At 33.9% G+C, this 72089-nt stretch overlaps 1 non-coding gene across 1 annotated transcript; it reads left to right on the top strand.

The window, feature by feature from the left end:
- Positions 1–40968: 40968 nt before the first annotated feature.
- Positions 40969–41098, top strand: LOC126010000 (small nucleolar RNA SNORA22). Its single transcript, XR_007496145.1, has one exon. It is a non-coding gene; the product is annotated as a small nucleolar RNA SNORA22 (small nucleolar RNA).
- The last annotated feature ends 30991 nt before the right edge of the window (positions 41099–72089 follow it).

Below are 72089 nucleotides of genomic sequence, written 5' to 3'. Positions count from 1 at the left end.
CATTATTTCTTTTTTTCTTCCATTTTTTTCTTTTTTTTTCTCTCTTTCTTTTTTTGGTAGTTGTCACCAAATTTTTTCTCCCCTTTTTCTTATCCTTTTTATCTCCAATGACAGTGGAATAGATGTTCAATCTACAACAAGCCACAAGCTGTAAAGTGGAGACCAGTTGCATTAGCAATCTGGGGGGTAGAGGTGGGAGATATGGGATGCATACTGGGAACAGGGGCGGAGGGAGGACAGCACTGGTGGTAGGAATGCCCCTCATTCATTGTCACTATGTACCATAAATGATGCAGTGAAAGATTTGTAATGCACTTTGGTCACAATAAAAAAAAAAAAAAAGAAATACAATTTTAGCACCAATCCAACCATTTGTGTCAATTTACCTCTACCAATGTTTCCAGAGTTTTTCCTATACCTTTCCCAAAAAACCCCCCACTTTAGGCTATATCACATGATTTCTCTGTTGTTAACTCTGGTTTGTACATTCAGTTCTGTTCTTCCTTAATAGCACCAGTAACCTGAATCTCCTTGTTCCAATAATTTCACACGTTTTTCTGCTTCTGCATTATATATTTTTCATTCTACTCATTATATTCTGGAGCCAAGAGTGTTCTAGACAGCCTTCATTTAACCCCCATGCATACCACAATAAAGTTAAAAAAGGAAAAGAGAGATAATGTGTACTTTTTTAAAGTTACATTTTGTCTAGACTCAGGTCAAAAAAAGAGAGTAAAAGAAATTACTCTTTTGCATAGCTTCATTTGAGACAAAATGGCATCAGTAACACTCCATTTATTCTATGTCATACAATATTCAGTTTTTGCACAGCAATATGGGAGACTAGGTCCCTAACCTTCTCTTTCAGAATCCATTAATATTAATAGTCTGAATAATAGGTATAAAAAAAATCTACCCTGACTCAAGCAGCCAACCTATTTTCATAGGCTCTGATTGATATTCTCAACTAAGATTCTGCTGCAGTGTTTCTATTCTACCACTTAACTGCTTGTTGAAAAAAAATGAATTAAGTTAATTTATTTTGCTAACAATTTTCATTATAAAATATGGTAATAAGAGTTTTTTAGGTAGCAATTTTTAAAAATATGTTACTTAAATCAGTAGAAGTATACACTGTGATTATAATAATATAATTGTTATATTGTGATTATTATTGCACATATTTTATTTGCTTACATCAAAATTTAAAGGAATAAATGACATGAAATTAAAGTTTTCAAAAAGTAAAAATCTCAAGTGTTCTAGAAGAACTTCAGAATTGACACTTTTTCATAAATACAGCAGTAGTCATCATGTGGCATAAATTTGTATTTGGTTTACATTGAAATAAATAAAAAGATATTATAGAATATAATTAAAATTACATTTCCTAAACCAACTTTCTCTTTCACTTCTTATTTTCTTTTCTTCAGTTCTGATTCATTTGCTTTCTTTTAAATAACATATTAGAAGAACAAGTTTGGGCTTATTAGATTCAACTTGTTAATTAAATAATTATTAAAAATACTCTTAATTTAGAATCCTATATTAATTTGTATTTTTGAAAGGTAATGTCTGAAATATATTGCTTGACCTCTACTGGCCTTTCTCTATGAATTTCAACTTTATTTATGATAAACCTTCATTATAATATTCAGAACCATTTCAGTCCTGGTTTATTTCCTCTCTGATGAATTAACTACATATATATATATATTAAATATATATGATATATATTAAAATAGGTGAATATTGCATTTATTTACTAAATTCAAGTTAAATAAAAAATGCCATGATAGTTTTTATGAACTGATTCTGAAATTTCATAGTTCATTATTAACTTGATAAATATCTTTTCAGGACTAGAATAAGAAAGTCCTCACTAAATGTGTGTTTATTATTAATTAATCTTTTTTAAGACTTTTTTTTGCTCCCAACCTTCCATTAAATTTTCAGTTATACTCATATTTTCTACTCCTACTGACAATTTCTAAGTACGAGCTTCAAAGATCTCTCCTGTCTTAATGCAATTGTTTCCTAAGTGGTTTCTCTAGCTTTGGTCTTCCCGGTCTCCTACACACCCTACATAGAACTGTCACAATTATTTTACTTAAATAGAAACCTTTTTCTTAACTTTCCTCAAAGCCTCATATTGCCTTAATTGACATGAAATAAACCTTATTCTTAGTATTGCCTTCTTACCTTGAAAGGGTATAGAGCAAGGAAACTATAAACGCACCCTTTCTAACTATATGTTTTTTTTTAAAGATCCTCAATTTTCATTATGCTTGCCAACTTTATTCTTCATTTTTTCTAGTTTTTCAATGATTTTATATAAGCTTTAGTAGTAAACTCCACAAGTTCTGTGAAGATTCTTCAATATTCTGCTCTCTCTATATTTTCTCCTTTGTATACTTTGCTTTATGATCACACATCCTGGTTTATGACCTGGTTTATCACATCTCACTTACCTGACTCTAGGAATCTAGACACATATTTTTGTACCATGTATATTTTACCTGTATGTTTTACATAATATCATTACAATGTTATTTATTTTAAACTCACTTATATAGAGTAGATATATTCTAAGTAGAAAGAAAGGGAAATTGAAGAAGGTAGAATGAATAAAATAATTCAGTTCCAGGTAGTAAATGGAAACTAGACAGTGATGATCACTAGCTTTACTTATAGGATGTTTAGTAAATATTGGAAATAATTTATTCTTAAATAATTGACAAAGGTGACTATCTTCAGTTTTCAATCGAAAATTAATCAGAGGTTATTTTGGCAAAAAAATGATATATAGATCAATTTCATTTACAGGAAATATAAAATGCTATATGTCCTTGGATACACCAATTTCTTTGGTATTGCTTTGCAGATCTCCCTCCAAGCAGAGTTCCCCAAGTGCTCTCGAGTTTCACAAAGTAAATTCCTACACACAAAAATTTGGGGGGCTTCCAACCCATCCTCCAAGAGGTTCATCACATGACACCAGCATATGTGCTACCGCTCCTAAACCCGCATTGGGCAGCTTGCTAGGCAAGCAACTCACTACTGGGCTGGGCTCCAGCCCCACATACTGGGCCTCGAACCCACGGCGGGCAGCTTGCTAGGCAAGCGCCTCACCGCTAGGCTAGGGTTCCAGCCCCACGCTTGGGCCTTTTTTTTTTAACTCTTATCTCTCACGGAGACAGTGCGCGTGGCCGCCTTGCTGGTTCTATGCCTCTAACAACCGTCAGCCCCAGACGTCAGCCCCAGAGAGCACCTTGAAAGGCATGTCCTCTCTGCTCAAGGGCCAATCGGACAGCAGCCTACAGCAGTTGCATCTTCTCCAGCACTCATTTCATCCAACATTGAATGTGATCAACCTAGACCTAAAGAAATACAGGTTTGTAGGAGATCAGATAGAGCGGCAGGAATGGAGAGATGATGTGAAAATTGCCACAGTAATGTTGAAAAGCTGATGGCACATACTGTGGGTTTCTAGAAGAGGCTGGCAGTCTATGCTCTTAGAACAAGAATGCATGGATGGTTAGATGGGTGGATGGGTGGATGGATGGGTGGATGGATGGACAGAAGATGAATGAATCCGTGGATGGAGGGGTTGGATGAAAGGTTAGATGGTTTGATGGGAGTTTGGATGGATAGATGGATGGATGGATGGATGGATGGATGGATGGATGGATGGATGGATGGATGGATGAATGGATTATTCTATGGATGGATGGATGAACGAATGGATTATTCTATGGATGGATGGATGAATGGATTATTCTATGGATGGATGGATGCATAGATGGAAGGCTAGAGGATGGGTGGATGGATGGATGGAGGGATTGGTGGTTGGGTGGATTGTTGATTCAGGGGATGGGTGGATAGGTGGATGGATGGATAAGTGGATGTTGGATAGACAGAAAAGCGAATAGACAAATGGATGCATGGATGGCTTAATGGTTGGCATGACAGACATAGCAAACTTTGTCACCATAAAGTTCATCTACTAGGAAACACATTGATAGTATTTTATTATATGTTCTCTTTTATATTCAATGTAATAATTATCTAGTTTAGTTTTAGGAAGTTTTAGGAAGGAAAATATGAATGTTATATAAGCATACATGTGATATTCCCAGAAAATTCTTCCCTGTGAAAGGTAGTTAATTCTCTATAATAATAAATTATTTTATTTCAATATAACAATAGCATATGAAGTACAGTGGTAATGTCTGAAAAAGGTGCTCATTTTAACAATTGCATCTACAAAACTTTTAGTTTATATTTTATTAGCTCTCCTAAATAGTATTTTATTTTTATGATAGATAATTATAGCCATTAATTATAAACTAAGATAATTATGTGATAAATACTGACTCTAAAGGTTTAATTCTATTTTAATAATTTCAAAAAATAAAATTATTAAATAATGTGTTTTTAAATTATTAAAAACAATTAAAATATAGTTTAAAATTGTAATCATAATGTTACCAATATATACAATAATTCTACTATACATTACTACATAACAAACTATATCAAATATATTGTTGGAATAAAAACCTGTTATATAAAATATATCAAATTTATTCTAGCTAAAGAGAAAATAGAACATATACATAACAATTTATGATTTGAAGGCCAAGAAACATAGTGAAATAAATCTGTTTGACAGATATTTTTTTTCAGATTTCTTATTTCAAAGGCATTTTATTTATATCTTATTTGCATTTTATATTTTTATAGTGTCTTAAATATTTAGCAAATAAAGAAGCAATGAATAAATTAATGATATATGCTTTAAACGTGATAAGATAAACTTCAAAGATTTAAAAAGGTTAATAACTTAGAATGTGATAAAGACAAAAATATAAATTGTACCACAGAGAAAATGATTATTTGGACTATCAGTTGGATATGTAGAAGTAACATTACTACTCTAGACAACAGCTATTTCAAAGTAATATTTACTTCATATTACTATATGGACATTTTTAAAATTTTTTATAGAAATAACCAGAATTCCATGGATTAAGAAAATATTACTATCAGAGAAAAGTTAAACAGCATTAATGATGAGGTAAGCTCACCATCCTCTGTTAGATAATTAAAAAAATATACAGGTTCTTTTCTTTTTTATTTTTTTTTACAAATTCTACAGTGTAAAAAATAATGAGAGGTAGTTGGGGAGGAGATCATCAATGTGAGTATAAAGAGGAAGAGAAAGCAAGGAAGTCTACAGAAAATGTCATTTGTATGAATACTGGAAAACAGCATAGAAGAGAAAAATTATCAATGAAAAATGGGAAAACAAAGTATTAAGAGCAAAAAAACAAATCATATTTATGATTTATTATATATCATATTTGTGATTTATATGACATGAGATACTGTATCTTTTTTTAAATTTTATTTTATTGAAATCACTATGATTTGCAAAGTCCTTCATAGTTAGATTTCAGATATACAACAAATCAGGGCCAATCCTGATTTTATAATTTCTTACAGCAATATAGTATTCCATTATGTATATTTACCATGCTTTCTTGATTCATTCATCTGTTGTTGAGCATCTAGGACCTAGGTTAATTCCAAGTATTAGCTATTGTACTGAGTGTTACAATGAATAGTGGTGTGCATACATCCTTTTGAATGAAAGTTTTTCTGGGTAATGGATCTAGGGTGAAAGTTTATTTCACTCAAAAGTTTAATTATGGCATTCCATTTTTTTCTTGCCTGGATAGTTTCAAATGAAAACTATGTTCTTTCCTTTATACATTAGAGATTTTTTTCTCCCTTAATGTTTTAAAAAGTCCATCTTTTTTTTTGTTTGTTTGTTTTTGTTTTTACCAGTTTGATTACCATATGTCTTGGTGGTGTTCTGTTAGGGTTTATATTGTTTGACATTCTATTTTCCTCTTGGATTTGTACAGCAGCATCTGTCCAGAGAGTGGGAAAGTTCTTTTCTATTATGTCCCTGACTAGTTGCTTGCTTTTCCCTTTTCCTCCCCTTCTGTTATTACTAGAAGAAGTAATTTTTTTCTTTGACTTTGCTCATTAAATACCTAACATTTGCTTCCAATGTTTTTTTTTTTATTGATTTCTTTCTTATGCTGGCTTGTAGTTTTTCTCAAGTTCCTCTAGGCAATTCACTACATGTGATATTCAGCTGGGGGTGGGTGTAGGAAGGGCTATCTATAAAAAGTGGATGACTATATGCAATATAGACAGAAATTATGTATATTAAGATAGTCATTAGACAGACAGTGGTGCCTATTACATACAATCATGCACATACATAGATAGACAATAAGGATAGATCTATAGGTTGCAAAGCTGACCCAGGTGGACTAGTACACTAAGCAATATGGTGGTGAGCACTGTAAAAGGATTCCACAGAATGAAGTATCATCTAATGGGTCTTGAGCATCCAATTTCCCTTACGAAAGGAAAGTAAAATTAAGAACATTATGATATAGTTGTTAAGTAGCTTAAAAAGCGCTGCCGGGTGTGACCCAAAACCAAAAAAAAAAAAAGTAGCCTAAAAAGAAATTAAATTGCAATAACATAATGTATGGGCACAGAGTAGTAGTCTGTGGCATGCAGTTGCCTATCCCAATGAAATCTGTGGACATAAACATTAGACTATATTAGTAGGAATAATAATATAAAAATAAATTATTAGAATATTTGTCAAGACATTATCATGACAACTATAATTAATGTCTAATATAATATAGTGTGCTATGTGAAACTAGTGTGTCTGACCTATATTTTCAAGAACAAATGTGAACAATAAAATATAAAAAGTTATTATTGACATTAAAATTAAGGCATTAAAACATTCTTATAGTGAGCATTGTAGTGGGAGTCCATGGCTTCCCATGGACTGCATGGGAATATTGGCATTTTGCATCTGTTTTGGGGGTAAAAGCATTAAAACTTTATTATAGACAATTATAAAGAGCAGCTAATTGAACACCTGCTCAATACAAACAGCTGTATCCATTGCTGCAGGTCTCTTTGAAGTATAAAAGAGAATAGAAACAGGACCAGAGCAGTGGTGCAAGCAGTAGGACATTTACCTTGCGTGCACTAACCTAGGATCGATCTTGGTTCGATCCGCAGGCATCCCATATGGTCTCCCAAGCCAGGAGCGATTTCTGAGCTCATAGCAAGGAGTATCCCCTGAGCATCACAGGGTGTGGTCCAAAAATAAAAACAAATAAGAGAGAGAAAGTGAGCGAGAGAGAGAGAGAGAGAGAGAGAGAGAGAGAGAGAGAGAGAGAGAGAGAGAGAGAGAGAGAGAGAACAGAAGTTTTGTGTTTCTCTTCTTCCACTGTTTCCTTGCTACTCATTATTTGAGACAACTACCAATGACGATTTGAAAGGCCTGCTGGCCACATATTGTATTTGTTCTGGTTTTGTTTATTCACTTCAAAATAAGATATATGCAGTGTGCACAGGAATTTGTTCATGATTTGTGTTTTTACTATAGTGCAGCCCTCCAATGATCTGAGGGATAGTGAACTGCCCCCTGTTTAAAAAGTTTGAGGACCACTATTAATTATGTTTCTTCATGAAGTAATTCTAAATACCACATATAAGTGATATGATTTTGTATTTATACTACTTCTGTCTTACTACATTTAGCATAGTATCTTCTAAGTATTTTTACAATAAAATAAGGAAAAATAAATAAGGGGAATATTTAAATAAGGGGAAAACTAGGCTCAAAGAAGAAATGTAAATTGTTGCTAACTACCAAATCCCTTAGGTTATTTTACTCACTATTTGCCCTTTGGTATCTCTCCTACTCAGTCAAATCAATGTTTACTTGATGGCTGTATATTTTTAATAGTTAAGTTTTAAAAGCTTAAGCCTACTTTTAATATAATTTAGTGATGTGTCATTAGTTTACAAGGTTATGAGTTTGTTTTATCACTCTAAGAAAAGAGTGTCTATCACACTATATTTACTACCAAGTTGTCATGTCATTTCATTATTAAAATGACTGTGTCAACCCATTTTCTCTACCTCCTTTGCCTGTCTTCTAAAAAATCACCCTATTTCAGAGTTAGTGTGATTCTTCTTTTACTAGATTTTATTATTTATATTTTCTTAAGAATCAAGTAAGTATATTATTTTCTTGTAATTCCTGATTTATTTGACTTAACATAATAACCTTGGGCCATAGTATCTTGAAAAAGATATCTTTTTCATAGTTGGATAGTATTACATTGAGTATATAGACCAAATTTCTTTGTCCAATATAGTATATTCTTATTATTTATCTGTTTTTATTGGTTTTAAATAGCTTAACTAGCTTTTCACTATGAATGTTTGCCCTAATATTACATATATTCCTTGTATGTATACAAAAATAGATCCTACATTTTCATCCATATAGAACTACTCTCAGCCTTTTAACTGGAAATTTCAAGCCTTGAAAATTGTGTGATTATTGACATTTGAAGCTTAATTAAGGTTATAAAATTTTTTGTTTCCTGATTTATTTATTTTATTTATGCTTTCTTTTTTTGAACTTTTATTTGATTTTGCTTAAGTGGTTTTCTCTGGAAATTATCTCAATTTCTTTTGTTTTAAAATTTTAATTAAATTTTAATATATTTGCAAAATTTTAGTACATATTATATACTTATATATCCTCTTTTTTTTGAAATTTGACTCCTGATACCTTATATAGACATCTAAGTAATATGGAAGAAAAGAAAAGTGGAGAGGTGATTGAAGGGAGAAATGAAGAGGGGAAGAGAATAGAAGAGGAAGGAGCAGGGAGGAAAGAGGAAGGGAAGGGAGTGGGCAGAAGAAAATGATAGAGGAGGGAATAAGAAAGAAGAAAAGAGAATAGAGGGGAACAGTGGAGATGAGGGGAGGAGAGAATTAGAATGGGTAGTATAGTAGAGGAGAGGGGAGGAGTGGAGATGGAAGAAGAGAAGGAAGGAGATGAGAGGGATGGGAGGAGGAGGAGAGAAGAGAGAAGAGGAAAGAGGTGAGAGAGAAGAAGGGAAGATGGGAGGGAGATGGGAGCTAGGGAGGGAAGGGGAAGTAACAGGGGGACAGGAAAGGAGTGGAGAGAAGAAAGGGAGGGCTCCTAATTTCTCCCTCAGGATTGTGATGACCTACCTTAATGAGTAATCCTATTGAATTCAACTAAAATTCCCATGTCTGTTAAAATTATTGTATTTTCAGATTTTACTTTTTTTTTGGGGGGAGGGGGAGTCTCCTGGGAAAAGAATGATTGGGGACAAGAAAATTGTCAAGTTTTTTTTTCATTTTTTCCAGTTAGTTACCCGTTAATTTTATCCATGAATCACTTCAGACTTCTGTAAAAAGTGTATATATATATATATATGTATGTATGTATATATATATGTATGTATGTATGTATGTATTTATGTATGTATGTATGTATGTATGTATATATAGGATTTTGGTCCAAAGCCAGTGGAGCTCAGGGGTTACTCCTTTCTCTAGGCTCAGAAATAGATTCTGGTTTGGGGGAACATATGGGATGCCTGGAACAATCTTGCTTTCATCCTGGGTTAGCCGAATGCAAGGCAAAAACCCTACCAATGTGCTACCACTCTAGCCCTAAGTGTAATATATAGTTAATGAAATTATATCAATTTGAGTTTTGTTTAAATGTTTAATTTCCTTGTCAAAAATTTGACCACACATTTAGGAAGCCAATTTTTATACTAGTAAAAAAATACATATTGGCTAGAAAATGTTATTTTAAAATATTTGGGAAAAAGAATAGTGTTAGTTATACCCAATGGTAATTAGGGAGATTTCCTGTTTCTTTGCTCAGGGGTAGCACCTGGAGGTACTCAGGGGACTAGATATGTACAATTAATGGAACGAGAGTTAGCTGCATACAAGACAAGAACCTTGCCCAGTGCACTATATTCCCAGCACATTAAACACCTGTTAAAAACATTTAGAAGCTTGAATCATTTTCAGAAATGAATGTATACACAAATATACACTAACTTTATAATTATAAATTATATAATGCTCAAAGGTTTAGCATGTTAAAACATTGTTTAGTATTTTACAACTGGCTTAGAATAACTAACCATACACACTGCTTGTGTCTTCCTACAAATTTATGTAATTCAAATAAACCACAGGCTAGAGCCAGACATTGTGACACATATTTCCCCATGCTTGGTGTGAATAAAACATATTTTGTTTTAGAATTAACTGAGGTTGAGTTTTGAGTGGATATCACTCTAAACTTCATGTATGTGAAGCTCTGTTGAGTTTTAGCCATTTCATTATTCAGGTCAAAAAGCTTTTATGTGTTTCATAGAGACAAAGTGTGGAGTACTCAAATAAATATTATATATAAATTCAGGACAAGTAGAATAGTAATAATTTTTGTACTTGGATTCCAAGTATTTGTTATTGTATAAAAAATGAAGACAAACGGTAGTAGAATAGCCTCTAAATAACAGTCATTTGCAGACACTTTGAAGGTATCAATCACTTCATTTTGAATAGGAAATGTTGCATAATATTATAATTTAAGATAATTCAATGTTATCTACTTTAAAAAAATAATGCTTGATACACTGAAATACATCTTTTTAGTAAATAAAAGCTATTTTTATAACTAATGCTGATCATTATCTCAGTGTATTTAATAGTTTCGTTTTCTTTTCAAATTTTTTTGTATTTGTCTCTATATACTTCAGCAAATAAAAAACCTTTTGGGATGCTATTTCAATCTTTCATGAAGAGAGAAAAATAAAACACAAAGTTTATTAGATATTTTAATAAATATTAAATCAATAATGATTCTAGGGACTAATTTATTTTTCTATTTATGTATAAGACATATAGTCATGTTAAAATTCCATAAGATATTTTAAAAATATATTTTTCTGAATATAAAAGTCAGTTGGATAAGCCATGTCTACTTAATCTAGTGCATTTATATAATATTTTCTTTATTATTTAAAGAAATAACTTAAAACACTTATTAAAACTGATTTTAAAAATGTAGGCATCTGGAGAAGAAATAAATTATCTGTAAATTACAAACTACAGTAAAATATATGAATAGTATATTGAGTACATTTAGCAAATTAATTATTCAGTAGAGTGTCAAAAGTATTCTTAAGAGTCAGAGTGATAGGGCAATTGAGAGGGAGCTTGCCTGACACATGGCTACACAGGTTTAATAAGACAATTATAGGATTCCCCAAGTCCCAGGATGAGTGTTCCTTCAGTGCTGAGCCAGGAGTTACCCTTGAGCACTGCTGGAAATGGCCCCAAAACAATAACAAAATAAAATTATTTCCAAAATTATTAGTATTAAATTTCGGTTAGGTTTACCAAATTAGAGAAAGGTGCAATTAGTGATCTGATAATCATATAAACTGAGCTTCTTATTCCTTTGTATCTGTAAATATTTGATAATTTTCAGATGCATATTATTTTAAATATGGGAGGTAGTTTGGGTTTATACCCAGTAACATTTAGGGTTACTCTTGGTTCTGTGCTCAAAAATCACTCTTGGCAGGCTCGGGGACCATATTGTACCCTGGGGATTGAACCCTGGGTTGGCTGCTGCAAGGCAAACACCCTATCCACTGTGCTATCGCTCTGGCTCCCAAATGTATTCTTTTGTATCAAAAACTTCATCTGGCATAAATATTGCTGGCACTGCTTTCACACTGATACCTTAAATTCCTCTTGACCATTAATGAACTAAGGGCTTATATGGAAGATGTGCAAACTAAGTAAGTTGTAGTACAGATTCTATGTGTTTGCAGGTAGCTTTTCCCCATTAAGATTTATGAGTTACCTCTATGACTTTTATATAATTTATTATATTGTAACTTGTTTATCTGGGAATTTGTTAAAGATCTTTTATTTAAAGGAATCAATGACTATAAAAGTCAAATATATTAAATGGAAGAGCTAGCTTCATTCATTAATCCATTCATTCATTCATTGACAATGACATATTTATTCACTTGCTTAGCCAAATAAAATGCTTGCAAATTACATATTGGAGAGACTCTGCATTGAGGCATGGGAATAGAAAATAGAAAATCTCATCAATTGGTTCACAGTTTGAAAATGAGAGAACATTCATAAGTGAGTGCAATTAAGTTCAATTTATTGTACAAGGCATTTCTTTATTTTTTGTACAATACATTTCTAAAGTAGAAATTCATAAAGTGTAACCTTGTGTCTCACAAAAATAAATAGAAGGAAATAGTTACTGAGAAGATTATACTAAAAGAAATGCATGAAAGAAGTAATTACTGATATGAATGTTGAAATATGAGGAGCAGAAGAAAGTCCTCAGGGAACACGACAAGTATTTCCTATAGTAACAAAATAAAAAATAGAATTTTGGAATATAAATCTTTAGTGTTTCAGTCCATGGCTACCTTCTAAAATAGTATTTTTAAAATGAAAGAAGAAAAAGATTAATTTGAACACTAGAGAACATTTTCAGTCTCTGGAGACAGTTTCAATTATTTTAATTGGGTTTGAGTGTAGGAGTGCTCTTGGTCTCTAGTGGGTAGAAGTCAGGTATGTTTCTTGACAATTACAGCACACAGAACAGACCCTGTCCCCAAATTCAGTCCTGGTAAAAAATATATGAGGTATTTGAGCACCAAGTACTGAAATTCTTAACTAAAATAGTTTCAAGGTAATGATGTACAGATGAATGTTGTAACTGAGAATATTCCACAGATCTTGGAACATCTTCTTCTACACTATCTTCACAGGCAATGCCATACTCCAAAAGGCTTTGTATTTTTGAAATTGACTTTTAATATATTTTAGAAACATGTAGTAACAGCATTTATGATGCATTATAGAAAGCTAGACTCCCCCCAAATAAGCATTCGGTGAATTAATAAGTAATTAAAATTTGAATATACCTCATGAGAGTGTAATTTATCCAACTTACACCTCAATTTTCTAATTAAAATTTAAGAAGTTTGAATGAAATGATAAAATATCCCTAAAACATTTAAACTTCTAAAATAACAGTTTTGTAAAAAATAGTTGTAAATAATTACTATTAATATTCTGTTAATCTTGTTCACATGCCTGCATGCATACAAGAACATGTTTTTTTTATTTATTTCTCAAACTTGATAAATTTTTTGTTTAAAAATATGTTCTTACCATCATTATTGCTCTCATTGCTTTTATAACCAGTCATTCACACACTCATACACGCATGGTTGTAGTGCTTACAGAATGACATATGAGATTGTGAAGACTCATATTTTTTATTTTAAAATTTTTTAAATTTATTTTATTTTTGTATATATTCCAACATTAATTTTCTTTCTCCAATTTTTATGGAGGCATCATGTTGTATAATTTTTTAATTAATAACTTTTATGTTGACCAAAGTGGATTAAAATCTTTTACAGTAATATTTTAGGTACATAGTGACATTGAATCAGGGGCATTCCCACCACCAATGCTGTCCTCCCTCCACCCCTGTTCTCAGCATGCATCCCGTATCGACTCTCTTTACCCCCCAGGCTGCTAGTATAAGTGGTCCCTTCTGTGTCTAGCTTGTTGTAGATTAGATATGGATTCTGTTGTAGTTGGCTTTGGGTTTGGTGTTTAGGTCTGATCATTTATTTCTACCAATGTTCATATGACTGTTTGGTCTTGGTGTCCTCTATCATTTCCCTCTCAATTTGTGAGGCAGAACAAGATGGTTCAAGTTATGTGGTTCTGTTTGAAGGTAAGGGAAAAAAAAGGGGTGGGGGGCAAAAATTCAAACAAGCAAAAAATGGAAGGAGTCCTTCTAGATACTATAAAAATCAGTTTAAGAAAATAAAGGGAAAAAGGAAGGAAGACATAAAAATAATACAGCCCCCCCCAAAAAAAGCAAAGAAACAAACAAACAAAATAAAAACCCTGAAAAGCATCACAGTAATAAAGACAACAACCAAACACTAACCACGATCCCGAAATAAAGACGAATACGAATCAAAGCACAGGGGAAAAAAAAGAAGAAAAATAGTAAATCACAAATCTTTCACAGTAATATTTGAGGTACATTGTGACATTGAATCGTGGGTATCCCCACCACCAGTGTTGTCCTCCCTCCACCCAGTTCCCCGAATCCCCCTATTTTGCCTTCAGGACTGCTAGAATAACAGATCCCCTCTGTGTATAACTTGTTGAAGATTGGCTATTGATTCTGTTGTCATTGACTTTGGGTTTGGTGTTTAAGTCTGATCCTTTTTAATTTCCTTTTCAATGTTCATATGACTGTTTGGTTCTGGTACCATCCTTTTCTTACCCCCTCAATTTATGAGGCAAAAGAAGATGATTCAAGTTATGTGGTTCTGTTTGGGGAAAAAAAAGAAAAGAAGAAAAATATAAGAAGGAAAACATAACAAATTTTTACAGTGGTCATTGTAACACACATTTTAGTAGATATGTGTTTGTGCACAAACTGTGTGGGATAACACAAGTCAGTTGCGATATTCCCAAATGCTTTTTTGATAGTCATACTTGTATTTATGGGCACACAGATTTATGGCCAATTTACTATTTTCCAGAAGTTTGGTGTATCTAATATCAAACATAAGTCCTCATACCTTTAAAATGTATGTTTTACTAATTAAGAATGGTACTTATGAAATTCCAAACTCTCTGAATTTACTATTTTAATCTAATTTTATTTACAAATATTGTCTGAATCTATTGAATGATGTGTGGGTTATTGTTCATGTTAATATACTATATCAAATTAGTTTCTTTTACATGATGAATTATATATATATATATCTCCAGGGATAGAATCTCCATGCATTTAATGCTTTATTTGATTTTGTTTTCCAATCTACTGTTCAGTAACTTTAAATAATAGTCAAGGTTATTGATTAACTTATTGTTTTGCCTTTTCTCTATTATATCACTATAATGTTGACTTCATAAAATGAGTTTGATAATGTTTCTTGTCCATGATGATTTATTTTTGAAAACTTTCAGTAGTATGGTGTTAATACTAATTTAAATTTTAGGACAGAAAGATTGCACCATGGGTAAAGTTGCCTTGCATAGTACTCAACTAGATTCAATCTCTGGCATCCCATAGGGTACCCTGATTATTGTTCGGAGGGATCCCTGAGCTAGGAGTAATTGACAGATGTGACACAAAAACTAAAAAAAAATTTAGAATTAAATAGAAGTAACCAGTAAAACTACATAGTTCTAAGCTTTTATTTTCTGATGTTTTTTATTACTTATTTATCTTACATATTACATTTTATTATTATTTTTTGTGTGTGTGTGTGTCACATCTGGCAGCAGTCAGGGGTTATTTCTGGCTCTATGCTCAGAAATTGTTCCTGGCAGAAATTGCTCCTGGGGACCATATGGGATGCTGGTATTTGAACCACCGACCTCCTGCATGCAAGACAAATGCCTTACCTCCATGCTATCTCTCCGACCCCTATATTACATAATTTTCATATATAACTTGAGATTTAAAATTATTCAAATTACTTATTTGTATATTCTTTATTCATGTAATTTACTTCCTCTTAGTTATTTGGTTTTATTTTTTTTCCTTCTTTTTTTATTTTTCTTTTTTGTGTGTTTCTTTCTCTTCCCCTCAATGCACCGGAAAGCTCTGGACTTTGTTCTATCAAAAGTTTCTTTATGGTAGAGAGAAGGTGGGCCAGCTAGGGACCTCAGGACTCAAGAAGCAATGTGTCAGTGAGCTCCCTGCTTCCCTTTCAGCCTCCCTCTTCTGCATCCCAAATTGGGTACTGGTAACGCCCCTTTGCCCAGAAACATTAAAAGGCAGAGACAAGAAATTCCTGCTTTTTTGACTGAGGTCCAGTGTTGTGTATGTAAATATTTTAGGGGTTATTATGTTACTGACCCTAACCTGATTGGTGATTGTGCTCTACCCTAGGGTGTGACCTGGCATTCTGCCCCCACCCTAGGGTAGTACCTGATTCTGCTTCCACCATTGGTTGGTATCTGATACCACCATTGGGTGGTACCTGATTCTGGGGGATAAAAACAAGGGTCTGTGGAAGGCGAGAGGCTTTTTGCTGGAACTGAGGCTGAGTCTTTGTTGAAAACAGGGGCATATCAAAAGAAATTGCCGTTTTCTTATAAATTCAGCTCCTCAAGAACACACATACAAGATGCAGGGAAACGCCCCTAGGCCCTTCCAAATCAGGGGCAAAGCTCGCAGTCAGGCTTGTGGAAATATTAGCTTTATTCGGTGGACAAGACTGAAGTCCAAAGACTCAGCCTCAGTTACAGCAAAAAGCCAGTTATTTGGTTTTATATAACACTGTTAATAAAAGACTTTATGTTGCCTATTTCTCCCAATAATTGTAGGGTTTTAGTGAATTTATGATGAAATGTATGAACAAATTAGAGTTAGAAGTGAAATACCTCAAAATAATGAAAACAATATTAAAAAAAAACCCTCATCTAGCTTGTATTCAATAATGAAAATCTGAATGTATTTACTCTAAAGTTAAAGTAAGGTAAAATGCCTACTCTTGCCATTTATGTTTAACACAGTAACAGAGATCTTACTCAGAGCAAATATGGATTCACTAAATGAATGAATTAAATAAAGATCTCAAAATTAGAAAGAAGTAAAATAAAAGATGACTTTTAGTATATAAAATGCTAAATACCCTATTATTAAACTCAAAATAAGCAAATTTAATAATACAGTAGCATAGAAACTTGATAGGAAAGACTAATAGAATAGCTAAAAGAATACTAGTTTTTATCAACCCAGAGTTGACAAACCATGCTTTGTATTTGCAGTCTGACTCCAAAACATTATTGACAATCTGACATTGGCTTATTCATATCATGAAATTTATTCTCAGACACTCCTAATGTAGTCTTACTTTTCTTGAAGAATTATTTTTTATAGATATTTCTCCTGTTTCCAGAAACAGGGCTTAGAAAAAGCTGTATCTAAATATTATATACTTAAAGGTTTATATAAATATTTTAAAATAATTTTGAAGTTTACATTTACTGAACACACTGTAAGAGATAGTCTAGTTTAACTCTTATAAAAAACTTATAATTTCATAAATAATTGGCTGAAGAAACAACTCAATGAGGTGAGAGTTTGCTTTGACTGAACGAAGGCCAGGTTTAATCCTCCAAACACTGAGCAGAGAGCTAGGAGCTAGGCATAGTCCCTGATTAATACCAGGTGTGAACACAAATAAAACAGAGTAGTGAATAAAATTAGAGAAATAACTACACTGACAATTAATATAACAATGTGAATGAATGAGGGAAGTACAAAGCCTGTCTCAAATACAGGCGGGGGTTAGGGAGGTGGAAGATTTGGGTCATTGGTGATGGAAATTGTGCACTGGTGAAGAAGGAGGTGTTCATTATATGACTGAAACCTGACTACAATCATGTTTGTAATCAAATTGTATAAATAAATAAAAATATTAAAAAAGAAAACTGTGCTGGTCATAGAGGTCACATAGGGAGATTATACAGGTCAAGGTAGAGGTATGTGTGTAATTCAGATAGGGAGGTTGGAAAAATAATAAAATAATAGAATCATTTTTACTTGTATAATCTTTAATGTGAAAATGAGTCTTGGAAATGAAGTAAATTTACTAAAAGAAATATGGCTTTATATATAGGATTTTTACTTTACTGCAGGCTGATTGAATCCACAGTTCACTTTTTGAACTACCATCACTAAGTAAACAAACAAACCAAAAAACTTTGTACTACCTTGTAAACTGTACTCATTTTATTTCAATTACATTGTTTTGGGCACAGATATGTAATGATAAAGCCCTCCAGTGGCCCCTACACAAATCAATGCCATTTTCAACCTTTTGGGATATGACAAAAACTTCAAATATTAATGTCTAATGGTATGTTCTGGTGGAATCCTTGGTCTCCCTGTACAACAGTGTTTTCAATGGGACTTTTTCTTTTACCTTTCTTCTTATTGTGTAACGCTAATTAATCTCTAAAAGAAAAAAGAAGAAGAAAATAAAAAGTTGATTTGAGTGCTTTGTAATTAGCTGGATGCGTGTTTTGACATTTTATAATGGGATATCCTGCCAGTAATAATCACAGAATATTCTGCCAGAAGTACATTTTCATTTCTTATCATGGGATAGCCAGTAATAAAATGTTTCCAATTTAGAAAGACATTCTGGGTGTCTAAGAACCCTACCAGCACTTGTACTTTAGGTGGCTTAGGAGGGGTATCTACTGATATATGCATTACATAAGGGTCTCATAATTCTTTCTGAAATAGAGCTTATAAATTGAATAAAGTCAACATGATCTTTTGACCTTAGAATTAAAATATGATGTCTAATATCTCATGATATTAAGATAGAAAGCTTGAAGATAGAACTTTCCTTAAAGTCCTTATATGAAGGTTGCTGTAATCATATATATTTATTTTATAATGATACATTAAACCACAATTATAGCAATCATAATTTAAAGATTAAAACTTTCTTAAATGCTTCTTATTTCTTCTTATATGCATCAATACAAAATTTTGATAGTTTTAGAGACTTCTCCCTCTCTTTCCATCCAGTTATCTTTTCTATTAAATAGAAATTCAATTCTAGAAGAAGATACTCCCAAGGTATGCACAGACAGGTGGTGCTTAGACCTCCTCCCTGAGCTTCTCTATCCTTTGGAACAGATAATAAATTTAAAGATAATAGTCATGCAGAGATATTTGGGCCTCTAAGTTCCAGGGATTTCCCAGGCCTTGTTAGGGGATGCTGGGGACCTCCATGGCTGCACTTAGGGATAGTTGGCAGGCACCAGGTGCTAGATCAGCCACATGTAAGACATGTATGCACCTTAACACCTCTATTATCTCTCAGACCTCAAACAAGAATTCTTGAGCATTCTGCACATAGCCATAGGTACACATTAAGAATCAATAACGTTGAGAACAGTCTGCAAGTTCAAGTTTAAAAAGCATTTTGTATTCTGTTATAATAAGATAACATTCCTTCCAAGTATGGATTAATCCAAGACCTAAAGCCACTTTCCTTCTTGACAGCAAAGAGAGGTTTATGTATCTTCTTCCTTTATACTTTAGCAGAGTATCACGATGAAAGTTCTGAAGGGCACGGAGATAATGAGTTTTGTTCTCAGGTTCTGGCCCTTAGATTCCCTCTGGTCTCACATATACTTCCTGTGTTGCTCACAATTTTTTATAGTGTTCCAGCAGAAGATCCTGCTTTCAAATACAAGTGAACTCGGGAAGCTGTGGGACTGTGCAAACAGTTTTGCCCTACAACTGCCTTTAGGCTAATGGCCCAGCTTCACCTGCTTCTTCACTCATCTCTGCAGAGATACCTCGCTGCCACACACTTCAGATATGCTGGATTTGTGGCAGACATCTCCTGGGAGTCAGGGCAGACCGCCTCCCACAGCACCTCTGTACTTCTAGAAGCCCCTGGCAGCCATAACCACTAGCCAGAGCCTTCTGCCAAGTCTGTGCAAGTTGCCAACGCCATACACTCTTGTAGCTCTTGAAAGACAGACACAACTAGCAGGAAAAAAACCTCATGGACTTATAGGCCCTTCAGTGGACACTTATGAACATTTGCTATCAACCCAAGATCCTCAAATTTGTGGACCTCAAGGCTGCACAAGCGATTGTGCAGCACCCCATAATTATAATTTTGATTTTCCAGTAGTAATACACAATATATTAAGTAAATGATTCCCATCTTCCAGAGGGCAGGTTTCACGGTGGTTGGGAAAACGAGGAACAATTTGGAGGAAACTTAATATTTGTGGTGTAATATTAAATGACAGAAAGAACTGTATTATGAACAATTCTGTAAGCCATAGTAAATAAATTAAAGAAATTTAATTAGAAATAAACCTAAAAACCAACCAAGCAACAAACCAAAACAAATACAAGTGTGCTGCTGCTACTAGCACATAGGTGGCAGTAGAGGACTAAAATGAACCCGTATGTATTTTTAGTGTTCACAAGGCTGGTAGAACAACTGTCAAGTCCTGGAATAGTCACGGCAGAAAAGGTGCATCTGTAGGTTCCACTATCTAAATAGTATTTATTCTTGTGCTCATATCAACTCAGCCTGGAGTACTTTCATAAAATGAATTATCTGGCATGAAATCAGTGGCAATGTGACAGGTTGAGCCAATTCTGCTTCTGTTACTTCTCCTCTATAATTTTTTCCCTCTATAATTGCTTTTTTATCTCAAATCCTACAAAATTCCTTTCTAACTCCCCTATATTTACTTCTTTAATAAAACATGATAGTCATTTAATGGAACTTTAACATTCAATAAGGAAAATATAATTGAATAAAAAGTGGACACTAAACATAAGTGGAAGGAGACAAAGAGAGATGATAGTATAGTCATTAATCTATGTCTTTATCAAAATGCTTTGTAAGTAAAAGATAAAAGTAATAGGGCATTTAAATTTTTTTTAATTTAAAAGGAAGTTCAATAAATCTTGTTGGTAGATTTTTGTTTGTTTTCAGTGAGGGGGAGATTTTTGTTTGTTTGTTTGTTTTCAGGGTGGGGATATTGGAACACTCTTGGCAATGCTTAACAGTTAACCTGGCTCTTTGCTCAGAAATTACTTCTGGCAGGCTCAAAGAACTATATGAGGTGCTGGATTGAACAGGGTTTGCCACATGCAAGGAAAATGTTCTACCTACTGGGCTATTACTCATGCTCTATTAGTAGATTATTGTCTGCCCTCGAATTCAGTCTGTGTTCTTATATGCACTTTCACTTATATCTGGCAAATAATTCACCCTAAAGAGCCAGCTGTAACTCTGGAGAAAATACTATAAAAACAACTGTATTATGAACAACCTGTAAACTAAATAATTCTTTAAATGCTAGCTCTACAGTAAGTTTTGTTGTGAATTTTTTATTTCCTGGAAAACTCGTTAATTTTTATTATCCACTCCCAAATTACTCATGAAATAATCTGTCTAACCTCAGTGGATTAAGTTATTGGTCTCACTTCATTATTTTGTTGTCAAAATGATACTCTTTCTCAGGTTTGCATTAGTTAATATATCCCAATTTAATTTCTTTATGTAGGAGGAAATATGCTATGTCTTACTAAAGTGTAGCAAGATTTGACATAAAGTAGTAGTTTGAAATATACTTCTTTGTTTTGATTGCACTCTCACATTTTTTCTCACTATGGTTAGTCATACAAGCTATCATTTATTCACCAGCTCATTTCCAAGGCAAGATATACTGAGCAGGTAAAATCTGATCTGCAGTTTCGAAGTCAGGTGAATCTAGCCTACATTAGATAAACACCAACTTAGCCAAACTTGATAAGTGAGCAAAATAATTATATGTTATGTTAAAAATAGTCTATTTGGAGACTGTTTTAGGTTAGCACTATTGAAGTTAACACTTAAAATATGAATTTTTTATCTAGATTATAGAGATTTCAAAGGTAAATCCTTATTTGTCTGATTTTTATAAATATCTGATGATTTGATTTAAAAAATAATCATACTCATTGTGTGATATTTATGAAGGTAAATATGATATATACTAATGGATCATTAATTTTAATATTAGCTAAGACAAGAAGACAATTGCATACTTTTAGCAGAGAAGTCTGCTTTCTTGGTCATATCACAAGACTATTTCTAAAAATTGAAAGGAAGTTTTTATAATTAGATCATTGCAGCATTATTTTCAATAGCCAGAATCTGGAAACAACTCAGATGCCCTTTAACAAATGAATAGGTAAAGATACTATGGTACATCTACACAATGGAAAACTGCAGCCCTCAGGAAAAAATATAGTCATAAAATTTCCATGGACATGGAAACTATTATGCTGAGTGAAATAAGTCAGAGAGAGATAGAGATAGACATAGAATAGTCTCACTCATCTATAGAATTTAAGAAAAATAAAAGACATTATTTTAATAATGCCCAGAGACAATAGAGATGAGTGCTAGAAGGAGCAACCCATAATATGAAGCTTACCACAAATAGTGATAAGTGCAATTAGAGAAATAACTACTTTAACAACTATCATGACAATGGTAATGAGGGAGAGAAGTAGAAAGCCTGTCTTGAATATAGGCAGGGAGTGAAAGTGGAGGAAGATAGGGGCATTGGTGGTAGGAATATTGCACTGATGAAGGGGATGTTCTTTTAATGACTGAAACCCAACTACAAATATGTTTGTCAAATAATGTTTAAAAAGAGAAAAAAAAAAAGAATCTCAGTTTAACTTCAAAGACTCACAGAAATTCAGCAACTAGAAGCTAGTGGTTGTACTTTATATATGTTCAAAAGAATAGAAAATAGAGTACCAGAGAAAAAAACTTCAGCAAATAGAAACAAATTGAGAAGCAAGTGATATATTACAAGGGAAGGAAGCATGTTGTGAATATAGCCAGCCTAGTTTCAACCACCTATAGGTCTCATAAACTCCTACCTTTTATCTTGTAACTGACTTAAAAAAGGCTAAATAAAAATATGAGGCAAATAAATAGAATAAAATAATGCAAATGTTTAACCTGGACAAAAAACATAGTTATATATATATATATATATATACATATATATATTGGATTTTTGGGTCACACCCGGCAGTGCTCAGGGGTTACTCCTGGCTGTCTGCTCAGAAATAGCTCCTAGCAGGCACGGGGGACCATATGGGACACCGGGATTCGAACCAACCACCTTTGGTTCTGGATCGGCTGCTTGCAAGGCAAATGCTGCTGTGCTATCTCTCCGGGCCCCTAAAACATAGTATATTTATGATTAAATTAATGGATAAAAATAACTTAAGAATTCAATTCAAATTATAAATGGGTACTCTGTAAAATAAATAAAAATAGTTTCACAGAATAAGCATAGCAAAATTGCTTAAAGTCCAGAATTATTAACTTCAAACTAAAATAAAACTGTTTCACTAGACAATAGAAATCTCTTTCAGATGTAGTAGGTGATTAAACTTAATTGCTCTATTAAGAATAAAGGATACCAGGCATGATATATTACAGTAGACTAAAAGTTTGGAGTAAAAGTAGAGCAGAGATAAAATCTCAAATGTGTAAAGGTACTATAACATTTACAAATGCTAAATATGAAAAGATCATATTTTTAAATGAATAGTTATGGATAACATAATTATGTTGTTTAAAATATTAGGCATACTTTAAAGAGTTGTAACGTTTGAAGTGTTAACTTTATAGTGTAGATTAACTATAGTTGAAACATCTTAAATGTAAACTTAGTATTTATTCAGAAGTATAGAAAATAGGGCACCAGGGAATGAAAAGTGGGTTGAACATCAGTAATTTTGCAAAGAGGTCATATGGCATGAATTTATTTTTCTTTTTTGGCCACACCCATTTGATGCTCAGGGGTTACTCCTGGCTAAGTGCTCAGAAATTGCCCCTGGCTTGGGGGGACCATATGGGACGCCAGGGGATCGAACCATGGTCCTTCCTTGGCTAGCGCTTGCATGGCAGACACCTTACCTCTAGCGCCACCTCAAAGGCCCCAGAATTTATTTTTCTTATCTTAGATATTTGGAAGTGCTATGTGAGCAAAGAACATTGCTTTACTCATAAACATTTTTAAGTTTATAGACATTATTGTATGTGTTTAATCACAAAACTCAGTTTTCATAAAATGATATTCAATCATTCAATGCAGATGTTATTCTGTGAGAAACAATGCAAGGAAACATTTTACAAATATATGGAATTATAAGTTTCTAAATTACTTACATGCTGCTGAAAATTACTTGGGGGAGATTTGAGGAAGAAACAATCAAACTCATCATACTTAAATGTTAATTTTAACTTTAGAAGTTTTTTTTCAGAGCATATTGAATATTTGACTTACTTATTATAAATTGAATTTATTATGTAAAAGCATAAAAGTCTATATTTTCTATCCCAACATTAAGATTAGTTTGATTGCTAAAGGAGATGATGAGCAGATATGTCTAGGTAGGAAGCCAGGAGAGTTATTTTAATAAATGTGTTTAAAAAAGAATAATTGAGGTTAAAAATGGTTGTAGGGGAAGAAAAAGTCAATAAAAATGCTATTTAGTTCTCTAATCTATTCATTATTTAAATTCACTTTTTAATGCAAACATATTTTCTCCTGATTCTGTGATCAGTGATCACCTCTGGAGGTACTCAAAGGCCCATAAACAGCTCAGGATCCAATATGGGGTCAAGTCATGCAAGGCAAGAACTTTATCCCAGAACTATGTCTCCTGTCCCCAAGAGCATTCTTTCTTTTTTAGTCTCCAAAAAATATTTTAAGAGAAAACTTATTATCACTCTCTATAATTAAGATTGTTGATAGCTAAAGTTTTTTTCTAAATTTCACAACAATTTTTCTAATGAAAAACAAGTAAATTCTACGTATGCTCTTCAAAACAAATGTTTAAGCTATATTTTAAAACCTCTATTTTATTTTTATTTAGAGCCACACCTAGTGGAACCTGGAGGCCCAGGTCACTCCTTAATATATTTATCTGACAGATGCTAGTCTGAGCTGTTTAGTGCTTGGGCTCTAGAAAACAATGTTTTATCCAGAAATTTTTGGGAACCCACAAAGTTATAACTGGCGTGGAAATATAACCACACACATAAAATATATATCATCCTCTACATTGTCTCTCATTTAAATATTTATTTTTAGGACTGAGATAAAAAATACAAATAACTAAAATCACTTATAAAATAGCAGAATAGTAAAAAATATAATCATAAGAATATATGGGTTTAAAGGATTTGCCTTTGTGGTGCAGCAGACCATATGGAACTTGGAATATTGAATCTGAATAAGCTATGATATTTATTAAGCAAAAGTCTTACCTACTGTACTCTGACCTTCAACCTTTTATTCCAATATTGACTTCTTCAATGGTCCATGTCTAAGCATATTTACTCATACATTGTATGCGATAATCCAGTACATTGGTAGTTTATTTCCCAATTTATTTTGCAAAGCATTATCCTGGTCCATATAATTGAGAGAATTATTATAACTAAAGTTATTAAACAGAAAATAGCAACTTTTCTAGCCATATTTGTAATGCATTTCTTATCATAGAATAAATAAGTTCCATAAAAATTCATGAAACTTTCAATTCATCAGAATTTCTAGAGACTCGGTGGTTTAGGGCAGGTCAAGATATCCCTTCTGAGATAATTTATTTTATTTTATCTCACCTTAGAAGCCAAAAAAGATATAGTATCTAGTAATTCTCCTCATATTTTTGAGTGAACAAATTCTTCATTTAAAAGTGCTAAGCATACCATTTATTAATAAATACCCAATCTTCTATTTTTGAATAAGTTTGTAAGGGCATAGGAAAATCATTCTGTTCCCTGTGTTCTTCTTAGGCTGAATGAGTAATCAAAGTTGCATGAGATGACTATACAATGTATATATCCCCTCTGATATATTTTCCCTCCTCCACACCAGAGCCCCTCTACTCCCTCATCTTCCAATCCAGATTCGTTATCTTCCTCTTAATTAACCCTCTTTACCCTCAGTTCTTTAATTTGTTAGGCACCAAGACTGACCTCCTGCCCCAACATATTCTGCCCTTTTGCTCACCCCTACAAAGCTCATTATTACTTCTTAACTCTCCCACCCCCAACAATCAGTACCTCACATTTACCCTTTTTAACTTCAGTACTACACAGTTCTAATAACAGACCAAAGTCGTGCATTTGATTTACTAACCCCCAACTATTTCAAAAGACATAAAATGGACCCATATGTCTTTTGAATATTTTATGTGTATTTTCTTCAACGGCTATAACTCTTTCTAAATATTCTTTTACCGTGACGATTCTACCCACTGTTTATATTGTCTTCTCTTTGTGAGCTGTTCAATAAGGAATTTTGGTGGAAGAATCCCTCAGTTTAATGATTATGATTGAATCATGTCATGGGGATTGTTGGACTTGTTCTTATGGCCCCCAAATGCGCCAACAATGCCACGTGGGTTGCATAGGCACATTAAAATGGGAAAATACTATACATACAAATAAGTTCTTATCTTATAGAGATTGGAATACACAAATCTTGTAGTGCAATGGGACCTTACACCCTGAACATTGATATAATGATCTGGCACAGGCCTCAGAAGAATGGGCATCCTCCATTCACCTCTGAACCAGGGAAGCTATCTACAAACATCCAAGGTTTTTTTATAATAACACCTGGAAGCTATCCTCTACCAGGGAAGACACTACTACGGCTCTGACATCGACCTGCTCAAAAGAGACTTCCCTTAACACTCAGAAGACTTGACAAAAACAACAACCTGCTTACAGGACAGGGTTCTCTGCATTGCCCTTTAATTGTGAGGTGATAGGAGAGGACACTCTGCACCATCCTGACTACAATATAGGATATGCAGATTCCAGGATCTTTAATACATAAACATGATACCAACAACAGAGACTGTGTGAAAAATAAAAGTGTATTGGCACTACAGAGAATGACCTGGATTGGACAAACAAGTTTGCCTAGGAGCCTAGAGTTGGTCTTTTGCCAGAAAACTTCAGGGGTAGGGTCTCCTTGTATTTAGGCCAAGGCTTTTCCTTTCCATGTCCCTCATATTTTGGTGGACCTATGTAAACAATAATTGCCACTCTAACACCATTTAACTGTGTTCCTTTGACTCTAATTTTAAAGAAAAACAACCCACTTAAACTTTTGAGGTTAACTTAAACTAATATGCATGTGCATGGAAATGTAAAAAAGTACTTTGCCTTCAATGTTTAAGAAGTTAAGTAAGTTTTATGGCTTTAGATTGCTTTGTGTGCTGCTAAGAAATATTATGTACTACAATCTGGGGACTTGAGGGACAAAGTAAATGTACATGACTTCTGTTTTATTTTTCTTAATGTTCTTTGGCTGAAAGTCCAAATTTAAGATATCAGCAATGGGACTACTGAGAATTCTGTTTATGGGTGATTGTCCTTCCACTGTAACTTTACCTTGTCCTTTCTTTGCATCTTTGTTCTCATAATTAAAAATAAAAAAATAATAAGATAAAGAAAAAAAGTTGCATGAGATGATTACCAAAAAAAGAAAACCAACGCATTTGCATAATTTTAAATTTTAAAGTGGGGTACTGGGTGTATGTGCCTGGTGTTGGGAGAGCTTGGTCAAAATGAATAGGGAAGGAATGGTAAGGACAGGATGATTTTATATTTTTGCTCAGAGAATCCAAGATGACTTTCTCTAATAAACAAAATTACTCCCTGACAAACATATACAGAGAAAATATTATCCAACCCACACAAAACCTCTACATTTGTCTAAGGCATATTAAGAAATAGAGTCCAATACATTTTTGATTAGCTGTAAGCAATATACTGAGATATGATCTAGATATGCTCTTAGCCCCCAGAGCTTTTTATGCTCTGAATTTAGTATAATATGCAGTTTTTTAAATAATAGTTACACTTTCCTCTGATGTTCAGAGGGCTTGATTAAACTTTAAATTTCTATACCTAGGTAAAAGGTCTACTCAGAAATACTGATGAAATATTACTTGATTATATGAGTGAGATCTGTACTGTAGGGCAAAGGGCAATTACATGAGACATAAAATCTGACTCACCTACACCTGGGACATATAATTTAGCTGATCCCAAGGTACATGAAGCATTCATGGAGGTTAGAAATGTTGTTTGGTGGGGCCGGGTAGGTGGCGCTGGAGGTAAGGTGTCTGCCTTGCAAGCGCTAGCCAAGGAAGGATACGGTTCGATCCCCCGGCGTCCCATATGGTCCCCCCAAGCCAGGGGCGATTTCTGAGCACATAGCCAGGAGTAACCCCTGAGCGTCAAATGGGTGTGGCCCAAAAACCAAAAAAAAAAAAAAAAAAGAAATGTTGTTTGGTAACTTCTATAAATCCCATAGTTTAATCACTATAATCCCTGATGTTTCTGGAGAAATCTTATTATAGGTCGTTGTTTTCCTATTAAAAAATTTTTAATTTCCATTGATTCTTAGCTAAACAAAGATAGTATACTATAAATCCTCAAACAACTACATGATGTGAATTGCTCTTTATGAAGAAAGCATTATTTGATCAATTTAGCCATAATGTCAATAGTCTATAAGCATTTTATCACCTCTAATAATTTTGACATATTAATTAAAGAGAACGTGGAAATAGAATTCATTTCCAAAAACCCAGTTGCTGCTTCCTTACCTTTCCTTTTCTCCTCTACCAGTATGTTTCATAAGAAATTTTCTACAATCAATTAACTAAAGAATAAAACTTGGGGCTTGGTTGATAGATGGTTCTGGAGAATATAAAGATGCCTCTGGGAACAGGTGATTTCATCTGGAACATCTCTCTAGATGAGTGGTGAAATCCTTCCTGATGTAAAAAATAAAATACTCCACTTATTTTTTTGGTGCATTTTGTATTTTCTATTACAGTCAAAGCATTAAATAAGAATAATGCAGAGGTTGGTAATAGGGATATGAAAATAAAGAGTCAAAGCAGTTTTAGATGGCTAAGGTCATCCCCTTAAAAAAGTAATAGATGCTGGCTTTTGGAAGCAAAATAACAAGGTAGTCAGGGAGAGTGCAGTGTATAGAAAGGATAAAAGATAGCTTCTATAATAAAGGTTAAGTAATAACAGTCTCTGCACCAAGCACACATTTCTTTCTGAAATCACTAGAAATATATATAAATAGTTAAATGCACATATATTTTTACATATAAAGCTATATATATGGATTAAGATACACATAGATATGTAATATATATCTGTGATTTAAATATTTAGATTAAATTTAGATTAAAATATGTGTAAGTTTCCACATTTTTGTAGAACTTTTAATCATCTGCATTTTCCCTGGACTAAATTGTCATATAATTACAGGGTAGATTTAAATTTCTTTTGATTACATGCATCGTTAGTGTCTTATCTTCATATTTTATAATATATTGTCAGGTCTTGAGTCTTTAATTTTATATATGGATGCTAAAACCCATTTCTCAATTTCAACTGACAACTATTAACAATATTTTAGTGTGAGTGATGTTAAAAATTTAAGATAGATTCTAATTAATATACAGGTTAACTCCAATAATGTAAATATACATATATATTATATTGGTTTTAGATCTACATCTGGCAATACTCAGGGGTTTTTCATTGCTCTGCACACAGGAATTACTCCTGGAGGAACTTAGGGAATCTGATAGAATAATAGCATCAAAACCAGTTCATCTACATACAAGGGAAACATTCTACTTACTGGATTATTAAGCCAGTCTCTAAATGACCATTTTTACACAGTAGAACGTGTTCATTCACAAGGAATATAGTTAACTTATTTGTCAATTTTGTATTCTTCAGCAACTTGTATTATCTTCTCAAAGAACATTTTGTAAATAATTTATTAGATTCATCTTTTAAACATTTGCAATTTTGTCACTATTGTGCTTCCTACTCTGATAGTTGTGCTCCCTATTCTGATAGGTAAGTTTTTACTTAGTTTTATTTAGATATATTATTAAAATTTATACAGCAATTCCAATAAATTCCTAATTATTTCTAACAGATTGTAAATTCTATCAAATATTTATTTGTATATAATATTATCTGTAGATAAAGTGGCATATATTTTACATATACGCCATAATTTCTTTTCAGATATTCATTTAACTACAACACTATTAAACTATAACATGTTAACTAACATATATGTATTAATACATATTTGTTAACTAACATATATATGTTATATATAATATATAATAAACATATATATTAACTAACATATAACTATAACACTAACATTTTTTAAATTAAATAGTATGACCCACAGGCCACATATTTTATTTGTCCCATTTTGTTTCTTCACGTCAAAATAAGATATACGAAGTGTGCATAGGAATTTGTTCATAGTTTTTGTTTTTACTATAGTCCGGCCTTCCAGTGGTGTGAAGGAGAGTGAACTGGCCCCCTGTTTAAAAAGTTTGTGGATCACTGATTAAGTAGTTTATTTAGACAAAAAATGACAAAAAATGTAATTTATTTGTGAATAAGTTTCGAATTTTCATTGATTATTTCATTGAGATACTTTAAATGTCTCAAACATACACTAAAGTAGTTTTTCATTAATATGCATTTTAATATTTTTGTTTGTTTTTTGGTCACACCTGTAAACGCTCAGGGTTACTCCTGGCTCTGTGATCAAAAATCGCTCCTGGCTTGGGGGACAATATGGGACGCCTGGGTCCTTCCCTGATCAGCTGCATGCAAGCAAATGCCATACAGCATATCTATCGGTCTGGTCCTAATATGAATTTTAAATAATAGACTACTACTTTATTTCTTTAATATATTCAAACAATGTTTTAAATTAATTAACTTGAAATAATTTATTTGGTAATCTGTTAGATAGTTTAAATTTTAATTAGCAATATTTTTAATTAAAATATAAAGCAAATGTTAAGGATAAAAAACATAAGAAAATTGTAGAAGTTATTTGTTTCTTTTTTTTTTTTTTTTTTTTTTTTTTGGTTTTTGGGCCACACCCGTTTGATGCTCAGGGGTTACTCCTGGCTATGTGCTCAGAAATCGCCCCTGGCTTGGGGGGACCATATGGGACGCCGGGGGATCGAACCGTATCCTTCCTTGGCTAGCGCTTGCAAGGCAGACACCTTACCTCCAGCGCCACCTACCCGGCCCCAGAAGTTATTTGTTTAAACAAATTTTACATTGCTGGGCCTTTAAAATATCTCAATATATCTCTATTTATTATGTGTATGCCAAAATATTTATTTCATATTCCAAGATTATACATATCTGCAAATATATTTCTTTACTATTATTTTAAAACTGTTTGAAAAAATGTTAAAAGATAAATTATGATTTTGACACAATTTTTCTTATAATAATGAAATTAAATATATTTTGTGTTTGTCAATCTTTTAATGGGACAGAGACTAGAAGAGCAAGAAGTTAATCCCATTGCAGTGTTTAGAGTGCGTTGAAAGTATCCAGTATTTTTTTCTTGGTATAATTATTTTTTATTTAAACAACTTTATTACATACATGATTGAGTTTGGATTCCAGTCATGTAAAGAACACCACCAGTGCAACATTCCCATCACCAATGTCCCAAATCTCCCTCTTCCCCACCCAACTCTGTACTCTTGACAGGCTTTGTATTTCCCTCGTACATTTTCATTATTAGGATAGTTCAAAACGTAGTTATTTCTCTAACTAAACTCATCCCTATTTTTGGTGAGCTTCATGAGGTGAGCTGTAACTTCCAGCTCTTTTCTCTTTCGTGTCTGAAAGTTATTATTGCAAGAATGTCTTTCATTTTTCTTAAAACCCATAGATGAATGAGACCATTCTGTGTCTTTCTCTCTCTCTCTCTCTGACTTATTTCACTCAGCATAATAGATTCCATGTACATACATGTGTAGGAAAATTTCATGACTTCATCTCTCCTGACAGCTGCATAATATTCCATTGTGTATATGTACCACAGTTTCTTTAGCCATTCATCTGTTGAAGGGTATCTTTGTTGTTTCCAGAGTCTTGATATGGTAAATAGTGCTGTAATGAATATAGGTGTAAAGAAGGGATTTTTGTATTGCATTTTTGTGTTCCTAGGGTATATTCCTAAGAGTGGTATAGCTGGTTCGTATGGGAGCTCGATTTCCAGTTTTTGGAGGAATCTCCATATTGCTTTCCATAAAGGTTGAACTAGACAGCATTCCCACAAGCAGTAGATAAAAGTTCCTTTCTCTCCGCATCCACGCCAACACTGCTTGTTCTCATTCTTTGTGATGTGTGCCAATCTCTGAGGTGTGAGTGGTACCTCACAGTTGTTTTTATTTGCATCTCTCTGATGATTAGTCATGTGGAGCATTTTTTCATGTGTCTTTTGGCCATTTGTATTTCTTCTTGGTCAAAGTGTCTGTCCATTTCTTCTCCCCATTTTTGATGAGATTGGATGTTTTTTTCTTGTAAATTTCTGTCAGTGCCTTGTATATTTTGGAGATTAGCCTCTTGTTGTATGGGTATTGGGTGAATAGTTTCTCCCACTCAGTGGGGGCTCTTGTATCCTGGGCAATATTTCTTTTGAGGTGCAGAAGCTTCTCAGTTTAATATATTCCCATCTGTTAATCTCTGTTTTCACTTGCTTGGAGACTGCAGTTTCCTCTTTGAAGATGCCTTTAGTCTCAATGTCCTGGAGTGTTTTACCTATGTGTTGTTCTATATATTTTATGGTTTCGGGTCTGATATCAAGGTCCTTTATCCATTTGGATTTTATCTTCGGACATGATGTTAGGTAAGGGTCTAAGTTCAATTATTTTGCAAGTGGCTAGCCGGTTGTGACAACACCACTTGTTGAAGAGGCTTTCTTTGCTCCATTTAGGATTTCTTGCTCCTTTATAAAAATTAGGTGATTGTATGTCTGGGGAACATTCTCTGAGTATTCAAGCCTAATCCACTGATCTGAGGGCCTGTCTTTAATCCAATACCATGCTATTTTGATTACTATTGTTTTGTAGTACAGTTTAAAGTTGTGGAAAGTAATTCTTTTCATATTCTTTTTCCCAATGATTGCTTTAGCTATTCTAGGGTGTTTATTGTTCCAAATGAATTTCAAGAGTGCCTGATCAACTTTGAAGAAAGTCATGGGTATCTTTAGAGGGATTGCATTAAATCTGTACAATACTTTGGGGGGTATTGCCATTTTAATTATGTTAATCCTGCCAATCCATGAGCAGGGTATATGCATCCATTTCTGCGTGTCCTCTCTTATTTCTTGGAGCAGAGTTTTATAGTTTTCTTTGTATAGGTCCTTCACATTTTTAGTCAAGTTGATTCCAAGATATTTGAGTTTGTGTGGCACTATTGTGAATGCCTTGAATTCTTGATGTTGATTTCTTCCTTATTACTATTGATGTATAGAAAGGCCATTGATTTTTGTGTGTTAATTTTGTAGCCTGCCACCTTGCTATATGAGTCTATTGTTTCTAGAAGCTTTTTCGTAGAGACTTAAGGTTTTCTAGGTAGAGTATCATGTCATCTGCAAACAGAAAGAGCTTGACTTTTTCCTTTCCTATTTGAATTCCCTTGATATCTTTTCTGGCCTAATCGCTGTAGCAAGTACTTCCAGTGCTATGTTGAATAGGAGTATTGAGAGAGGACAGCCTTGTCTTGTGCCAGAATTTAGAGGAAAGGCTTTCAGTGTTTCTCCATTGAGAAAAATATTTGCCTCTAGGTTGTGGTAGATGGCCTTCACTATATTGAGAAAGGTTCCTTCCATTCCCATCTTGCTGAGAGTTTTGATCAAGAATGGGTGTTTGACCATATTAAATGCTTTCTCTGCATCTATTGATATGATCATGTGATTTCTATTTTTCTTGTTGTTGATGTTGTGTATTATGTTGATAGATTTACAGATGTTAAACCATCCTTGCATTCCTGGGATGAAACCTACTTGATCATAGTGGATGATCTTCTTCATGAGGCATTGAATCCTATTTGCCAGGATTTTGTTGAGGATATTTGCATATGTATTCATAAGCGATATTGGTCTGTAAATTTTTTTTTCATAGCATCTCTGTCTGGTTAAGTATCAAGGTAATGTTAACTTCATAAAAGGTATTTGGAAGTTTCCTGTTTTTTTCAATTGCATGAAATAGTCTTGCCAGGATTGGTAGAAGTTCCTCTTGAAATGTTTGAAAGAATTCATTAGAAAATCCATCTGGGCCTTGACTTTTGTCTTTGGGCAGACATTTGATTACTGTCTTAATTTCCTCAATAGTGATGGGTGTGTTTATATATGCTACATCTTCTTCCTTCAACCATGGAAGATTATAAGAGTCCAAAAATTTATCCATTTCTTTCAGGATCATTTTTAGTGGCATAGAGTTTCTCAAAGTAGTTTCTGATTACCCTTTGGATCTCTACCATATCAGTAGTGATCTCTCCTTTTTCATTCCTAATATGAGTTATCAAGTTTCTCTCTCTGTCTTTCTTTGTTAGTTTTGCCAATGGTCTATCAATCTTGTTTATTTTTTCAAAGAACCAACTTCTGCTTTTGTTGATTTTTTGGATTGTTTTTTGGGTTTCCACTTCATTGATTTCTGCTCTCAGCTTTGTTATTTCCTTCTGTCTCCCTATTTTTGTTGAGTACTTTCTAATTCTATGTGCTGTGTCATTAAGCTATTCAGGTATGCTTCTTCTTTCCTGATGTGTGCTTGCAAAGCTATAAACTTTCCTCTTAGTACTGCTTTTACTGTGTCCCATAGGTTCTGATAGTTTGTTTCTCCATTGTCATGTGTTTTAAGGAAGGTTTTGATTTCCTCTTTGATTTCATCTCAGACACACTGGTTATTCAGTATTAGGCTGTTTAACTTCCAGGTTTTAAATATTTCTGCTGTGTCCCTTTGCAGTCACGTAAAATTTCAGGGCCTTGTGTTCAGCAAAGGTAGCCTGAAAAATTTCTATCTTCTTGATATTATGGAGGTATGTTTTATGTGCTAGCATGTAGTCTATTCTGGAAAATATCCCATGTACATTAGAAAATATCCCATGTATCCAGGCTTCTGGGGGTAGAGTGTCCTGTATATATCTACTAGGCCTCTTTCTTCCATTTCTCTTTTCAGTATATTATTGTTAGGTTTCAGTATGGTTGACCTGTCAAGTGTTGACAATGCCATGTTGTAGTCTCCCACAATTATTGTGTTGTTATTGACATTATTTTTCAGATTTGTCAACAATTTTATTAAATATTTTGCTGACTCCTTATTTGGTGAATTTATGTTTAGGAGAGTGATTTCTTCCAGCTGTATGTATCCCTTGATTAATACAAAATGTCCATTTTTGTCCCTTACAACTTTCCTAAGTATAAAGTTTGCATCATCTGATATTAGCATGGCCACTCCAGCTTTTTATGTGTGTTGTTTGCTTGGATGATTTTCCTCCAGACTTTTATTTTGAGTCTATGTTTGTTCTGACTATTCAGGTGCATTTCTTGTAGGCAGCAGAAGGTTGGATTAAGTTTTTTGATCCATTTTGCCACTCTGTGTCACTTAACTGGTGCATTTAGTCCATTGATATTGAGAGAAAGAATTGTCCTGGGAGTTAGTGCCATCTTTATATCGAAGTTTGTTGTGTCTGTTGGTCAGTCTTGTCTTAAAGTAGGCTTTCAGTTTTTCTTTTAAGACTGGTTTTAAGTCTGTAAAGTTTCTGAGCTGTTTTTTTCTGTGAAACCATGTACTGTTCCTTCAAACCTGAAAGTGAGTTTTTCTGGGTGCAGTATTCTAGGAGAAGCATTTATTTCACTGAGTTTTGTCACTATGTCCCACCACTGCCTTCTGGCCTTGAGTGTTTCTGGTGACAGGTCTGCAGTAAATCTCAAGAATGTTCCCTTGAATGTAATGTCTCTTTTCAATCTTGCTGCTTTCAGAATTCTGTCTCTATCTGTGGGATTTGTCATTGTGTTTAGGATGATTCTTGGGTTCTTTTTTTCTGGGGTCTTTTTTATTTGGTACTCTTTGGGCATGCAGGATTTGATCTCATGTATTCATTAGCTCTGGTAGTTTCTCTTTAATGATGTTCTTGACCATTGATTCTTCCTGGAAATTTTATTCCTGGGTCTCTGGGACGCCAATGATTCTTAAGTTGTTTCTGTTGATCTTATCATAGACTTTTATTTCTACCTGTTCCCATTCTTTGAGTAATTTTTCCATTGTTTGATCATTTGCTTTAAGACTTTTTTCCAATTTCTTCTGCTGTATGGAATTGTTATTCATCTTACCTTCCAGTGTACTAATTCTATCCTCAGCTGCTGTTAACCCATGGATAAGCTCAACCATGTTTTTCTTCAATTCATCTACTAAGTTTTTCAGACCTGTTATTTGACCAGAAATTTCAGTTTGGAATATTATGATTTCTATCTTCATATTCTCTTGATTCTTATTTGTGTTCTCTTCTATACTTTCTTTGAGTTCTTTGAACATCTTCCATATTGCGACTCTAAACTCCTTATGTGAAAGACTGACTAGTTGGTTGGACATGTTCAAGTCATCAGATTTTCCATCATTATACTCTATGTCTGGCGCTGGCCAGCGTTGTTTCCCCATTGTCACACTTGTATTGTGGGTTTTTCTACATGTTGTGGTTGTATTCATTAGTTAAATGATATGCATGGCTGGGAAGTGAAGCGGAGCAGCCGTGCTCTTCTGGATCCACCCTTTCTGGGCTTGTAAACTCAACTCCAGGGAAGGTTCCAGGGAAGGCAAGCCGTCATCAGATGAGCCACACACAGGATGAAATCAGGCCAAAAATGGAGCACAGCACAGAAGACAGGCAGATAGGGGTGCTGGCATCTGATTTCCAGCAGAGTTCAGTGACTTCCCCTTTCTGGGCTTGTAAAGTCAGTCATTTCTTTCTCACTCATTCGCTCGCTAGGTAGCTTCAGAATACAGGTTTTTGGAGGTTCGCTTCCCAGGTCTCTGAGGAGAGCTTCAAGGATTCAGAAAAGACTGAGAAGTACAGGACAGGGCTCCCTTCAGGTCCTCAGTTTCCTCAGAAGAAACACAGCAGGGCAGAGACTCCACAGGTACAGTAATCATCACTCTACGTGGCAGTCCCCACAGTCAGCCATTTCTTACTTACTCACTCTCTGCTAGGTAGCTTCAGAATGCAGTTTTTTGGGGGTTCGCTTCCCAGGCTCTGAGGAGAGCTTCAAGAATTCAGAAAAGACAGAGAAACACAGGACAGGGCTCCCTTTAGGTCCTCAGTTTCCTCAGAAGAGGCACAGCAGGGCAGAGACTCTGCAGGTGAAGCAATCAGCACTTTACCTGGCAATCCCCACAGTCAGCCATTTCTTTCTTACTTACTCGCTCGCTGGGTAGCTTCAGAATGGAAGTATCCAGTATTAAACCCAGGTCTCCCAGGTAATTTCTTGCTATCCTTAAGTCTTTTCAACCTATTAAATTAGTTTTTTTTTTCATTTTGAATATTTAATTTGTGATATTTCTACTCTAAATTTTGAGCATTTTTAGAGTTATTTTATGCTTATATTTATGGGTTTTATATAATATCTATATTCATGTATCATACGTCAGCCCTTTATCAATTAAATGTACTAAATGTATTATATGTTCATAGGAAACCATTTTTACTTTAATAGTATAATATTTCTTTGATTTTGGAGTTTGTATTTTTATATTCGTATTTAATGTGCCATTATCTAAGTGACAGATATTTCATAGCAGTTTTATACTATAGCACTTTAGACCTTACCATTTACATTGTTTGCATTCTATTATGAATTAAATTTTAATTGGTATGTTTTAGGTGAAACATATTTTGTCTTTCATATATTTTTATAGTTGCTCAATATATATTGAAAAGTTATATCATTGCTTTATCTTGGCACTTTTGTTGAAAATAAATTGACATCCCATAGAGTCTCTGAGAACTGACAGTAAGTAAAGTACTAGGAGTAATCACTGAGTATTGCCACATGTGGCCAGGTGATGCATTATGAAGTGCACTATACAGAATTTATGTAATAGAGATGGGGAAGTAACTGAATAATCAATTGTTGGGGACTGACTTGTTTGAGGCCATTTTGCTATTCTTTCTGCCATAATCCAGCCTTTCACCTAAAGGCTACATGCAGTCTTGCTGTAAGTTCTTGGGCCAAAGAGAAAGGAAAATGCAGCTGCAAAGTATAATTAATCTTTTAGCCCGGAGGAGAGCAACACAGCCTAGTACCATTCCCAGAAAAGAGGCCTTACTCCCTTAACCATATCCCTGAGTTTACAAGACATTCATTATTGTGTATATGCTACATTGTCTGTTCAAGACCACTGAGGCAAGCACATCTTGCACCACCTCCTGATAGTCAAGCAATTAGGAATGCAGCTAGAAGGTCACAAGATGTTTCCATGGATACTGCAAGAAGTATTGCCCACTTGCCTTATTTGGAATAATGAAGTAATTTTCATGCCAAAAGTGTAATTGACATCACCCTTGTACTGCCCCCTTCTCCTTCTCTATATAAGAAGGAGCTGTAGCCAAATAAAGTTGCCCTTGAGCAGTGAGACATTGCCTTGGGTCTTTATTATTAACCTCTCTCAGATTTTTACAGGTGTGGTTGTTCTTCTACCTAGCAAAATAGGAGTGCGGTTGTCTGAGAAGTCTTCCCAGCTAATTCCTGCTGGCCGGGCCCCCCTGGGGGGCTTCAGGACCCCGCATTTTGGCGCCCAACGCTGGGCACGAAGACCACCGCCACACCCCGAACGACTACGGGTCGGCGAGTCCGGAGCTGTTTCGTAAATCGCAGGATATACCCCATCCGGGTAGGCGTTGAAATGAGTTAGCCTTAATCAAATATTTAAACTGCAGTTTTTTCAGTCGTTCTGATCACCGCCCCTGATTGGCTCTTGGGGCTTCGCCCGTTGGCTTCACTTCCATGGGTGTTTCGTTGAGTACTGAACTTAAATTCATTATTGATATTCAGTCTGAGTTGAAAGCCAGACATGTAGAGGTTACCAAAAAGAATATTTGTAATTTTCTTATGTTTATTCATAATGTATGTCATTGATTTATTATTACCTGTCCAGAAATTGTTGCGTCCACTTGGGACAAAGTAGGACATGAAATGAGTGATTATTTTGTAAATAATGATGATTCACAGAAGGAAAAAATTATGTTCCAATATTGGAGCCTGTTAAGAGATATCATTGTAACTAAAAATGCCGGAACCGCCAAAGACATCATCCATGCCGTTGAATCTCATGTACAACAAGTCTCCCGTGAGTGTTCCAGGACTCCCTCTCGTTCTAATTCTGTCTCTCATCTCCCTTCTCCCTCTGAGAATACTTCCCCTTGTCCTCCCTCCACCACTGATTCTTCTACCTTTGTCTCCAAAGTAACTAATGCTCTTAAAGATCTCTCTAATCTTCTCATTTATATCCCTCCCTTACTTCTGTCCATGCTTCTGCTCTATGCACCCAGACCCCTACAGAAGAGGCCGCTGCACCCTCTGTGCAAAATCCTAAACAGCCCTTCACTTCCCTAGCTTCAGCTCCGTCCCTGTTTCACCACCCTCCCCTCCTTAGCCAGCAATTGCAACAATACAAAGCCTTTAATTGGAAAAGCCTCAAAGAGCCATTTCAAGCCGTAACCTCCTATGGCCCCCAAGCCCCTTACACGCTCTCCTGCTTAGAATCTAAAAGCTGAACTCTTTGTCTCTTGGGAAGTTAACTTTTTTTTCCATTGCAAAGCCCCTGCAAATAGGCAGGAATCCTAATCTCTAAGCTCGTATAGCTGGCCTCGCCTCTTTTCATACCTTAAAGGTACAGCACACACTTTCCAAGTCCCAGCTTGCCAACATGGCTCTTGCTGCCCTCTGTGCCTGGAAGTCGCTCCCCAAAGCCAGCATTCCAGCAGCTCCCCCACACCGGCAACAAACTGTTGCTGCTTTCTCCTTCCCCCCCCCCCTTTTTCTGACTTGAGTTCCCAACTCACCACAATTACATCCATGGTCTCTCACCTCTCTAACAAACTTGATAATGCTCTTAGCTCAAAAACCAGTGCTACTACCTTTCCTGTCTTTCTCCCTAATGGAAAAAGTCTCCCCCCACCCTCCCCGCCTGCTCAGCAGCCTCCGCAGCTACCTTCTCAAACGCCTCCCACTGATCCCCCGCACCCCAGGGGAAAAATTCTAAATGCCCAAGACGCTCAGTCCCTAACCATGGCAGATTCCCTCCTCTCACCGCTCCCCCTCTTAAAGCTATAGATATGAAACTACTTGGCCAAATTAAAAATCTTAAACAAATCTTAAGCCTTCAAAAACAGGCTGCTTCTCTTAATTCACAGGTTTCTGCCTTTCAGGCGTTCCCCCCCCCTCCTAAATCTATAGTTGTCTGTCCTCTGCCCACTGAATTCCACGGCCAGGCCCCCCCTCTTGAGAACTCAAAGAGACAAACTAATGAAAGTGAGGCTAAGTGCCATAAAACAGAAACTGCTGCAGTGCCTACAAAAAATTCTAAAGGCACAGTAAGCAGAATAATTACAAAGTATCATCTGCTAAGCCATAAAACCTTGCGATATCTACACTTTGCTGTTAAAACTTCTGAGCCTAATGTACCCTTTACTTTGCTCAAACCAATCCTCAGCCTCCTTCAGCCTCTTTCCTGCCAGCCTTGGGAAACAGCCAGCTCAGGCCCTGCCACTCCCACCTTAAGCCTTCCAATTCACCTTGAAATACCCAATCTTTGTTATTCAAAAGAAATCTGAAAAGTAGCATCTCTTGCATATTCTCAAATCAATTAATAAAACCATGATTCTCATGGTGCTTTTGCAACCCAGACTCCCCTCTTCGGTTGCCACTCCCTCTAATTCCAATAAATTAGTAATTAATCTTAAAAGATTGCTTTTTTTTTCCTATATATCATTACACCCTGCTAACTGTAAATAATTTGCCTCTAACCTTCCTGCTGTTAACTGTGCTAGCCCCTCCCCAAGTTATCAGTGAAAAACTCTGCTTCACCTTGTCAGCCCTACACTTCGTCAAATATGTGTTATTAGGTTTAGTGCATTAAGTAGTGTAAAGTAATTATTAAAACATTAAAAAGCAACAGAAAGATAAAGGCAATAAATTTTTTTTTCATGCCTCTCAGAAAATTTTAAAGCAAGGTCATAATTCTGTCACTTTACAGATAACAAAATATTGGTAAAAGAAAAACTTCTTTGTGTTTTAAAATCCAAACGAACACAAAAGTGTTAAATTTAAATCTTATATTTCTATTAAAAGTTTTATTTTAATTTTTAAAGTATTTACAAAATTATGTGAAAAATAATGTGGTTAGCCTTTTTAAACAATATAGTTAATTTAATGCACAGTAAACACCTATATGTACTTTATAGTACCCTTAGTTTTAACTTTGTGCTACAGCAATAGTTGTTCTTTATTTCTGCATTGTAAGAACTATTATTTTAAGTGCATTCAAAATATCAGCACATTATATAAATCTGTATATTTGTGTCGCAGTGAAAAAATAATATAAATGAAAAAATATATTATATATAATTTTATAAGAATATATAAAAGTAACTAAACTTTATAAGCAAATTAACTAGTATTAAATACAATTTTGGTCTTAAGTTCTAGGTGTGTAAATGCATCACATGTCTTTAACTATATTTTATAATAATCTAAGCATTTAGTTAATTTAGTATATAATATTTTTTACAAATTATTCACATAAAGTCTTCATAGTAAAAACAGTTGTTTGTTTTTTAAAATCAGTTTTTATACCTTTAATAATCATAGTTCATGCTATTGTGTTTAATCATAAAAATTTTAACACTTTATTGCAGCTGTCTTACTATTCTACTGCAAAACCAATTTAAATAAAACCTATTCATTTACAGCAAATGATTTCATACTTCAGAGTGAAGACTCCTTCTACAGTGCTCATTAACCATTTTACTTAATGTTTTAAACTTCAAATTAAAATTGTTTTAAAAATGTTTTGTGTTAAATCTAAACCTTAAAATTTATTTTCAGCAAAGTTCCACTCCATCTACATTAAGTACTTCTCAAAACTAAAAAAGTTTTTCTACAAAAATTTTTCTTTCTTCTCACAAACATGCTAGCTAAATATTTAAAAGCGCTTGTCAATTTTTTATAAATCAGTCTTAAATCAATCCTTTTGTCTGTTTATGTGTCTGTTGTGATGAATGAAAGTGGCCACAAGTGTAAAATGTTGTGTTTAGTGTTGTTTTGTTTTGTCTGTTTATTTGTTATCTCTACATTTTATAATAATACAATTTTTAAAGCCTTATCCATTTTTCAAATTTCAATTAATTTTTTCAACCTGGTTCAGTCTGGTCAGTTCACAAACTGGCATCTTGCAACTAAAAATCATGTGTTAAAAATTATGTATTAAGCTAGCTTTGTCCTTCTAAGAACATGGCGGAAAGTGTGAGGGATGGCAAACCCCAAATTTCTCAATGGCCATCGGGGATAACTTTTCCCTGGAGAATTTCTGGACTTTGCAGTCACCCAACTTTCCTGCTATGTGTAAGTTCAGGCCTATAAAATATGTATTTATAGCTAAAAAATAGCATCTAGCTTTAAAATAATAACTAAAAAGTTTAACAAAAATCATTTATGTTCAGTTTAAAAGTTTTTGATAAATTGGCGATTGTTAATTATAAAAATTTTTTAAATGCTGAAGTCTAACAAAAAATTTCCGCAGCCTTCCACAGTCCTGTCTTCATCCACTTCAAAAAAGCCTGTCACCCCTCCTGCCAGCCGCCTTTCCTGCAAACCTGTTTCTGACAAACTCCACCTTTAACAATGCTGAATTGAGCACTCTGCCTAGCTGCCTTGGATGCCCACCATTGCCACCAACAACCTCCATTGTAAACAAGTCACGGTCGTGGAACTTTGCTTGCTCGAACCATATATGTGCCCGCCTGTTCAACAATCACACATTTGCAATCAAACCATTATTGTTAACAACTCTTCCATCTTCATTGAAGCCCCCAACTCCACTTATTTTGTTTGCTCCACTAAATTTTCTCCCCATATTGTTACCGAAATGTTTCTTGCTTATCATGATTATTATGTTTTAGCTTTGTTAAAGCCTAAAATAACCATCAAACCTGTTGGTCCGGTTTCCACCTTGAACCTCATCCTGCAAATGGTCAATGCCTCTGCCCGAGCGCCCTCCAACACCAGCTATGAACACTGTTAAATCTGCAATTCACCGGTTTCGCCGTTTTATAAAAGCATCACAACGTTTAAATCTCCTATCTACACCAATAACTCTAAACTTCTTCTCTGGAAAGTTCAGCCTCAGCGTCATCAACTCACTATTAAGCAAGTTGTAAGCTACGAACTCTGCCTTCTAGCCCATCCTTCTCCTCTCAAGTTATTTTAAATATTATAAATGCCTCTGCTCTAGCCCTCACAGACCCATATTATGATAGTTCTTCAAAATCGTCGTGCTCTATATTTTCCCCTTATGTAAGAGGGGGGAGTCTGTGTAGCCCTTAAGGAACAATGTTGTATTTTCAAAGATAAACCTGGATTAGTTAGGAATAGCGTTCAACACATTGGTGACGGTATAAAAGACTTCCAAAAACATTTCGATGAAGAACAAGGTTGGTAACAGGGTTGGTTTTTCTCTTCTCCTTGGATACATACATTACTGTCCACTATTTTGGGCCCTCTTATTAGCCTCATGCTGCTCCTTTCCTTTGACCCATGGGCTTTCCGCAAACTTACTGCCCTTGTTAAAAACCAGGTAGATGAGACGGCAAAAACCTCTGTTCAAGTTCACTACCAACAGTTAACCCAACGTGACTCCTGTGAAAACTTGGCTTTTGTCACCAAGCCGCCCTTCCAGCCACTAAGTTTTCAGGAGATAGAGCGCATAGCTAACAAACGGAGCTCGCTCCGGTACTTGTGCTCTCGGCTGTGGAGACACCTACGACGGGATTAGCAAGGTCCCAGTTAGGACACGGCCCTAAAAGGCTACAAAGCATAATTCGGATCCCTGTGCACACCCACGGCGTTTGTAGCCACCTTTTAAATGCGGCTTTGGCCGTGTCCGACCTGGTCAAACCTTGTAGCCTAAGACACGGTTCTTCCACCCGCTCACGACTTTCCTTCTTTTATTAGAAGAGAAAGGGGGAGATGTTGGGGACTGACTTGTTTGAGGCCATTTTGCTATTCTTTCTGCCATAATCCAGCCTTTCACCTAAAGGCTACATGCAGTCTTGCTGTAAGTTCTTGGGCCAAAGAGAAAGGAAAATGCAGCTGCAAAGTATAATTAATCTTTTAGCCCGGAGGAGAGCAACACAGCCCAGTACCATTCCCAGAAAAGAGGCCTTACTCCCTTAACCATATCCCTGAGTTTACAAGACATTCATTATTGTGTATATGCTACATTGTCTGTTCAAGATCACTGAGGCAAGCACATCTTGCACCACCTCCTGATAGTCAAGCAATTAGGAATGCAGCTAGAAGGTCACAAGATGTTTCCATGGATACTGCAAGAAGTATTGCCCACTTGCCTTATTTGGAATAATGAAGTAATTTTCATGCCAAAAGTGTGATTGACATCACCCTTGTACTGCCCCCTTCTCCTTCTCTATATAAGAAGGAGCTGTAGCCAAATAAAGTTGCCCTTGAGCAGTGAGACATTGCCTTGGGTCTTTATTATTAACCTCTCTCAGATTTTTACAGGTGTGGTTGTTCTTCTACCTAGCAAAATAGGAGTGCGGTTGTCTGAGAAGTCTTCCCAGCTAATTCCTGCTGGCCGGGCCCCCCTGGGGGGCTTCAGGACCCCGCAATCAATTATGAGTTGTGCTAAAGAAAAAAAACTATTGATGCTTCTAGATTTCTGACAAATATCATGGTGGCTTTAGTCAAAAATCTCTAGTGTTTAGTTAAAAGGTTAATTTGTAATTGGATTCAGATGCATACATAAGTAAATAAAGCAATGTTTTTATTTTATATATAAAACTTTGTAGACTTAAGTCTTCATGACTATTGTGACAGTTATTCTTCCATGAGAAGACCAAGTTATGATTATTTCCCAGATGGTGGTTTCCACTAGTCCTGCTTCCATAAGAATTACATTAAATTTATCTAAATAGTAATCCTCACTCCTTTCTCTGGAATCACAAATTATTATACATAAGGCTTCAAAGATCTAGGCTAGTAACAAAAAATTTTGCATTATAGCAACAATGCAGATAGGCAAAAGTTTGATACTAACTTCAAATAAAAAGCAAAGAATGTAGGGACAACAATTAATAGGAAGCAAAATAAAGGTAATTTGAATCTGAAAAGCATCTCATTTGTATAAACGTTGCAAAACTTACCAAATACAATAAAAGAAGAATTTATTAAAAGTTTGTATTGCAGTAGTTTTCCTGATCATTGACTTATCAATTCTATTGGGATGATACTCTACCTTTAAAATGCCAAGTAGTATCAAGATTAAAAAGTCAATTATTGCTATTTTATTCCTTTACTGGAGTAATATTTCTTTTTCTTTTGACAGGTTTGGGGGTGGGACCACACCCTGATTATGAATGTTTATGTAATTCAAAGACATTACTGTTTTGTAATGAAGTAAATGAGAAAGTTGTATGTGAACTAAGTTAGGATAGTTTACGTATTTCACTGTTAACGGTAATGCACAGCATCTCATGAGAAATGGCTGCATGATTGTAATAGGTGATATTAAAGTAAAATTAAGATAGCTTATTCTACCACTGAATTTATTCAAGTCTTTTCCCTTTCTTGATAACTCAGCTGTAATCCAAAATCATATCTTCATAAAATAATAAGATAAGAATTACTTGACTTGTTTGTTGTAGGGAAAAATGCCCAGAACATTTAAAAAAAATTTAGTAACACTAGGCATCAACTAAAATGTAATGGTGTCATATTCAGATTTTTTTCTAAACAACATTTAAAAGTGGCTGAGCTTAATACCCCCAAATGGGCTATATAATTAATTACATCACTTAATATGATTTACTAATAGGTGGTTGTATATTAATATTATCAGCAGTTATCCATAAGTAATTACTTTGTATACAAAACACCAGAAGTGACAATGATATGAAATAAATGATATTTCAGTGCAAATTAAATAAGCTATAATAACTCTACATAAGTGAACTATTTTTAAGCTTTTCCTCAAGTTGCATTTGTGTCTCCCTGAGGCAGGGTTGTTTTGCTTTGTTCCTGAGGGAGGGCAAGGGCAAGAGAGTGTTGATTACATTTTCAATAACCTCCAGTCATCAAATGCTTCCTATGTTATGTTGCAAACTGAGATGAAAAACAGCCTGCTAATATGATCATTTTAGCACTCCTTCTCTACGAGACAGACTGATGTTTCTAAGAGCCTTTTCATTACCTTGTCTATAAAACAACTTTTAAGGCAGAAAAGTAAATGCACATTGAACCAGTGTTATGAAATCCTTACTAAAATATTGCATGTGTGTTCTGATACTAGTTGAAGTGAAGGCTAGATGTATAATATGTTTCTACAAAATTGAGTGTTAGATGCTTCTAATAAGTTGTAATAGATTTTTCTTGTAGTAACCAAAAATGGCAGGATTTTAATGACTATTTCACACAATGTTAAAGTTAATAAAGAAAAGCATCTGTATTTGGTAATCTTTGGCTTGTATTTTATTGACTCTCCATGAATTACAAATACATGATTTTCAGACATACAATGTTTTAGTCCCCCTCCCTTCACCAGTTTTTATTTCTCTCCACCAATGTCCTCAGTTTTCCTCACCCTGCCCTTCCATCTCCCTTCAAACTACCACTATGAATAACATTCCTTTCTTTTTCTTTTTTCCCTTTAGTCATTATGGTTTGCAAAACTGTTTATAAGATTGAATCATGTATATAATTTTACCTATTTTAAGAACTTGCCACAATGGGGGCATGAGTGATGGCATAAAAAAGGGGCCATTATTTTATCTTTTAATTTACCTCTATTATTTTCCCCTTATGTTGAATCAAGCCTACAGATTTTCCATTATTTTTATACAGATCATAATGCATATATTCTATTAGATGCCATTTGTTACCCAGAAATGAATTTAAAGGTAATTAGTGTGTTAGGTGATAACTAAATTATGAATATGACATATGCAATGCTATTGTTCAATTTTGTATAACATTCAGCAATGGCTTGTCACAAGAAACGTTTCTATATATCCACATTTAAGTATGAAAAATATGGGTCATAGATTAAGTACATAAATTTGCAATCAGAAAGTTCGAGTTTAGGGGCCCAAAAAAGTTCACAGCAGCTGTAGGATGTTTGCCTTGCACACTGAGGACCCAGGATGATCTGGGTTCAATTCCCAGCATCCCTTATGGTCCCCTGAGACTGCCAGGAATGATTTCTGCACACAGAGCTAGGAGTAATCTCTGAGTCCCACCAAGTGTGGTTCAAAAAGAAAAAAAAGTTTGAGTTTTTAATATAAATTCTATCATTTACCAGTTCTGTTTTTTTTTGTTTTTTTTTTGGGGGGGGTTGTTTTTTTTTTTTTTGTTTGTTTTGTTTTGTTTTGAGGCCACACCCAGTGATGCTCAGGAGTTACTCCTGGCTATGTGCTCAGAAATTGTTCCTGGCTTGGGGGACCATAGGATGCTAGGGAATCGAACCACGGTTCGTCCTAGGCTAGTGAGGGTAAGGCAGATGCCTTATCGCTTGTGCCAGTGCTCTGGCACCACCATTTCTGTTTTAAGACAATGTCTTTATTCATCTATTCAAAAGGATCATTAAATTCACCATTTTATAATAATGCATACTATAAGAACTTCAGAATAATTGTTGCAATCTTTATAATAATCTGTTGAGCAAAAACTATTCTTATGTTTATTTATAATTATATACTGTATAGCAATATTTTTTACAGATAGTGGAAGTTTATAGAGATGAAATAATAATAGCATCTAATAGTGATGAATCTGGAAATTTAAAATTTTAATTAAAATACACTCCTATCATTCCAGACTTATTTATTCTTTATAAATAATGTAGGCAATTATGTTTATTTTAAAATTGTATCATGAACTTCAAATTAAAATGAGTTTAAAAGATATTAGAGTAACTCTTTAGGATAATGCCAATTTCTTTTTTTTGTTTGTTTGTTTATTTTGGCCACACCCAGTGATGCTCAGGGGTTACTCCTGGCTATGCTCTCAGAAGTCGCTCCTGGCTTGGGGGGACCATATGAGATGCCAGGGGATCTAACTGCAGTCCATCCTAGGCTAGCGCTGGCAAGGCAGACATCTTACCTCTAGTGCCACAGAGCCACCCCCCCCCTTTTTTATTTTTGTTTTTGTTTCTTGGGTCATACTCTGCAGAGCTCAGGGATTACTCCTGGCACTAAGTTTAGAAATCACTCCTGGCAGGCTCCAGGGAATGTATGGGATGTCAGGATTTGAACCATTGTTCTTCTGCATGTAAGGCTAATGCCCTACCTCAGGCCCCTGTCAATTTCTTGTTATATTTTGATAACATAAAAGTTGTTTTAAATTATTTTAAGCTTGGGGCTGGTGGTGCAGTGGTAGGGCATTTGCCTAGCACATAGCTGACCTACTGTAGACCCCAATTTGATCCCCCAACCTAGGAGAAATTTCTGAGCTCATGGTCAGGAGTAACCCCTGAGCATCACTGGGTTTGGCCCAAAAACCAAAAAAAAATTTAGTCTTCATAAAAAACTCCATAAATTGGTATATGTTTATGTCACATCACACAGCCACATGTAACCACACACTAATATTATACAGCATAATATCAAGTTTTATAAAAGAGTGACAATAAAAATAAAATATATTATTTTGCTAATAATTTGTATCCAGGAATTTTTTAAGAAAAGTTATTAGGTAATTTGCATAAGGTATATATAAAAGGATCTGTGATTTTTTAAAAATTCAATAATTTTAGCCAACTAAATTATAAAATATACAGGAAAACTGATTTAGCTGTCACATATTAAGATGCTGTACTAATAACAAAAGTTATAATAATACAATAGAGAAAAGGAAAAATACAGCCTTACATGTTCAAGAGACTTATAGGAAATTTAAAAATGCAGTCCTAGTGAAGGTAACAGAAAAATATACTTCAAAAGTCATGAGAAAATTAAATTAATTATACTTTAGGCACATTGTGCTAATTTATAAAATTAAAAATAAGTTAGGGTTATTGAAATAGGGTATATCTTAGATTAATTTAAAATTATAAATTTAAAATTATTAGGGGCTCTTAACAATGGTTTTCAGTAGGAATAGTCAACTAAGGCTTATTTTATTTAACAAATATATCCAGTTTTTTCTAGTAATAAATTTCTACATTTTTAAACATATATCAGATCTTTATCTATTAATCTATTTTATACTTACTGTTTCACCATCACTGAAGTTGGATGACTATGAATGACCAATTAAATAAAAACCTTTATATTAGCCATAGCTCATAGGTCATGGGTGAATTGTGGCAGTCGGAAGCTGAAAGATCTAATATGAGAATTCACAAAATATTTACCTAAAGGAATCTTTCTCTTCCTTGGGGCTACAATGAAAGTCTGGACTCAGTGGCATCGTGACATTTACAGTGAGAGATTCTACTTCAGAAATGAGTCTCACAAGAAAAAGAGAGGACAAAAAGTAAAGCAGACAGAGTAGAGATTGTCTTAAGAATGCTGCAAAATGAAATAGTTCTATTTACAAATAAATATGAATCATTTATATATGTATATATTATTTTTGGTGTAAGTTTTATTCTGTATCAGTTCTACTTCAAAATATTATAACTCATGGAGCAGGAGCGATAATACAGCAATAGGGCATTTGATTTGCACGCGGTCAACACAGAACAGACTTCAGTTTGATTCCATGCATCCCATCCATCCCCATAGCCTGCCAGGAGCGATTTCTGAGTGCAGTACTAGGAGTGAACCCTGAGCGCCACAGGTGTGACCCAACATATATATTATACATATTATATATATGATATATATGACTCAACAGAAAAGGCAAACAATATATTTTATTTGTCACTTGAGGGGACTGAGAAATATTCTAAGAAGTGCTCAGAACGACCCACTACTCTCTTTACACTCTCCCTCAACCAAACAAGAATTTCACAGGAAGGCACCAAGCTGCAGTACTGCTCTGGTCTTCTAATCAGCGATTGCCTGGGTCACGTTTCCAGTGCTCTGGGGCCTTCAGGGCCACACTTTGGTGCTGGAGGATATTTGTGGTACCAGGGGTTTTGCATGAAGTCCAGGCATGTACCTTAAGCCTGGTCCTGTACCTCCAGCCCCTAGTTGGCACTTTTATAAAAGACGGACTAAATTCATTGACACTAGATATACAGATCAGTTTATATTTTGTGCAGTTGAAGTGAAAGTTCTTTGATCTTTTCAAACTCTTTTCAAACCTTTTCAGAATCTTTTCAAAAATGCATACATGTTTAAATTACAGAGAAGTACTCATAAAATATGAATTATATTTATCTCTCTGAGAGTAAACTAGAGATCTCTTTTTTATTTTATGATTTATGTTTTTCAGCAATTAGAGTTGTCTTGACCTGCAGTTATCCTCAAAGTTTTACCTTCCCATTTCACCTTTAATATTTCACCATAATATTTCTTTTCCTCTTAGTATCTAAAATTTGATTATCCACTAAAATAAAATGAATAAGTGTCTTATTTTTCCATCAAACAATTGAAATTGTAATAATATTGCCATTGGCATTGATTCTACTAATGGAGGACAAAATCTAGTCCATAATATCAGTAAAATTTCTGGTAACGTGAAAAGAAATGTCTGTCAGCAGAAACTTGACCAGAAATCTAAACCCAGTCTTAGTTCTTTAATAGTAAAACTAAAACCAAATGTAACAGCAGATGAGATTTCTAAAAAAATTCAATATCTAACATCTAGGCATAATTCAGATGCATAAAATTGGAAAAAAATGCAATATTAATACTATGCAGGTCTGTTGTACCTACTGAATAATAATAGCAGAAAGCACTTCTGATAGTGTTTTCTTACACCTAATCTTGATCAGAAACACTGAGATTATTCATAATTCACAATCTGATTAGCTTTCTCTTCCCCACCACAGTGACATTAAGAGAGTTTCACATTTTAAGGACATAGCATAATTTACATAAAAGCAATACTGGCTAACTATTATGTGTATATATATTAGCTAACTAATATATGTACTATATATTATTATACATATACTATTACATATACATATACTAATATATACAGACATACATAATATATGTATAACATATACATATACTAATACATATACTAACATATATGCAATTACATATACTAACACAAATACTATTATACATAATAGTAGTACAATGCCTGAAAATAAAATAGACATTGTTAAGAAATCCTATAAAAATATTTTGAACCCAGAAATGAAGCATAAAGACACTGAATTTGGCTATGTAAAGATAAGTGAGAATTACTATCATAGCAAAAATTGGCATCAAGGAATATCAGTGAAATATATAAAATAAAATACGATATATCAATGCAGATAGAATATCAGATAGAATTTGGTCACAGGTAAGATTAAAGAAATTTGAAAATTCTAAAGACATAGGTATGAAGAGAATATTGAATACAATTTAAGAAAATAAAGGAAATATAAAAAGAATATTAAATTCTTTAGAGGCAAAATTATCAAAATTTGAAGTTTAAAAATTACCCAAATGAAAAAGGATAAAAATAAATTTAGAAAAAATTATACATACATAATTTTATATTTATTTGATGTGTATGCATATGAATAATAGACATTTCAGAAGGCAAAGAAAGACATCATCAGAAACAATATTCAAAAAGAACTAGCTGTGCAATGTAGCTCAGCAATAGAAAACACACTTCACATGTTTGATGCACTTTAAACACAGGCACTGTCAAAAGAAATAATAATTAGTAATAGACGAACCTAAGGAAAGGACAAATCATAGATATCCAGGAATCTGAGAGAATTCCCAGTGCAAAATGACCTACAAAAAAGAAGTACAATCATAAATTATTAAAAATCAATGATAAATAAAAATATTGAAGATTTCTATGGGAAATGTGAAACACAAAGATTTATCTATCAGGATTTCATTAGAATCTGTAATACAATAGAAACTATAAAATCAAGATGAAGTTTTTGCATTACAAAAGCATAAAAAGGGCCATCCAATAATGCACTTAAGTGAAAATTATTATTCAAATACAATAAAGAAATGACACCCTTATTGTTTCTTCAGATGCTAAGAAGTTAATGGAGTATATCATAGCCAGATCTGTTCTACAAAAATATCACAATATCAAAACAATATACAAAAGAACACAAAACTTTGACCAAGAAGATATATAAAATGTAAAATATGAGCAACAATTATAGCAGACAATTTTACATAAGAGGAGAAAAATTACAACAAATAGTATAAAAACAATAATTTTTATTTAATAGGATACACATAAACTTTCTAATTATAGAAAGCATCACACAACAATCCTAACAAAATAAAAAAATTATAGAATATAACCTCTAAGTGAAGCATAAAAAAGCACTTTGATGCTATTTTCAACTAACCATGGAAACATAAACAAAAATGCACTGTCATATAATTATACATATAAAGCCTCAGGTGATCTTGACAGAAAGTATTTTGATTTTTGACCTTAGAGCATAATCATCATGAATTTGTTATAGATGGCCTTTACAAAATTGAGGTAAATCCCTTCTAAGCACTTTTTGATGAGATACTTTGATAATCAATGGATGTTGAATCATATTCAAATATTTCTCTGTATATATTTATATTATGTTATTTCTTGTTTTTTTTTTGGGGGGGCACACCAGTGGTGTTCAGGGGTTATAAATGGATTTGTAGTCATAAATTACACCAGGGCAGGCACAGGCGTTTATATGGGATGTCAGGGAAAGAACATGGGTCAGCTGCATGCAGGCAAATGTTGTCTCTAATGTTCTATCGCTCCAACCCCTCATGTACTTTAAATGCTTCCTTTGTTGGCAAGGTATATAATATTAATTGATTTGTATAATATTAAGGAGTTTTTTTTTAACCACTGGAATAAATTCTAGTTAATCATTGTGTGTGTTCCTTATAATGTATTGAGAAATTTGGTTTGATAAGATTGTATTAAGGAGTTTTTGTATATATGTTTATAGAATATTTGTAAATGTTGTTAATGTTTTTCTTTGGTATTATATTATTTTGGTCTCATACAGAGACTATAAAAATATATAAAACTTTTATAAAACTATTAAGAAGAATTCCAGTATAACAGGACACTGGAATAAAATGAGACTATTAAATCAATAGAATAAGATAGAGAACTAGAAATTACTACTTATCTACATGTACAATTGGTCTATGAAAAAGAACCAACAGTATATAATATAGAAATAATTCCTTTCCAAAAAATAGTCTTGTGAAAATAGACTAGTCACATGGAAAACAACTTGAATTTAGATCAGTACTTTACAATGCACCAAAGGTAAGTAATTAAATATCTTGATGTTATACTTAAATTTACAAAATACATAGAGGATAATGTAAGCAGAACTCTACATGTAGAGATTTATCTAATAATTCAATTCCATTGGCAAAAAAACAAAAAACATTACAAACATTACTTTATCATTGCAAATAAAATTACAGCTAAAATAAAAACATACTGATTAGGAGAAAATATTTGAATAATAATAACTAACAAACAGCAGTTGATATATCAAGAAATTGATATCAAGAAATAATATACTTACAGCATAATTAAAAATTTAGCAACAAAACTAAAACAATTTAATCAAAAATAGTAATATAAATATGTAAAATACAATATTCTTTTTTATTTCTTAAATTTTATTTTATTTACTTATTTTCATTTTTTATTTTTTAATTATCTTTATTTAAACACCATGATTACAAATATGATTGCAGTTGTATGATTACAGTCATGTAAAGAACACCCCTCTTCACCAGTGCAAGATTATCACCACCAATTTCCCAGATCTCCATCCTCCCAGACCCACCCACACCTGTACTCAAGACAGGCTTTCTATTTCCCTCATTTATTCACATTGTTATGATAGTTTTTAGTGTAGTTATTTCTCTAACTGCACTCATCAGTCTATGCGGTGAGCTTTATGTCATGACCTGCACCTGGAAAGAGCTGGTCTCCAAAATCAAAGAGGAAACCGGAAGCCAGATATCTGGCTGCCCTACTCCTCATGCATCTCCCCCCTGGAGTACAGAAGGAGGGGGGAAGAATGAGGACCCCTAAGAGTCCACCTGAACCCACTTCTGGCCATCTGAGCTGGCACCCAGGGAAGGCCTGGAGTCAGGGGAGAAAAAGGGGGACAGTTGGTGGCCTTCCAAGCCTCCCAGCACTCCTCAGGCTAGGGAGAAGGCCTCCAGCATGGGGACTTCCCAAACCCCATACCTGGCAAGAGCTGGCCTCCAGAATCAAAGGAGAAACTGGAAGCCAGATATCTGCCCACCCTCCTCTCCATGCACCTCCCACCTGGAGTATGGAGGGAGGGGGAAAGCCTGAGAACCCCTAAGAATCCTCCTGAACCCACATCTGGTCATCTGAGCTGGCACCCAGGGAAGGCCTGGAGTCCAGGGGAGAAAAAGGGGGACGGCTGGGGGCCTGCCAAGCCTCCCAGAACTTCCCAGGCTAGGGAGAAGACCTCCAGCATAGGGACTCCCCAAACCCCATACCTGGCAAGAGCTGGCCTCCAGAATCAAAGGGGAAACTGGAAGCCAGATATCTGCCCAACCTCCTCCCCATGCAGCTCCCCCCTGGAGTACGAAGGGAGGGGGAAAGCCTAAGGACCCCTAAGAGTTCACCTGAACCCACTTCTGGCCATCTGAGTTGGCACCCAGGGAATGTCTGCAGTCAGAGGAAAAAGAGGGGGATGGCTGGGAGCCTTCTAAGCCTCCTATTACTCCCAGCTAGGGAGAAGGCCTCCCCAAGCCCCATACCTGGCAAGAGCTGGCTTCCAGAATCAAAGAGTAAACCGGAAGCCAGATGTCCGCCCATCCTCCTCCCCATGCACCTCCCCCTTGGAGTATAGAGGGAGGGGGAAGCCTGAGGACCCCTAAGAGTCCACCTGAACCCACTTCTGGCCATCTGAGCTGGTACCCAGGGAAGGCCTGGAGTCCAGGGGAGAAAGAGGGGCCGACTGAAGACCTGCCAAGCCTCCCAGCACTCCTCAGGCCAGGGAGAAGGCCTCTGGCGTGAGGACCCCCCAAACCCCATACCTGGCAAGATGTGGCCCCAGAATCAAAGGAGAAACTGGAAGCCAGATCTTTGCCCGCCCTCCTCCCCATGCACTTCCCACCTGAAGTACGGAGGGAGGGGGAAAGCCTGAGGACCCCTAAGAGTCCACCTGAACCCACTTCTGGCCATCTAGGCTGGCACTCAGAGAAGGCCTGGAGTCAGGGGAGAAATATTCTAGAGATGTCATACAAAAGGCTAATTGGAATATCAAAAAGTACTCATCTTCATTGATTAAGTGGAGGAAATAATAATTCGTCACATTTAGTATTTATAAATATTCTGTATTTAAGTGTTGAGTATTTTAAAATTTAGTAGATTGAAAATAAACTTTAGGCATTAAAAACTCAATGAAAAAATGCATCTCTAATGGGAAAAGATAAGAATAGAATGATTGACTTTTAACAAAAATATTAAGATGGTTAGACATTAAGATAATAAACTAAACAAATTAAGAGAAGGAAAACTGCTAAAGAATAATTTTATGTATCATCAAATATTGGGCAATCAATAATAATTGGTGCCAAAATGAAAAATTAAATATAAAATATATAAAATTACTAACACAATATATGTTTTACAGAAAACATAGTAGTAAAGGACAAAAACAAGAAAGGCATACAAAAAAAAATAAAATCTTACCAAAGTGGGAAATGAGCATATTTTAATTAGATGGTTTTAAGTAAAAGATTATCATCCAAAATAATAATAATAATGAAAAAGAATGCATTTGGTAAGTCCTATTTAAGAAGAAAGCACTTGGATAAAGATAGAATAATGTAAAAAATATTTTTAGTTCAATACTAAGACACCTCCTTGAATAGCCTTACTTCAGATATTCCTGTTTTAGACTTAATCTGAAAATATCTTCCAGGAAAGATCTTAAGTATAGATGTTTAGACTGGCATCCATATTCATGCCTCTAAACTAAGCATTTTAAAATATTTTTCAAGAAATATTCTGCTTACTTGCTTGGTTTTGTATAGTATAATACAATTGTATATATCGTTCAGTTTTCTTGAATATCTTAGATATTTAACTTCCATTTATGATGGTTTCTAGCATAGTATTAAAATAGTAATCACTTTATTTGAAATATTTAGAAACATGGTCATATGTTCAGAACGTTAAAAATTAAATTAATATTTTTTTCTTTTGGTTTTAGGCCACATCCTGTGAGGTCAGGGTTTACTCCTGGCTATGTTCTCAGAAATCTCTTCTGGCTTAGGGGACCATATGGGACTCCAAGGGATCAAACTGCAATTGGTCCTAGTTCAGCCATGTGCTAGGCAATTGCCCTACTGTTGCGCCACTGCTGTGGCCCTGAAATTAACATTTCTTAAACCAAAGTATAACTACTAACCATAAAATCAAAGGAACTTTATTGCAAGGTGTTAATTAGTACACAGATTTTTCCATAGTCAGATAGCCAATAATTTGGAATTAAACTAGAAACAAGGACTCATATAGTCATAAACAATATACAATATAATTTAGACGCTAGAATTTATTAATATTTACTTTTAGTTGTTTTCGTTTTTTTCTTTTTTTTATAAATGTTTTATTACCACAATAATAATTTTGCATTTTTGGAGATATTTCCAGGAATATGATATTATAAAAATTTATCTTAAAAATATGAGACAAAATGTAAATCACTATATCAATCTGAGATGAGCCCTAAATCTAAGAAAATATATGTATCTATAAAATAATTTTCTGTATAGCTCAGCCTCATGATCATGTTCATATAAAGTAGTAATTAAATAATAACTATTCAGTTATTCAAAAATGTGATTCTACAACATGAACAAGTTAGAACTTAAAGATACATGGTAGAATTTAATGTTATAATACATATTAAAATGTAATGTGATGTTATCATTAAATATAAGTTAAAGTTTTATGTTATGTTACCATTAAAATATAAAACAGTAAGCATCCTCATGTTCAAAATTTAATAAGGTAAATAATTTTACCTTTGATATAAAGGTTATAGGATTATTACTCTAGGACTTTTAAAATGAAAAGGCTAAGATTAAAAATAATTACTTTTTGTGAACCAAATATAAAATGACAAAGACACTACAAAGATTTCAAATTTAATAATTTGAATAAACAAGATACAGTCTCTAATACTTATTAAACAGAAGAAACTGACAGGCATGAATTAGTACAGTCAAATATTTATTTGATCATTTGAATCAACTGAGAATAGATTAACATGAGAATTTACAATTCCTATAAGTCAAGAAGGATCTGAAGGCTTTATTTAGAAACTCCAACAATTTATCATTTTGTTTTGTTTTGTTTTGTTTTGGGGCCACACCCAGCGGTGCTCAGGGGTTACTCTTGGCAGAAATAGCTCCTGGCAGGCACGGGGAATTATATGGAACTCTGGGATTCGAAGCAACCACCTTAGGTCCTGAATCGGCTGCTTGCAAGGCAAATTCCGCTGTGCTATCTCTCCGGCCCCTAATTTATCATGATAGAATAAAAAAAAAACCTTTTCTAGCTTTTGCAAAATAAGCAAAAAAACCCAAGTAATTCACAACAGGAATCTTTGTAAAGGATAAAGTTTATAAGAAAACAACCTGGTTTTATTAAACCTGGGATTTGATACTTTAGAGATTCAATGTCTTATGGGACATATCTCTCAACTTATATATCAACTGTCAATTTTGTCTATTCTCTTCCAAATCACTTAATAAAAGTTACTTGTTCAGAAGGTGAGAATTAATGATTACTGTGTCAGTTCAAGAAGTGATTGTGATTTTTTAAAATTATTGTCTTTATAGCCTATATCATTTTATTATTTATCCTGTTATTAATATAAGTGCAATTTTAATATATTCTAATTACCTATTTATGAGTATGGTTATGGAATACGCTAAAAAGAAGCAAATTTGGCCAGTTGAGCATTCAAGAAAATTATAGAATAACTGACAAGTTCTTCATTACAAATTTTAAGGAACAGTGAAAGAGGATAGAAATAAGTATCCAGGTATAAAATATCATAGTATCAATTATTATTTTTAAAAAAATATTTCATGATTATTAATAGATTCATTTTGTCCATGTAGTTAATATATATGTACTGTGATTTGGGAAATTGACTAGTTATATTTCCATGGAATTTGTTAGCAGTCAGTTTATTCCATAATAATTCACTTGTGAACATTGGCATATAATAATTGAGATGAGTAGTATGGGTCATACTATACTATCATCTCTTTACCAGCATGTTTTTTACAAATTCTTTGAGACATCATCAAACAAATATTTGAAACATCAACATATTGTATATTTCACATCATATGATAAAAATATAACTGCAAGCTATTTAAGGTTATTAATAAATATTGATTATTATAAAGAAAAATACAAGTTATAATAATTATAAAGGATTCATCATTTATAATATAGCATGCAAAATAGCAATACTTTTGAAAATATTCCTATAGCTTCAAGGTCTCATTCTCACATAGAAATTTTGAAAAATACAAGTAAAAATACAGAAACAAAATCAGGCCCTAAATATAATCATAGATACACTAATTAAATGCTGCATGTATAATAAAGAAATGAAGGAAGAGGGAAGGAGGAAGGAAGGAAGGAAGGAAGGAAGGAAGGAAGGAAGGAAGGAAGGAAGGAAGGAAGGAAGGAAGGAAGGAAGGAAGGAAGGAAGGAGGGAGGGAAGTAAAGAGGGAAGGAAGGAAGGAAGGAAGGAAGGAAGGAAGGAAGGAAGGAAGGAAGGAAGGAAGGAAGGAAGGAAGGAAGGAAGGAAGGAAGGAAGGAAGGAAGGAAGGAAGGAAGGAGGGAAGTAAAGAGGGAAGAAAGGAAGGAAGGAAGGAAGGAGGGAAGTAAAGAGGGAAGGAAGGAAGGAAGGAAGGAAGGAAGGAAGGAGGGAGGGAGGGAGGGAGGGAAGTAAAGAGGGAAGGAAGGAAGGAAGGAAGGAAGGAAGGAAGGAGGGAAGTAAAGAGGGAAGGAAGGAAGGAAGGAAGGAAGGAAGGAAGGAAGGAAGGAAGGAAGGAAGGAAGGAAGGAGAGAACAGGGAAGGAAGGAAGGATGGAAGGAGGGAGAGAGGGAGGGAAGAAGGAAGGAAGAGGGAGGGCAGGAAGAAAGGAGAAAATGGTGGAAGATAGGACATGATCAGAAAGTTTTGCTGACACTTTGAGGTTTTACTTATTCTTTCCCCAATCTTTCTAATTTACAGAGTTCTTCTCAGCCTGTGTTCTTAGTGTGAAAATGCTGTCTGGGAATGCAGAAGAAGCACAAATTCACATTCCAAGTTATTAAGATTTTACTTTCATTTGTCTGCTGTGGACTACTTGAAGAGCTGATACAGGGAGCAAATCTTTGCTTTAGAAGTAAATGGGTGATGGATATTATATGTTATAGTGTTTTTACTTTATTCATGCTGTTCTATTTTATAATATACTATCACTATGAGACTTATTAGAAAATAAATAATTATTCTATCTAATTTAGTAGAACTATTAATAAATCTCAGTAGCATTGTATGATATATTTCTATATTTCTACAAAGGTTGTTTTAGTATGAGTATTTTTGTAAGTTATTATAATCAAAAATGATCATTACTTCATGTTTTATTTATTTCTTATTATTTACATTTGCTTGTATATATAGATTTAATCATAAAAATTATTAATGTGTTAGATTCTTTTGCTCAGAGAATGTAAACACTTGATGTTAGCAATAACAAAAAATCAACTTTCATAAAGATAGTTTGGTTCTATGATATAGAAAATGGAGGTAATCAAGTTAATTAACAAGTCACATGTACTGATATACAGAATGATAATTAGTTTTGATATTAATACAAAGACACATAGACTCATTTATTTACTAAATATGAGGGTGGCCTGGCATATCCTGGGAAACTGGCCAGGGATTCCTACATGGTCTTGATAGATCACTTATAATGCTTGAAGCAACAGCTGTTTTCTAACTGGTAAATAATTCTTTTCAATGATAGTTTAATTAATGTGCCTTTCAGTGTACAAAAACTTAATATCAATATTAGATACTAAGAAATCATTTTCTGGAATACAGAATTAAGATATTAATGGAGAAATAGTTGGTTTTGCCTGTGGAAAGTCACTACTGAAGATTATTTGCATATACAAAGAAGAGAGTCCAAAGGAGTCCAAAGTCAGTAAATTGGTTTTATCTAAGTGTTAGAAACTTCTACAAAGTATAACACATAAAGTAAAAAAGTGTCAAATATGTTTTGGGGATTGTGGAAAGATCAACAGGAAAGATTTCTACTGGTCTTACATATAATAACAATGACATTTTGTTAGGATATTATAATTATTAGATTTGTTAGGATATTATAATTATTAGATTATTGTCAGAGTATATTATATAGAGAATTTGACTTCAAAAAATTTAATAGTAATCCATTTAGAAGATTGTTTATAGGAAGAGTAAATAAGAGTCAAATGTGGCCAAAGTTTTATCAAAAAAGCTCAGTGATAAATCTAAAAACTAAAATTAAAATAAGGAAAAATTAAAAATGCTTAATACTGTTTAAAAATCTTAGAGGATAAAAAAAATAAAAAATAAAAAAAAAAGGGCCGGGCGGTGGCGCTGGAGGTAAGGTGCCTGCCTTACCTGCGCTAGCCTAGGAGACGGACCGCGGTTCTATCCCCCGGCGTCCCATATGGTCCCCCAAGCCAGGAGCGACTTCTGAGCGCATAGCCAGGAGTAACCCCTGAGCGTTACCGGGTGTGGCCCAAAAACCAAAAAAAAAAAAAAAAAATCTTAGAGGATAATACAATTACTCTTTTGATTAAAAATAACTATGTTACCTAATTTATGAATTAAATTATGGTACTTAGCTATTACCACTATTATCCTAACATAACTCTCCTATGAAGTCTATAATTACCCTTAATTAGTATAGACTTGAGTAGCCTTATCAAGAATTTTATTTAGCCCTAGACAAAATTAAATAGAAAAGGAAATCACATCATAGCATTGATCAAATATTAATGTATGATATTTGTTTTACTAGGTCATTTTGTTCTATTTGGGATTAGTAGTTGGGGGAGTTAAATGTTTATTACATCTAGTGAAGTGAAATACCAAGTCATATATGCACTAAAAAAGAGTAACCTTATAAGATGTCGGGTCATGGGATGACAGATATTATCAGAAATATCATAGAAATTTAGCCTGTATTCTAGGATATTTGAGGAAGAATATTCCATATTGAGATATTCATAAAAATAATATCTGCTAAGACAAGAGCATGGTTGAATAATTTTCATGAGAACATGAATATCGTTGATCAGATTTTGAAATATGCCTAAAACTTAGGATTTATGGACCGGAGTGGTGGTGCAAGCAGTAGGGAGTTTGCCTTGCTATGTGCTAACCTAGGACGAACCACAGTTAGATTCCCCAGCCTCCCATATGGTCCCCCAAGTTAGGAGCGATTTCTGAGTGCATAATCAGGAGTAACCCCTGAGAGTCAATGGGTGTGTCGCCAAAACAAAAATAAAAACACAAAACTTTAAGATTTAGGGCCATAATAACTGCCTTTATCTCCATGCTTTTTTCTATTGTATTGATTACTATCAGAGACACAGAGTATTAATTTTAAAAATGTACTGATTTTCAATGTTGTCTCATATGAAATGATGAAACAAGATATTTCACTTGTTCATAAGAAATTTTACTTTGACGTTAAACATTTTATATTATTACTTTATTTATACACTGTGATTGCAAAGTTTTTCATGATCAAGATTCTGTCATAGAATGTACAACACCGTTCACTGTTGTACTTTCTTTTCCTGTCCCTAACGTCCCCAGTCACCCTACTCGCATTTCTGGGACAAGCAATTTATTTTTCTCTCTCTGACTCTCTCTTTGTCTCTCTCTTTTTCCTTTTTTTGGGGGTGTGCACACCCAGTGAAGCTCAGGGTTACTCCTGGCTATGTGCTCAGATTGTCCCTGGCTTGGGGAACCATATGGGATGCTGGGGGGTGGAACCATGGTCAATCCTAGAATAGTGCATAGTAGATAAATGCCCTAACACCTGTGCCATGGCTCCAGCCTCTCTTTTTTCTTTTTTGACACTGTGCTTTGTACTATAAGTAATGAAAGGGTACCTATATATAACTTCCCCACTCATAAATCAGTTTTTGTCCATAGTCATCAATTACAACAATCATTGCCATGACCTTTCTCTACCTTAATTTTATTCACTATTCTTGGAGGTTTAACATTCATAGTAGCGGCACATAATGATTGTGTTTAAAAGCTCTTCACTTAAGTCCATGTCAAACATAACCCACCAGATATTTGGCTATCTCCCCTCTTGTATTTAAGTTGCTACAGGAGAGAGAATATAATCTGAATTCAATACCTTAGTAGGACCAGCCTCATCTTATAAATGAAAAACCAAATATGATAACAGTTGAGATGATATTATTTTTATGAAAATGACTCCTGGTCATGACTTTTTATTAATGTGTTAGTTTCAATCTTCTAAGAATGGAAATAATATCTTTAGATTTCTCCATATTTGGAATTCTCTAAGTTCTATCCTGATTTTCAAAATATGTATGTGGAATATGGAGCAGATAAGATTGTCTTGCCCGTAGCCGACCTAAGTCCAATCCCTGCACCCGTATAGTCCCCTGAGCTTCACCTGAAATGATTGATAGACAAAGAGCTAGGAGTATTTCCTGAGTTTAGCCGTCATCAAACAATATATATATATATATATAATATATATATATCATATATATATATAGGTATATATGTATTATTGAACAATCTAGACTCTACCTAATTTCCCACAATCCATATTACACTGCTGCAAAAACTATGCTAAAAACAGGGTGCTAAGTTGGGATAAAGTGATATGCATAATAAAATTATACTTTATTAACAATAGTACAAACCACAGTGATAAAAAGGGACAAAAGTGGAAGGGAAGAGTGAAATGTCTGCCTCATAGGTAAGTATAGAGAAAGATGGAAGGGAAACTGGGGAAGTTTTTGGCAGAATATGTGCACTGGTAAAGGGTGATGTACTACATTGTATGACTGAAACTCAATTATGAAAAATTATGTAACCGTGGTTCTTAATAAATTAATTATAATAAATATATTTGTATATTTGAATATTATATTTGAATATTTTATTATATTTGTATATTTTATGATGTTATTTAAATTATAGTAAACTTTAGTTTATGTAAATATACTTAATCCTAAATTCATATAGGTACATATTCATAGAATGGTCTTTTCAAAATTAATAAATTTTTTGGCATTAAGTGACAGCATAGCCATTTAAGAGATATGCCTTCTAAGGTAAGAATTAAAATATGATAGCTAGTAGGATATTATGATATTAAGAAATTAATATTAAATATATTTAATATATATTAAATATAAAATTAAAAAATACATTGATAGTTTTCTTAAGTTAATAAATAAATGTCCCCAAATATTTGGATTTCAATATATCTAAAACAGCATTACATTTAAAACGTTATCATTTTACCTATACATAATATATCCTAGATATAGTTATTGATTATTATACAAAATTACAACAAATTACTTCTAAATAAATAATTAATGTCAAGTATAAATGGAGAAGAAAATCAATTTTAGAAATCATATTTTTCTAATAAAAGATTTTAAGTCTTACCTTAGAAGACTTATTTCTTAAACAGCTATATTTTTACTTAAAGCCAAAAAAAAGTCAGTCTTTTTTTTTAAGGACCATAATTTCTACTACATAACTTTAATCCCATTTATCCAGCTAATTAAACCAGATGGAATCTGTTGTGTTTAAACCACCATCTGTGTTAGAAATGGACTGATTTACTTAAATTAATAATTAAATGATGATGTATAGGAGTTTTTGTAAAATTACCTGGTTTGTGTGATGAATTTGTTTGAATAACATTTTAGTTCTAGATTAATTAATTACCATTTAATTTTAATAATTACTTATTACAGACAGAGATAAATAAAAATAATTCCAGTTCTTCAAAAAAAGAGAAAACTCAAGAGACCCCAAAAATACCCCATTTCCCACATTAATACATATAAATTATTGGAAAAAGATTAAGTTTTCACTTTACCTGGTAGGGGGTCACGGGGAGCTAGTAGGGGCCAGATTCACTCCTGATTCTCAGTCAATTGAGCTAAAACAGGCGAATGCTAGTCCTAAGGATATATAGTGGGATATAGTGCTGCTCAGATCCAGAGTTATGAAGATCACCTAAACTACCTCACTCCATTAGTGCTCAGAAGATTATGCACAGTGCTAGAAGTCAAATTGGGATCCTGGGATCCAGAACATACAACAACTGTACTGTTGCTCTGTATTTTATTGTAGTTAGATAACTCTATTAAAGCGTTAAAGTTTACTGTCTTGATGTACAAAGTTACGAAAAATATCAAACACTGAAGTTCTTAAGACACTCTATCATTGTCCTTATTTCAATTATTTTAATTATTCAGAAGTTACTTTATTAAAAATATTAGGTAGCATGTTTATGTACATTTTAGTGTATTATATATATTTTAAGGTGACAAGCTTTTAATAGTGTTCACATTTCTGGTATTACTGCACAAAGATACTGCTCACCCTAGAACTGAAATGTCCATGATCCTCCAACCTTATGTCACTCTGATACAAGTTCCCTCTCTCCCACCCACTCAAGTCCCTATTATTTGTTAACTGACTTTTGTGGGTTTTTTGTGCATATGTCACTTGCCTTATCACCAACCATCTACTCACTTTTTCCATTTATATTATCATGTTACTTCCTGGCAGCCTGTTTTTGGGCCTCCGCTATCCCCCCACTCCATAGACTAGCATCTTAGTTTTTAATTTTAGTCTTTGAAGTTCATAATTGATAAATATTTTCCTAGATTTTCCTATACAACAACCATGTCTCTTTAAAAATGTCTTTTTAGGTGCCAGAGCAATAGCACAGCAGTTGGGAATTTGCCTTACAAGCGACTGACCTAGGACAGACCCAGATCTAATCCTCGGTATCCCATTTGGTCCTGTGAGTCTGCCAGGAGTCATTTCTGAGCACAGAGCCAGGAGTAACACCTGGTCTAGTTGTGACCTCAAAACTCTCCTAAAATTAAAATAAACAAAGAAACCTTTTTATTAGCACCATTAAATTACAAAATTATGCACAACTGGGATTCACGATCGTGACGTTTTAACACAGATCTTTTCGACAGTGTCCACTTCTCTCCACCAATGACCTCAACCTACTTGCTTCCCACTTACCAGTCTGCTTCTAAGAGGTGCTTTTTAAAATTTTTGAGTATAATTTTGTGCTCTCTTGTTTTGTTTTGCCTTTTTTTCTTTGCTTTTAGGGCCACACTCTGTAATGCTCAGGGGTTACTCCTGGCTATGCACTCAGAAATTGCTCTTGGCTCAGGGGACCATATGGGACGCCAGGGATGGAAACAAGGTCCCTCCTGGATTGGCCACGTGCAAGGTAAAGCCTTAGCCCTGTGCTATCGCTCCGGCCCAAATTGTGCTCTCTTGTTTACTGCACTGCTACTAATAGTGTTTCACAAATAATATTTTGCCAACTTTCAGCATCATATTTTCCTCCAGGTTGAATTCTACTATCTACTATAAATATGAACCCCTCCCTGTCCCATCCTCAAGCCTCTCAAAATACATGTTTCCTACTGAAGACCAGTTCTTATGTTATTTGTTTCTATTGCCCTTGGGAACTTGTTATTCTATCATTATGTTTTTTAATATCCAAATATAAAATTACATTATGAGTCTGTCTCCATCTAATTACTTCACTCAGCATAATATACTCAAGGACTCTCCATGTAGTAGTAAATTTTATAACTATCTTCTTTTATGACCAAGTAATATTCTATTGTGTATATTTAACACTTTATGTCACTTTTTCATAAGATTTACATCTTAGTTACCTTTGCTTCTTTAGAATAAAAGCATGAATGTTTAGAACTTACTTCTAGCTCTGTATTCAAGTAAAACTCCAAGCAGCAAGCCTAAAAGAAACATGTGGAGTGCAAGCGATAGAACTTCAGGAAAGACTCATGCTAAGTAATCAATTGTTTTGTTCCTCATTCTGGTACTTCTCTTATTTATCTTTTTAAATAAATTGCACCAAGAAAATGTCAATTTTAAATAGAAGGAAAATAAAAGTTTCTATTATGGTAATAAGAAACTAATTATTTAAAACTAAATGAGATCACCTGACATAAAGATCTAAATAATTATCAGGTTTTAAATACATTACGTACAGAAATTGTGTACTGGGAGGCTGGTGAGATATAAGACCTCAGGATTAAATTCTTTAATAAAATAAGGCACAGCATGCATGCAAACTTACAAAAGAATTCAGGCACATTCTTAAAAAAATATATATCTAGAACCTTAAATATTAATTCAGTCATCAGTCTACAATACTATACTATTTCTAAAACAAAAATTGATGAATCACTAAATAGATTTTATAAGTTCTCTCTTTAGGAAATACTGCCACTCTTGCAAAAATAACATTTATTTTCGCAATATCTATTATTATTTCTTTTATATTCAACATTACACTTAAAATAGCTTTTAAAATATAAAGATATGTGGCACAGCAAGTAGAGCCTGTGCCTTGTAAGCTTCTGTCCCAGGTTTGATCCCTGAAGTCCATATGGTCCCCAGAGACTTCTAGAAGTAATATCTGAGAGCAGAGGCTGGAGTAAGTCCTGAGAGCCTCTAGAGGTGACTCTCCCTACTCAAAAAAAAAAAAAAAAACCATAAAAATATATGTTTCTTTCCCATTCTTTTGTTCTTGGTAACTTGGATTATTTCCAGATTCTGGATATTGTAACTAGAACTTCAATGAACATACAAATGCAGAGGGCTTTTCCACATTGTTTTTTGTTGTCCCTAAGGTATATCCCAAGATGTGTATTTCTGGTTTATATGAAAGATCAATTTCTAGTTTTTTTGAGGGGTATTCATATTGTTTTCCTAAAAGGATGGAGCAGTCTGCAATCACTCCAAAAGTGAATAAGAATCCCTTTCTCTCTGCATCTATGCCAGCACTGTTTATTTTTATTTATTCTGATGTATGCAGTCTCTGTGGTATGAGATGATACTTCATTGTTCTTTTTATTTGCATCTCCCTAATGAATAATGATGTGGAACATTTTTTCATTTGTATTTTGGTCATCTGTTTTTCTTCTTTGAGAAAGTTTCTGTTTTTCTTTCCTTCTAACAGAACACATACCTTGAACCATCTTGTTCTGCCTCACAAATTGAGGGAGAAATAATGGGAGGTACCAAGACCAATCCTATAAACATCGAGTAGAAATAAAAAAAAAAAAAGATCAGACTTAAACACCAAATCCAAAGCCAACAACAACAGACTTGATACCCTCTCTACAACAACCTAGACACAGAGGGGACCACTTATAATAGCAACCCCGGGGGACAAAGGAGGGGAATATGGGATGCATGCTGGGAACAGGGGTGGAGGGAGGACAACATTGGTGGTGGGAATGCCCCTGATTCAATGTCACTATGTACCTAAAATATTACTGTAAAAGATTGTAATCTACTGTGGTCAAAAATAAATTATTATAAAATATAGCATGGTAATAATATCTAGAGATAATAGAGACGAGGGTTAAGGGGACTATTCCATGGTGAAGCTTCCCACAAACAGTGGAATAGTGAAGTTTGGGCAAAAAAGGAACCACTATGACAATTAAAGCTGGAAATGATCACTCTGGACAAGCATTGGGAGCTGAAAGAAGATAAAATAATAGGCATAATACCTCTTCATTAACAATATTGCAAATTATAGTGTCTAAAAGGGGGATGGAAAGAAGAAAAAAAGGGAGAGTGACAGAGAATGTGGAGAAAAAGAGGGAAAAAGAGAGAAGGAGTAGAGAGAGAAAAGTAATTTATCTGCCCCATAAGCAGACAGGGCAGAAGGAGGAATGAAAACTGGGGACATATGGTGGTAGTTGGAAATGTCACTGGTGAAGAGTACTGTACATAGCATGACTAAAACTTAATTATGAAAAACTTTATCCATGTAAAAACTGTATTATAAACTTGTAACACAGTGTTTAAATTATAGAGGCACATATATGATCTTTTATTCACCTCTTCTCCGTGTTAAGCCACCTCATTATATTTTTACCATAATCAATAGAAAAAAAAACTTCTCTGTGTGTATTTTTTATTTCATGTCAATCTGTATGGCTTTTCATTTTACTGGGTCCAAAAAGAATTTTAGACTTGCAGAATACATCAGAATCTTCCCAATGGAAGTGTCCCAGAAAGAGTGCAAAATAGCATTTTTCTGGAATATTGACATCTATCAGTTTTTCATATTCAAAGTTAAAATAATAATGACTTTTTACCTGTACAGGTAAGAATCTACGACTTTTTTTTTTGTGAAACAAACATATGTTATTAGGTTTGTTTGGGTTTCTTTGCAGTTCCCTGTAGTAAACTTATAACAAATTTTGGCTATGGAGTTAAATAGGATGTAAGCATTTCATACATCTTTTATAATAATTTACCATGTCATTTCTACTGAGGACTCAACAGATTCCAGATGGTGAAGCTCCAGTGTGATGAATTTACAGTTTTTTAAATTGAACTCTAAGGAGAAGGTTACTTCAGGAAGCATTTATGATTTGAGAAAGATTTGAATAAGTGAGAACAAAGGCTTTGACCAAAATGCTCTTTTTCTACATAATCATTTAGTTTATAATGACAGGCAAAAATAAGTCATCTTAATCCAGAATGTTTTTAAAGGTGAAATTTGAATCTGTTAGGTCACACAATAATATGGTATTCTATTTATGTACATTTTGTTTTAAAATTTTTTAGGAAAAATCAGATGATCAGAAGATTGGTAATTGGGTTGCACAAAGTTTACTCAGGTTCAATTCTATCACCTCATATGGTAACTGAAGTTTCTCCTGGAGTAATCCCTGAGTACAGAGTTAAAATAAATCAAAAGCACTGTTACATATAAGTATGGTCCTAAAACCAAACAGAAAGCTATAGAAAATTCACTGTCAGCAGAATCAGACTTATATCTGAAGTACTTCACTGGAATAAAATGCAAATTAGAACCTAATAGAGAGTCAAATGAAAAAAAAGAAACAAGTATTGGTATTGTATGAAAAAGAAATGATTTTAATTTGGAATTTTATTCTGGCTTTATGAAAGTGGAAACTGAAACCACTTACGGAAACTAAAACTGGGTAAATTTAAGTTCCACTACTGAGTAGCAGTTGCCAAGATGAAAGACTATATAACAAGAAAATATCATGTTTAATTTTAAAGAATAAGAAAAATCCTAATTTACTGGTGCCAGAATGATAGCATAGCTGATAGAGCATTTGCCTTGGAGATGTCCTATCCAGGTTTTATTCCTGATATCCTCTATGATCCTCCCAGCCTGCCAGGAGTGATTTATGAATGCAGAGTCAGGAGTAACCCCAGAGTGCCACCTCCAGTTTGTCCCCAAAACAAACAAAATTTATAATTTATAAAATGCTCATAGCAATGCAAAAATGTAGAATAGTCATTAGTGATAAATAATGATAATTGTGTTTCATATTATAAAGGACTTATATACTAAGCCATGTATTTTTGGACTTTACAATTTTGAGTAAATAAGTAAAATGATATGCAGAATAATTTGATAGTCATCTGACTGGTTTGAAGTGACAAATTGAAACACTAGAATAATTTGTACTTTCTGTTTGTACTTAATTTAAAAATAATTTTATAGTAGAATAGAAAGGTTGTATGCAGGAATTTATCTTTACAGTAAATTGCTATCAATTCAGAGATTATATGAGTAATTCACTTCTAAAAAGCCACACATAAAAAACTCAATGATTTTAAAATAGTTTTGTTCATAAAAATAGCAATAACTATACAAAGTGTTATATATATTTAATATTCATATTAATTAATTAACATATTAATGGGAGAAATACCAAATCTGACTTGAAATAAGGTAGTAAAATATACATAAAAAGAATATAATCTTGAGTTTCTTTGGTCTAGAAATTTGTCTCTTCTCTTACCTACAAAGGGAAAATGCATATATTATTTTAAAAAATGTTGTATATAAAAGGTGAAAATATATCTATTAAAAATAAAAACAAAACAATAGAGATAGAAAATATTTAAAGTATTTAAATTCTATTATATAGGAGTAATAGGGAAATACAATGGTTGTCTTCGTTTGAGTTTGCCTTTTCCATGTGCTAAATTATATTTGTGGAATATAACATGGACATATGATTGTTACGTGGTTATATTTCTGAACTATTAAAATGTGTTCTATAAATATTTTTGCCTGCTTATATGACTCCCCACTTTTCTAAATACTATCACTTTGCATTATAATTTAGAGTATAATAGAATAATATTTAATTTTTTATTTTAACTTTAAATTTGTCTTTGTTAACCAGATAATCATTCCAAATCAATTTTATGATTTTCATTCTATTTCTATAAAAATTGTTGCTGGAAGTTTTATATTTATTATGTTGAATTTCCTATTACTTTCACTAGTACATTATTTAAATTTTGTTAATTCTTAATTCTTCCAATTCATTTTGGTGTGGATTTCCTTACATCTCTCTAAATTTTTTACTGTTCTAAATAATATATCAGAATTTTATGTTCACAGGTATTTTACTTCTATGGTTAAATATTTTTCAAGGTTTATTAACTACAAATTTTGAGTTTTTTTTTTTTTTTTTTGGTTTTTCAGGCCACACCCGTTTGATGCTCAGGGGTTACTCCTGGCTAAGCGCTCAGAAATTGCCCCTGGCTCGGGGGGACCTATGGGATGCCGGGGGATTGAACCGCTGTCCTTCCTTGGCTAGCGCTTGCAAGGCAGACACCTTACCTCTAGTGCCACCTCACTGGCCCCATTAACTACACATTTTAATTTCCCAATTTCTAAGTATTTTGCATCCATGAAAAAGGAAACCATAAATAAACACATGTATATATATGTATATATACAAATGAATTCTCATTTTTAATCACTGATTTATGCATTTAAAACAATCAAGGCCCTAAAATAAAGTCAGTGATGATTGGATATGGAAAATATGCTATTTACACAACAATATGCCTTTTGCAACAACATGAATCTGTTTACAACAATATGCCTTTTGCAACAACATGAATCTGTCTTTATAAAAGGTAATATGTTAAATGAAATAAGTCAAAGGAGGATAAATACTTATGATTATATTTACATGTGGCATATATGTATATCACATTTATGAAAATGAATGGAGAAAAAGAGATGGTTTAACTCATGGATGATTAGTTGATCATAAAATGCTCATGAGATAACAATTTAAATTTTTGTTATTAAGCATTTACTTAGTAATATATTTATGGGTAATCCTAGAAAGTAAAAAGTGGTAATTATAATGAAAACAAATTAATCGCTGTCATTGAATAAATTGTTATTCTTATATACCATTTTACACATTCTAATCTGAGTGACTTTAGTGCAAATGGATTATTTATTGTTTTTAATGCAGTCACTGGACTTTACAATATTATTAAAATTTCATGTATTCAATGTTTCAATACTATTTCATCTTCAAATTTCTCCCCCTTCAAATATCAACTTCATCCCTCACCCTTGAAAGCCTAGTTAATTGTGTGTTTCATTTTTAAACTTACACCAAATAGTAAATGCAAAGAAGAATCAATCAGTGCTTGACATACCTTAATGTTTTATTTGCCTACAATTATTGTTTATATGAGATCTTTGCTAACACTTTGGCTTGAGATATATCTCAACATATAAATCTTATTTTTTGAAATATATATATTTTATTTGGGGGGGAGCACACCTGTTGACGCTCAAGATTTACTCCTGGCAAAGAGCGCCAGGCTTGGGGGACCATATGGGAGCCAGGGATCAAACCCAGGTCCTCCTGGATCAGCCACGTGCAAGTCAAACATACTGCTGTGCTATAGCTCTGGCCCCAAGAAATAAAATATTTCTATGAAGATTGTGATGCAC

This window comes from Suncus etruscus, chromosome 5 (genome assembly GCF_024139225.1).
Source record: "Suncus etruscus isolate mSunEtr1 chromosome 5, mSunEtr1.pri.cur, whole genome shotgun sequence".
Taxonomy (NCBI): Eukaryota; Metazoa; Chordata; class Mammalia; order Eulipotyphla; family Soricidae; genus Suncus; species Suncus etruscus.
The sequence above is the reverse complement of the archived record's forward strand: the minus strand, read 5'-3'. Positions and strand labels throughout refer to the sequence as shown.